Source organism: Jaculus jaculus, chromosome 23 (genome assembly GCF_020740685.1).
Source record: "Jaculus jaculus isolate mJacJac1 chromosome 23, mJacJac1.mat.Y.cur, whole genome shotgun sequence".
Lineage (NCBI taxonomy): Eukaryota > Metazoa > Chordata > Mammalia > Rodentia > Dipodidae > Jaculus > Jaculus jaculus.
Genome location: NC_059124.1, coordinates 7,443,575 through 7,514,854, shown reverse-complemented (window position 1 = coordinate 7,514,854; position 71,280 = coordinate 7,443,575). Strand labels below are relative to the sequence as shown.

The following is a 71,280-nucleotide window of genomic DNA, read 5'->3' as shown; positions in this document are numbered from 1 at the left end:
GGGCCAGGCTGCTCTTCAAGCTCACAGCCACACTGCCACCAGAGGCCACCCACCGGCCTCCGTCTCCCCGACGCAGCATGACCAGCCAGCTCCTGGCTGGGTAAAAGCGAAGCCTCCGTGGTCCCAGTCATGATTCCTAGTTTGTCAAGCCCCTTGCTTCAAAAGGCCACTATCTGTCACTTCCTGCGCCTTGCCTCAAGCCCTCCAAGAGTTCATGCTTCCAAGGCCACTGCGAGTGTCCCTCCCTGGCCACCTTCAGCCTTATGATCTCAGGACTCCTCGGGAAGCCAGCTCTCAACAGCTGGCTGGGTAATGGAGACGAATATGTCCCTTGAGACGGTTATAAAAGCAGCACACATCACTTAATAGTTTCCTACTGTGGCATTTTCCAAGGTAGGGATTGAACTGGTGAAAGGGAGAAGACATGATATCTTTACTATGTCAAGGGAAGAAAGAGAGAGAGAGAACGAAATCTATGTCCAAATAAAACCATCATTTCTGAAATAGGCAGGAAGCGAGAGGGCATCCTTCCATCCCTATGTGCAATCCCGTGATAGCGGAGCAATCCAGATACCATCTGGAAGGGGATGGGGGGCTTAAGGGTTCTAGCGTTCGGAACAGGCAACGTGTGACCTCATCCCAAATCAATGACATTACTGTCCTGCCTACTTGCTATTTAACTCACTTGCATCCCCGTGGCACAAGCTTTTGAATTAGTCTGGATCTTTCTCGATGGCAAGATTCCATTTAATTCTCCTTTGACTGGCCTATGGTGCCCTATTTATTTCTCTAAATTATCTTGTCTGACTTAATCTCTCCCCCCCCCTCCCCCTTTATCACTGTTGGTTCAGCTGCCATTATAATCCTCAACGAGAGGAATTAGTGTGTGTGAGTTGGCGCTGGCGGGGCGGGGGTGGGGGTGGGAGAGAAGGGTTGAGCAATTAAAAGCAAATGCACGATGAAGAAAGATAAAAGAAAGCCAGGGGGCTGGAGAGATGGCTTAGCGGTTAAGCGCTTGCCTAAGAAGCCTAAGGACCCCAGTTCGAGGCTCAATTCCCCAGGACCCACGTTAGCCAGATACACAAGGGGGTGCACACATCTGGAGTTCGTTTACAGAGGCTGGAAGCTCTGGCGCGCCCATTCTCTCTCTCTCTCTGTGTCTCTGTCTCTCTCTCTCTCTCTCTCTCTGCCTCCTTCTCTCTGTCGCTCTCAAATAAATAAAAATAAAAAAATAAAGGTTTCTTAAAAAAAAAAATAAAAGAAAGAAAGAAAGCCAGGGATTGACCAGCCAAGCTCATGATCTCCCTGATAGACAAAAAGCTCTTTCCGAAGGGTGCACGGGCTGCGAGAGCTAATGGATTTATTTTCTTGTGGAGCCTTTATACTAATGGTCTGTTTCTTACGGAATTTTTTTTTTTTTTTCCTAATACACTACACTCCAGGAGAAAACATTAAGAGGTCTACTCTCACAATATAAACTTGGTTTGTATTTTTCCTTCCTGAAGCATTTGTGGTTCTGGGAGACACTCTGCAAGATAAAACCCATGACTCAGAGTGTGCACACGCATTAAAAAGTTACATGCGGGCTGAAGAGATGGCCTAGCGATTAAGCGCTTGCCTGTGAAGCCTAGGGACCCTGGTTCGAGGCTTGACTCCCCAGGACCCACGTTAGCCAGATGCACAAGAGGGCGCACGTGTCTGGAGTTCCTTTGCAGTGGCTGGAGGCCCTGGCGTGCCCATTTTTTTTCTCTCTCTCTCTCCTTTCTCTGTCAAATAAAAATAAAATATGGGCTGGAGAGATGACTTAGCAGTTAAGCACTTGCCTGTGAAGCCTAAGGACCCTGGTTCAAGGCTCAATTCCCCAGGAGCCAGATGCACCACGGGGCGCATGTGTCTAGAATTCATTTGCAGCAGCAGAAGGCCCTGGTGTACCTATTCTCTCTCTCTCTCTCTCTGTCTGTCTGTCTGCCTCTTTCTCTCTCTCTTTCCATCTATTTCTGTCTCTTTCTCACTCTCTCAAAATAAATAAATAAATAATGTTTAACAAAAAAAAGAAGGGCTGGGGGGAGGGCTTAGTGGTTAAGGTATTGGCCTGCAAAGCCCTGTTCAATTACCCGGGACCCACATAAACCAGATGCACAAGGGGGCGCACGCATCTGGAGTTCATTTGCAGAGGCTGGAGGCCCTGGCGTGCCCTCAAATACATAAATAAAATATATATTTTTTTAAAAAAGAAGACTTTGGGGTATTAAATGGCCAAAGGGGACCAAGAGAGCTACAGGTAGAGGAACTCTGAGCCCCTGGATCATAGTCAGAGGTGACAAATGACAAAAAGAGCCTGGCCAGGAATAGCCATGCTAGACTCTTGTGTGAATAATAATAATATAATAATAATAAAATAATAAAATCTTCCTTTGCCTTAGGCAACTAGCCCTTCGTTATAACAGTGAGCCTACCCTGATTACTACAACCTCATTCTATAATTATACAATTGAGACTCGGAGGATTCACGTTACTCCCCCGGCGCAGGGTGAAGAGGCAAGCTCGAAGTCACAGCCTGGTCCTCTGACTCAAACACTGCTCTCATCCCACACCACAGCTGCTGCTGCCTTCAAGGGAGAAAAAAAAAGAAAAAATTCTGCTGAGACAAGCAGTCATTTCAGAGGCATACATTTACAGTTCATTGATGCTGTCCTAATTAGGACCTTAATGAAGATGGCTCTAGGGAAACAGAACTCTAAAGCAGAGAGGTAATGAGGGCTAGACCCTGGCATAATTTGGAAAGAGGCGCTGCAAAGTCACCTCTGAGGCCCTCAAAGCAGCCTTAGCCAACAGGGGGGCAATTCGAGCCCAGGAAAAGTGTCAACAATGAAAGGAGACAGTGTGCCTATAAGGGAAAAGAGAGACCATGGTGGGCCCCCCCAAAAGAATGAAGCCATGAACTGTAGAAGAATCCTTGGTGTGTTCGATTTCTATTGCCCTCACAGATGTTTCTTATGATCCATCCATAAAGACAAAAAGGATGGGCTGGAGATATGGCTTAGCGGTTAAGCGCTTGCCTGTGAAGCCTAAGGACCCCGGTTCGAGGCTCGGTTCCCTAGGTCCCACGTTAGCCAGATGCACAAGGGGGCGCATGTGTCTGGAGTTCGTTTGCAGAGGCTGGAAGCCCTGGCACACCCATTCTCTCTCTCTCCCTCTATCTGTCTTTCTCTCTGTGTCTGTCGCTCGTAAATAAATAAAAAAAAAATAAAAATAAAAAAGGAATATTTGGACTCATTGCTCAGCAAGCTCCAGTTCATGATCACCTGACTGTCGTTTGGGTATCATGCAGCGCATCATGGAAAGCGGGGTAGAGCCAGAAACAAGGAAATGGAAAAGAGGAAGGGGTGGGGCCAGAGTCCCATAATGCTCCTAAAAAGGCATAACCCCATGACCCAAAGACTTCCCATTAGCCACTTCCTAAAAAGCAGAGGAAGGAGGATGGTTGTGAGGTCAAGGCCAGCCTAGATTATAGAGTAAGTTCCAGGTCAGCCTGGGCTACGGTGAGATCCTGCTTCAAAAAAAACAAACAAGCCGCGCCTAGCAGTGCACGCCTTTGATCCCAGCACTGGGGAGGTAGAGGTAGGAGGATCGCTGTGAGTTCGAGGCCATCCTGAGACTAAAATAGTGAACTCCAGGTCAGCCCGGGCTGGAGTGAGACCCTACCTCAGAAAAACAAACAAACAAAAAACCTAACTCTCGATGAGTTTACCTTAGGAACAAACCTTTGGCCCAAGGACCTTTTGAGAGATTCTCAAGACATGAACGAGAACGCTTGGGAAGTCATCACACGGAAGCTCAGTGCTGTCTGTTTCCCCAGGCTCAGTGTGACTCCGCACAGTCCCCTCTGGTCACCCACCTTATACTGCCAGTCAGACTGCATTTCTAGCGCTCCTTCTTGCCTGCTACGAACACGACATATAGTGTGTGTGTGTTTTACTTCCTAGCCACCAGCATAGCACACGGTACACGGCAGGGACTCAACACCAGAGTCTATGGGGGATACAGATTCAAATCGTCACATGCCACCCCTGACTCCCAGTAGAATCGTGACCATCTCACATTGTAAAATTGTGTTCAAGCCGGGCGTGGTGGCGCACGCCTTTAATCCCAGCACTCGGGAGGCAGAGGTAGGAGGATCGCCATGAGTTCGAGGCCACCCTGAGACTACATAGTGAATTCCTGGTCAGCCTGGGCTAGAGTGAGACTCTACCTCAAACCACCCCCCCCCAAATAAATAAATAAATAAAGTAAAATTGTGTTCGGTCCAACTTCAACAGTCCCCATAGCCTTTACCAATTTTAAGATTGTTCTAAAGTCCCAGGTTTCATCTGAGATTGGAGACAATCTCTGAGCTGAAAATCTGGTAGAATCAAAACAAGCTGCATATTTCCAATATGTCATGGCACAGAGTAAGCCTCCTCATTGCTACAGGCATAGCAAGGAGAGGTTAGACCATCGCAAACTCAGTAACCATCGGGTAAGCCTCAGACATCTGTAGTTCAAACCCGATGTCCCTAACCAATGATGTCAGTCTCTGGATTTCCAATTCTGCCCCTCCAGCTGGACTGAGTAGCCAGGAAAAAAAAAAAAAAAATCTTCCAACGCCAACACTACGCCATGGTAGCCCTTGCGCAGACTCGGCGCACCCAAGACATCTTCGGGTGTCCGTTACAAACCATAGTCCACCTTACAATGGCCTCACAGGTCTCTCTACCAGAGACATCACCCTGCTCCATATGCAGCATCTCAGCAGTGGCTCCAGGAACCACGTGCACTCCACGACCTACTTCTGTGCATTTTTCTTGCTTCTCAAACCAATGCCAGGTGTACAGCCATTTGTAGTCCAGGGGGAAATAAATCTTGACATGAAGGGCAGGTATTTCTTTTATTTTCATTTCTTCATGTCATCTCCTTTTAAAAGAATTTGCATTTCTACCATTCAGTCCTTTCCTGGTTGGAATCACTTCAATTTTAAAACTTGTTTGAATTTTTCCAGCTTTAAATCTTATATATTTCAGGTCTACGTCTTCTGCCAAGCACATCAGTCCATTGCCTTCAAATTCAACCTTGATCGAACTCTCTGGGCATGGGAAGCAGGATGTAGCCAGCCTTTATGCCAGTAGCCAGTTCTAACAAAGTTCTCTGTGGTCTCTCCTTCCCCTTGGAAAGTTCATAAGCAAAGCCTCCAAACACAATTCTGCCTTCATTTGGCATTTGTGAAACTCTCAATAAAATAGGCATAAATTTTGGCTTACCGCTGTCTATGACTTCTGCAACCCAAAATACCAAGTCAATACATACTTCTCCTCTAGTGCATGAGTTCCAAAAGACCAGGTGGTCAGATTTATCTCACCTCACTCTTCTAGGACCTGCAGCAAATAGCAGAAGCTCCTCCAGAGTTCAGGTTGCGCTGCATACCTTTGGGCTGGAAATCAGATCTGCCCCCAAACACACATGGGGATGAATCCCAGGATTAGCCTCCAGTGACACCTCCTCCAGGCAGGCAGCTGGAGACCCAAGCTACAAGCTTTAATAAAACACCCGAGTCCATGGGGGACATATATTCAAGTTACCACGCCAAGCAAACTCAGACACACAAAGCAGCTCATACATTTTGAGTTTGTTTGCAGTGGCAAGAAGCCGGGCATGTCCATTCTCCCCACCCCTCACCCTATCTCTACCAAACAAATAAATACTTTTTTAAACATGGAAGTGGACAAGATAGGAGGAAGGAGCTTAGTGGAAGAGGGTGGTGAACAACAGAAGGTAATGGGGGATGAATATGAACAAAATATATTACATATATGTATATAAAAATTATCAATAAATATTATTTAAAAAGAACATATTAGACAGGCATGGTGGTGCACGCCTTTAATCCCAACACTCAGGAGGCAGAAGTAGGAGGATCGCCATGAGTTCAAGGCCACCCTGAGATGACAGAGTTAATTTAGATCAGCCTGAGCTAGAGTGAGACCCTACCTCAGAAAAAAAGAGCATTTTACCAGAGATAGTAAGAGACATCATGTATTTGAGTTATAAAGTTAGGTCTATATATATGGTTACAATATATGAGGCAATCAAACAAACTGAAGAAAATTAATTTGTAACATGATAGACAACATACCATGTTGTCCCCAAAAAAAAGGCCACATTTTAATCCCTGGAACTCTGTTAAATGGAAAATGGAACTAACATTGCCCGTCAGCTGATCTTAAATCAGGGAGATGATCCTGGATTACGCAGATGGGCCTGCTGTAATCACAATTAGAAAATCAAAGACGGAACACCCAACAGTCGGTATCTGAATAATAAAAAGTGACAAAGATCTGACAAGCCACACTGACGTCAAGGATAGAAACGGGTCGCGAAGCCGGGAAACAAGGGCAAGAACTAAGAAACACAAACCAACTGTTCCCGAGAGTTTCCAGAACGGACTATACCCTTGCCAGCAGCATGACCTTAGGCCCATGAGACGCATCTTAGAGTTATGGCCCCCAAAACTAAATGATGATCATTTAACGAATAAATTCACATTAAGATGAGAAACCCATTTTGAGGCCACTATGTGTGGTAATCTGTAGTGCCAGCAATAGGAAACTAAGGCAGGCAATTTAAGAAAAAGGATTTCTTTTGGCTCACAATCCATCAGATGTTGAAGGCGTGTTTGGCAGGACCGCTGGGCAGCTGGTCACCTTGCTTTGCATTCAGGAAGCAGAAAGAGATGAATGTGGGTGCTCTGTTGACTTTCTCCTTTCCTCCTTTTTATTCATCCCAGGAATTAGCCCATGAGGCGGTACCACTTCCATTCCATGATGGGTCTCCCTTCCTTAGCTCGTCCTTTTTTGAAAACGACCAGAGGTACGTCTGCTTGGTGGTTCTAAATCCAGTCAAGTTGACAATGAAGATTAACCATAAGGGATTCTAACAGGAAAAAAGAAAACAAAAAATCAGAGAAAGACTTCCAAATTGGGAGAAAAGGAAGAATTATAACATTTTTCCCCCTTTGGATTTATTACATTATCATATGAAGGAAAGGTTTCAAGAAAAGTGATTCAAGCCGGGCGTGGGGCGGCACATAATCCCAGAGCTCGGGAGGTGGAGGTAGGAGGATTGTCGAGAGTTCGAGGCCACCCTGAGACTACAGAGTGAATTCCAGGTGAGCCTGGGCTACAGCAAGACTGTACCTCAGAAAAGAGAAAAAGAAATGAAGGAAGGAAGGAAGGAAGGAAGGAAGGAAGGAAGGAAGGAAGGAAGGAAGGAAGGAAGGAAGGAAGGAAGGAAGAAAGGAAGGGAGGAGGGAGGGAAGAAGGAAGGAAGGAAAGAAAGAAAGAAAAATGATTCAAATCCATGCTTTTCATTGATTTCAAGGACTATATCGTCTTATTGTGACATACTCTTGGAAACTCAGGTTGTGCCCCTCATTTTCCCATTCACCTTGGACTGGTCAGTGAATCACTGAGAGACAGTCTTAGTTTCTTTGTCCAGAAAGTGTGGATGATAAATTGTTTGAAAGTGTTTTCACACACACCCCAATGCCCAGCACACAGTAGGTACTCAACAAAATGTTGGGAGCCATAGAGCAAAAGCCTCTCCATTTTGCCTGGGCCTGCTCATAAACTGACTCATTACTCAGAAAGCTGGTCCATCCAGCTTTCTGTTAGGTACTTCTGGAACGTCGGTCAGCAGACTGCTTACAGAATCTTATCTTTTGCAAAAGGCCAGTTTATGGTCAGGATGTGAAGCCTGGTGCAGTCAGGATGTTAAGCCATTGAGGCAAGATTAGATGAATACCTAATTACATCCCCTCTAGGTTTCCTGACAATTCCAAAGCCCTAAATCACGTCAGCCAGCTTATTCCTCCCTTTCTCTTCCCCTATATAACCACTATGTCAAAAATAAAGACTCTGAGGCCTTGACAAACATCTAGCATTATCTCCTTCTTGTCTGTTTGCCTTTTCTCGTTCAGGTTAGCTTCCCCTCGGGTCCTTGTTCAACTTCCCGCTGGCCGGGGCAACAAAATGCCAGTGCTTATGAGCATCCTCCGGGCACTGCCTCTACCCTCAGCTGAGCGGCTCCAGGCCAGAAGACAGAGCAGTTCAGCTTCCAGGTTCCCTCCCAGTGCACCCTGGGGTGCCCTGCTGGAGGCTGTAGAAAGAGCATCCTGCCTCACAAGTAACCTGTACCTGAAGACAGTTCTCCAGCATTGTCTCCTAAAACCCGCACCAGCAACTTCTGCTTCGGGACAGAACTTGGGAGTGAAGTCGGCTGTCAGCAGAAGCATTTCAAGATTTTAAAAGTGTGCTAGCTAACGCCATTAACTGCAGCACTTGGGAAGCTGAGGTAGAATTGTCATGCATTCAAGTCCAGCCTAGGCTACAGAGTATGTTCCAGGTCAGCCTGGGCTAGAATGAGACCCTGCTTCAAATAAAAAATGGGGGGCAGGAGAGATGGCTTAGCAGATAAGGCATTTGCCTGCAAAGCTAAAGGATCCAGGTTCGATTCTCCAGGTCCCATGTAAGCCAGATGCACAAGGGGCACATATATCTGGAGTTGTGGCTAGAGGCTCTGGTGTGCCCATTCTCTCCCTCTATCTCTCTCTCTCCCTCTTTCTCTCTCTCAAATAAATAAATAAAATATACATTTAAAAAAATTGATCCACAACTGTATATAAAATATGATCCTTGGGCTGGAGACATGGCTTAGTGGTTAATGCACTTGCCTGCAAAGCCTAAGGACCCAGGTTCAACTCCCTAGTACCTACGTAAGCCAGATGCCCAAAGGGGCATATGCGTCTGGAGTCCACTTACAGTGTCTAGAGGTCCTAGCACACCCATTCTCACTCTCTCTTTCTCTCTGAAATAAATAAATAAATAAATAAGATATAAAAAAATCTAAAGAAATATGGTACCAATTTTATAAAAGAAAAATGTTCAGAAACACATAGGTTCAAAGGGAAGAAATGAGAAGGAAAAACAGAGAAATGTGTTATTATTTTCTAGGCACGGTTTAGAGTGGGTGTGGATTTTACTGACAGGTAAGTTTTACGTTTATGGGCTATGGAGAGTCGAACCTGGATCCTTTGGCTTTGCAGGCAAATGCCTTAACCGCTAAGCCATCTCTCCAGCCCCCCATTTTTTTTTGACGATGCGCTTGTATTACTTTCACAGGGATAAATAACACATAAGGATGAGCCGTTCTTCTATACCTCTTGGGGACAAGGCACCCTGGGAAGTCTGCTTCTGGACCCTGCGTCTCTCCTGTCTCACGTCCCCTCTCTCCTGCCCTCTCATCCCACCCAGGCAAGCGCATCGACCACAGACCTTGGGCAAGAAGCATGCCGCTCACCCACGTGCACAGACCCCTTTGTCAGGAAGCCTCCCGGCCCAGGGGGCTACTCTCCTCTACCTGTCCCCTCCAGCTCCGTCTCAGATCCTCACCAGCCTGCTTCCCTGGGAGCCTCATTCTGTTCCAGTCTGCCAAGTGTGAGATGCAGAGCCAGAAGGGGAGAAAAGGAAGAAATCTACAAAATTCAAACAAAGCGTGACTTCAGCTTGCATAACCTTGGTGTATGTAGGCCATACTTCCAGGGCCTCTGAAGTCTCAGAATGCAACATTGAAATCCAGGTTGTCCTGTCCCTGTTTTTTTTTTTAATTTTTTATTTATTTATTTGAGAGCAACAGACACAGAGAGAAAGACAGATAGAGGGAGAGAGAGAGAGAATGGGCGCGTCAGGGCTTCCAGCCTCTGCAAACGAACTCCAGACGCGTGCGCCACCTTGTGCATCTGGCTAACGTGGGACCTGGGGAACCGAGCCTCGAACCGGGGTCCTTAGGCTTCACAGGCAAGCGCTTAACCGCTAAGCCGTCTCTCCAGCCCCTGTCCCTGTTTTTTTGTGTGACCCACGTCAAGGAGCAGAAGAGTGTGTGTCTGATGGTAACACAGTCTCCGGTTTGGTAACACAGTCTCCGGTTTGGGGATGTGGCTTAGTGGTAACGCCCTGGTCTGGCGTGTGTGAGGCTCCGGGTCCATCCTTAATGGAGGTTGTGGGGGGGGGTCACCCAAAGAAAGGCTATATTGCAAGGGCTCTGCAGACAGGAAGGACAACACCCTGGCCACCATAACTCCCTTCCTGTTCCCGAAGCCACACCTGTGCAGAGCGTATTTGTCTTGGGCTCCAATAGTCTGTGACTCATGGTCTAATTAAACTTTCTGCATGCTTCTTAATACAACTTAAAAAAAAAAAAATAGCCCTGGCTGTGGCTCTGGAGAAGGTCTGCGCACCCAGTCTGGGGCCCATTTACAATCTGAGCGCAGTTCATGGCGACAGGCTAAAAGGTTTTAATGGAATGGTATTAGAGGAGGATCGCTGATTCTCTACAGCTTCCTTTTTTAAAACCTAGGGTATTGCCTTTATCTCTCTGCCTCTCTCTCTCTCTCCCTTTCTCTCTCTCCCTCTCTCTCTCTCCCGCCCCCCTTGTTGCTTTTTCTAGGGAAATGGCTGCCAAATCGCTTTTTTCCATATTCGACTTAAAGGGGGTAAGGGTGGAAATGGATCCTAGCTCTGTCACTGGTGCCAACTGTTGGCTTGGCAGAGGTGGGCATAGCCACATTTTCAAATTCCCGTAAGCAGGAGCCCGTTATGAAAAGGCTCCTGTAAATGTCTCTCTTGGAGGCCTCCAGCCAAAAAGAGTGGGTACCTTTGATCCTGTCTGGAGCCCAAGGGATGTGGCGGGGGGAGGAGATGGAACAGAGACAGACAAGGGTACTGGCCTGGGTGAACCTTGGTGGACTGTGTTTGTCCAAAGCCTTCTCATTACCGGGCTCGCCGCGTGCTCGAGGCCAGTTCTGGAACAAACAGGCCTTCAGAACGGCGCCTGTGCCGCATGTAGAGAAGGAGCGGACCAGCTCCAAACCCTGCCAGCCCTGCCGCCCTCCCCCGACACCCCATCGCTGTCTTCAGAACCCTCTCTCCAGGCTTTGATGGAAATTGTCCTGGGTGTCCTGGGTTTGTACTTCCTTATTATTATTTACTTATTTATTTATTTGAGAGCGACAGACACAGAGAGAAAGACAGAGAGAGGGAGAGAGAGAGAATGGGCGCGCCAGGGCTTCCAGCCTCTGCAAACGAAATCCAGACGCGTGCGCCCCCTTGTGCATCTGGCTAACGTGGGACCTGGGGAACCGAGCCTCGAACCGGGGTCCTTAGGCTTCTCAGGCAAGCGCTTACCCGCTAAGCCATCTCTCCAGCCCTGTACTTCCTTTTTGCAAACTCTTCTGGGCAGAAGCAGGATGTCTGGGGAAAACTCAAGATGGACAGAGGTCCACCTCGGTGGCCCCTGGCTCCCTCACAGAGTGGCGATGGTTCAGCTTGTGAAATTGCCCTGGAAAGTTCCCAAAGGACAGAACCCCTCCTCTACCCTATTCCCTCTCACCTCTCTTCTTCTCTCCCCCCCCACACACACCTCCCCTTCTCTCCCTTTCTCTCCTCTCCCCTAATTCCTTCTCTTGCCTTGGCCACAGAGATCTCACATTGATCCAAGGAGTAGACAAGATGCATTCATTTAAAAAAATGATTTTAAAAAAATAGTGTCTTCTACCTACACAAGACCATGATAATAGGAGTAAAAGGTCATGACATCAAAATAAAAGAGACTGATTGAGATGGGGAGGGGATATGATGGAGAATGGAGTTTCAAAGGGGAAAGTGTGGGGGGGGGGCATTACCATGGGATGTTTTGTATAACCATGGAAGTTGTTAATAAAAAAATTGGAAGAGAAAAATAAATAGTGTCTTGGGGTGGCCATGGTTGTACACACCTTTAGTTCCAGCACTTGGGAGGCAGAAATAGGAGGATCGCCATGAGTTAGAGGCCAGCCTAGTACTACAGAGTGAGTTCCAGGTCAGCCTGGACTATCATGGGAGCCTGCCTCAATAAAAAACAACAACAACAAAATGGGGCCGTGGGCTGGAGAGATAGACAGCACAGTGGTTAAAGCCGCTCACTTACAAAGCCTGATGCCCTGTGTTCAGTTCCCTAGTACTCACATAAGGCCAGCTGTACAAAGAGGCGCATGCGTCTGGAGTTCATTTGCAGTGGCTGGAGGCCCTGGTGCACCCATTACCCGCCACCCCCCCATCACTTTCTTGCTCTTGCTTGCCAATACATAAAAATGTTAAAATATGGTCTTAAGGAATCCTCCCTTTTTGCAAAGGGTTTGAGGGAAACTTGTTTCCCTTACAGGGTGTGGTGGTTTGATTCAGGTGTTCCCCCATAAACTCAGGTGTTCTGAATGCTAGGTTCCCAGCTGATGGAGATTTGGGAATTAACGCCTCCTGGAGGCAGTGTGTTGTTGGGGGCTTATGAGTATTATAGCCAGTTCCCCCTTGCCAGTGTTTGGCACACTCTACTATTGCTATTGTCCACCTGATGTTGGCCAGGGGGTGATGTCCACCCTCTGCTCATGCCATCATTGAGCTCCGCCCTGGAGCCTGTAAGCCAAAATAAACCTCTTTCTTTTTCCCACAAGCTGCTCTCGGTTGGGTGATTTTTACCAACAATGTGAACCTGACTGCAACACAGAGCCTGTCTCAAGATCTATGGGTGGGAAAAGGCCTGTTCATACATGCACGTATGGCAAAGGCGTTCATGCAAACGCTTCTGCTCGGCTGCATAGGTAAAAGAACCCCGCGGAGCCGCACTGAGCGGCACTGGCCACCCACGGGCCCTGGGGTCTGGGAGGTCAGCAAGAAGCCAACAAAGCCCTCCTTCAAGGGAGCAGTGGCCGCTGCTACTGACAACAGCTCCTCTGTGCTCCTTCCCAGCTGGCCCTGCCCAGGCCTGGCAGCAGACATCTGCACACTGAGCAAGCCAGAGCCCTTCAAGCTGACCCAGGGCCGCAGAGCCTGCTGCAAGGCCCCCCCGGGGCAGGTGAGGTCCCCCATTGCTCCCTCCTCGTCTAACACGACGCGCTGTCTCGCAGACGCGGTCCTGGGGCGCGCTGGTCACTGTCACTCCCGCCTCAGTGTCCCGCAGCCAGGCTTCTCTGTCCCTCTGTCAGTCTCCTCCGAGGCTCAAACATGCAGAGGAACTCGGAAACAAAGCGCTCGGTTCAGGGAGAGCGAACGGGGCCCAAGCCGAACTCCTCAGGACCGCAGCACTGCTGGCGACCAGAGTGGCTCCTAGCCAGAGACGCCGCCCGCCTGTCACTGGGCGACGGTGGCGACGTGAGGCCGAGGGAAAGCACGCAAAAGGAGGGCACCTGAGAGCGCTGTGCCAGCACACGAGTTACTGGCAGCTGTCCAGTGCCAGCGCCAGCCTGTAGCACCTGCCTTGCTAGGGCACCTGTCTTGGACCGTGCTGCAACACCCGTCGGGCACCTGTACCGTGCTGCGACACCCGTCCCGCACCTGTACCGTGCTGCGACACCCGTCCCGCACCTGCACCGTGCTGCGACACCCGTCCCGCACCTGCACCGTGCTGCGACACCCGTCCCGCACCTGTACCGTGCTGTGACACCCGTCCCGCACCTGCACCGTGCTGAGACACCCGTCCCGCACCTGCACCGTGCTGAGACACCCGTCCCGCACCTGCACCGTGCTGAGACACCCGTCCCGCACCTGTACCGTGCTGCGACACCCGTCCCGCACCTGCACCGTGCTGAGACACCCGTCCCGCACCTGTACCGTGCTGAGACACCCGTCCCGCACCTGCACCGTGCTGCGACACCCGTCCCGCACCTGCGCCGTGCTGAGACACCCGTCCCGCACCTGTACCGTGCTGAGACACCCGTCCCGCACCTGCACCGTGCTGAGACACCCGTCCCGCACCTGCACCGTGCTGCGACACCCGTCCCGCACCTGCACCGTGCTGCGACACCCGTCCCGCACCTGCACCGTGCTGAGACACCCGTCCCGCACCTGCACCGTGCTGTGACACCCGTCCCGCACCTGCACCGTGCTGAGACACCCGTCCCGCACCTGCACCGTGCTGAGACACCCGTCCCGCACCTGCACCGTGCTGAGACACCCGTCCCGCACCTGTACCGTGCTGAGACACCCGTCCCGCACCTGTACCGTGCTGAGACACCCGTCCCGCACCTGTACCGTGCTGTGACACCCGTCCCGCACCTGTACCGTGCTGAGACACCTGTCCTGCACCGGTACCACACTGTGTCACCTGTCCTGTACCTGTACCGTGCTGTGAAACCTGTCCTGCACCTATACCATGCTGTGACACCTGTCCCATACCTGTAGTGTGCTGTGTCACCTGTCCTGCACCTGTACCACACTGTGACACCTGGCCTGCGCCTGTCCCATGCTGTGACACCTGTTCCACACCTGTACTAGGCTGTGACACCTGGCCTGCACCTGTACCATGTGTGACACCTGGCCTGCACCTGTACCACACTATGACATCTGTCCTGCACCTGTACCATGTGTGACACCTGGCCTGCACCTGTACCACATTATGGCACCTGCTCTGTCCCCGACCCACCAGTGACACTTCCCTTACCTGCAGCAGCCTGACGTTCACAGTGCGCCTCCACCGCACGTGGCACTCTCCCTGTGCCCGCATCCCGCAGTAGGAAAGGTGTCTCGGCAGGTAGGGAAGGGCATCCCTGTCGAAGGCAGTGATGGGATGTAGAATCGAACCGCCTCCCAGGTGTGTGCCTCTAACCCTTGAGCTCTTCTTGGCTGCCTTTTTCTCTCCAGGTGTGCCTTTTTCTCTCCAGGTGTGCCTTTTTCTCTCCAGGTGGATTCTGAGTCCTCTCCTGCTCCCATACCTGAGCTCGCTGGGATGCGTGTGGCTCCCTCCTGCATCTTGAGTGATCTGTCTATGTTAGAAGACTCTTGCCCTAGACAAAAGACCTTAAAGATTACAATATCACTGGGCTCTTTGTTGGAGACTTTTTGTGTCCAGAGCCAGCATGATCCAGTAAAGACTGCTACACAGGAGTGGGAATGTGAGCCACCCAGCTCTTTCTCTCTCTTTCTCAGGGATAACCAGAGCCCATTTGCACCCAGACATGAAGAATGCTAATTTTCCCCCCCAAATACTAGAAATATTTGGTTTAAAAATGGAGGAAAGGGCAGGGCATGGTGGCACATACCTTTAATCCCAGCACTCAGGAGGCAGATGTAAGAGGATGGCTGTGAGTTCAAGGCCAGCCTGAGACTACAGAGTGAATTTGAGGTCAGCAGGTCAGCCTGAGCTACAGCAAGACCCTATCTTGAAAAAGCAAAAACCAAAACAAAACAAAACAAAAGGTTACAATGTTTTAAATGGTTTTATTTTTGTTTATTTTTATTTATTTATTTGAGAGTGACAGACAGAGAGAGAGAGAGAGAGAGAATGGGCGCGCCAGGGCCTCCAGCCACTGAAAAGGAACTCTATACGCGTGTGCCCCCTTGTGCATCTGGCTAACGTGGGTCCTAGGGAATCGAGCCTCGAACTAGGGTCCTTAGGCTTCACAGGCAAACGCTTAACCGCTAAGCCATCTCTCCAGCCCTGCAATGTTTTTTATAAAGAACAAATGAAACATTCTTGTTATTGATTTGTCTTAATTTTTTAAAAGATTTATTTTTATTTATTTATTAGAGACAGACAGAGAGAGAGAGATTGGGCATGCCAGGGCCCTGTGCATCTGGCTTATGTGTGACCTGGAGAATCAAACCTGGGTCCTTAGGCTTCTCGGGAAAGTGCCTTAACCGCTAAGCCACCTCTCCAGTCTGTCTTAATTTTTGACTTAGGGTACAAAGCAATGGATTTCATCCTGGCATTTCCATGCATAGGTGTCAATATTTTTTGTTCTCATTTGTCCATCTGTCTCTCCACTACCCTTCTGCATTTCCCCTCTAGCTGGTTCCCTCTCTTCCCTCAGGGAGCCTCCTTACTTGCTTTCCTGCTACATGTTGTGAAGTTCAAGTTCACCTGACCTGATTAGGAGTCAGGTAACAGACACACTTCTGGGGCAACTCTTTGAGGGCATGCCCAAGAAGGACTGGAGGAGGGAGGGAGTCCTTTGCCCACAGTGGGAGGCCCTTTTGGTGGTAGACTAGATATAAAGAGTGCCGGGCGTGGTGGCACATGCCTTTAATCCCAGCGCTCAGAAGGCAGAGGTAGGAGGATTGCCCATGAGTTCGAGGCCACCCTGAGACTCTATAGTGAATTCCAGGTCAGCCTGGGCTAGAGTGAGACCCTACCTCGAAAAACCAAAACCCTCTGAAAGAACACAGAGTACGGGCCTGGCTTCCCATGCTACTTGCTGGCAAGTTTACCTGCCCAGTCGTTGCCATCCTTCCTGGGTACTGGAACCCAGGTTCACCAGACTTCCAACGCAGGCTGAAGACCAGTGGCTCTCCAGGAATCCTCCCGACCTTCCAGGACAGATCGGAACTGCTGAGGCCTCCAGCCTCATGCCCTGAGAAGGTTCTCTCTGCCTCTACAGCCTGAAGACAGCTATTGTTGGATGGCCCAGTCTGCATCCTAGAAGCTAATCTCATAAATCCCCTTGGGCTGGAGAGATGGCTTAACAGTTAAGGCCCTTGCCTGCAAAGCCAAAGGACCCAGGTTCGATTCCCTGGGACCCACATAAGCCAGATGTACAAGGTGGTACATGCATCTGGAGTTCATTTGCAGTGGCTTAAGGCCCTGGCATGCCCATTCTCTCCTCCCCTCTCTCCGCCTCTTTCTCTGTCTCTCAAATAAATAACATAAAAAAAGAAAGTTAACTTTTTAATTTTTATTTATTTTAAGAGCGACAGAGAGAGAGGGGGGGAGAAAGAAGGAGAAAGAGAATGGGCACTCCAGGGCCTCTAGCCACTCCAAACGAATTCCAGATGCATGCAGTGCACCCCCTGTGCATCTGGCAAACGTGGGTCCTGGGGAATCAAACCTTGAACCAGTGTCCTTAGGCTTCACAGGCAAGCACTTATCTACTAAGCCATCTCTCCACCCCAAAAGTCATCTTTAATAACTCCCCTTCTTAAGACATAATCACTCTACTGGCTGTTCCTCTAGCAAACTCTTACAATTATACATTCCATTGCCATCTCTATTTTACACCTCCTGGAGGACCTCTTCCTCCCTCTAATGGTCCCTTTTGAATTATTGTCAGCTGGAGAACCCAAAGTAATAAATTAAAGAGGTTCCCTGGTAGGTTTGTACAAGGACTCTGAATGATACTGGAATGGACGGTCTCTGAAAAAATGCCCGACATCACCAAGGACACTTTAGGCATTTCTAGTGTTCATTATAATCTCTACTTCTTATGGGTATCTAGAATCCTCTTTCATAAATAAGAAATATTAAATTTAAGCCAAATGTGGTACTTCACAGCTGGGATCTCAGGACATGGGGGACGGAGACAGAAGCTGGAGAGTCCAAGTCCCAGGCAGCCTGAGCTGCATAGAAAGACCTTGTGAAAGATAGAAAGGGAAGAAGGAAAGAAGGAAGGAGAGGGAGAGAAAGAAAGAGACAGAGAGGGAGATAGAGAGCGAGAAAGAGAGAGAGAGAGAGAGAGAGGAAGAGAGGGAGATAAAGAGAGAGAGAGAAAGAAGGAGAGAGGGGTGAGGGAGAGAAAGAAAGAGAGAGGGAGAGAAAGAAAGAAGAAAGGTGAGAGGGAGGAAGGAAGTGAGGGACAGGAATAAAAGAAGGGAGAGAGGGAGGGAAGAAGATGGGGAAGGAGGGGAAAGGAAGGAAGGAGATAGGGGAAAGGGAAAAATTAACTTAGCAGTATTCACAAAAACTATTGGGGACTGGAAAGATGGCTTAGCAGTTAAGGCATTTGCCTGCAAAGCCTAAAGACCCAGGTTAGACTCCCCAGTACCCGCATAAGCCAGATGTGCAAGGTGGCACACACATTTGGTACACCAATTTTTTTCTCTCTCTCATAAAAATATTTATTATTATTATTATTATTATTATTATTATTATTATTATTATTACTTTTTGGGGGGTTTTCAAGGTAGGGTCTCACTCTAGCTCAGGCTGACCTGGAATGCACTACATATTCTCAGGGTGGCCTCTAACTCATGGTGATCCACCTACCTCTGCTTCCCGAGTGTTGGGATTAAAGGCGTGTGCCACCATGCCCAGCAAAAGTATTTTTTTTAAAAAATTTAAAACCTATGGTTTATAGAATTTAAACTATGGAAAATGCTAGCAAAACATTCTTACATGTATTTAAATAACATAATACGTAGGTTTTTGAGTAAAGTTAGCAGCATCAGACAGAAGGCATGACAGGCTGAAAATTCCAGATTTATGGACACATTCTGCTTTTAAACTTCATTACTCTTGGGAACGCCATAAGAATTTGTATGAAGTACTTACTCTATGTACAACAATTCACTAATGGGAATTTTGTCTGCAACAATTTCCCCATCAGAGGCAGGCAGATTCCACACACATAGTTATTGTTTTTATTTTAGAGACAGAGAATCGGCACACCAGGGCTTCAGCCGCTGCAATTGAACTCCAGACGCTTGCGCCACCTAGCCAGAATGTGCGACCTTGCACTTGCCTCACCTTTGTGCATCTGGCTAATGTGGGATCTGGAGAGTCGAACATGGGTCCTTAGGCTTCGCAGGCGAGCGCCTTAACCACTAAGCAATCCCTCCAGCCCCCTAACTGAGATTTTTTTTTTAACGGCAAAGTGAGTTAGAAATGTCTTCCCCATCAATCTTGCTCTTTTTTTCATGCCTGTTTCCAATGGTGAAGCAATTCAACCACTTGTTCTTCTTATAGTTTATTTATTTAGTTAGCTAGTTAACATGTCTTTGTATAACTAATATGTCATTTAAAAAATTTTTTTTATTTTATATTTATTTGAGAGAGGGGGCAGATCTACACACACACACACACACACACACACACACATATATAAAGCTGGGCATGGTGGCGTACACCTTTAATCCCAGCACTCAGGAGCCAGAGGTAGGAGAATCGCTGAGAGTTCAAGGCCACCCTGAGACTACATAGTGAATTCCAGGTCAGCCTGAGCCAGAGTGAGACCCTACCTTGAAAAATAAAAAAATATTAAAAAAATATATATATATAGAGAGAGAGAGAATGGGTATACCAGCCACTGTAAATGAATCCAGACACATGCACCACCTTGTGTACCTGACTTATGTGGGTCCTGGGGAATCACACCTGGGTCCTTGTGGTTTTTCAGGCAAGTGCCTTGACAGCTAAGTCATCTCTCCAGCCCTACCATTTATTTTTTTTTAAATGTTTTCTTTAAGAAATAGAGAGGATGGACACTCCAGGGCATCTTACCTTTGCAAAGGAACTCCAGATACATGTATCACTTTGTGCATCTGGCTTTATGTGGGTACTGGGGACTTGAGGAAGGGTCAGTAGGCTTTGCAAGCAAGTATCTTTTAACTAGTAAGCCATCTCCCCAGTCATATATGTGTGTGTGTATGAGACTGAGGATATATATATATATATTTTTTCTCACACACACAGACATATATACAGATATAATTGGGGGGGGGGGGGTTGAGGTAGAGGCTTACTCTAGCCCAGGCTGACCTGGAATTCACTATGTAGTCTCAGGTGGCCACTAACTCAGGGTGATCCTCCTACCTCTGCCTCCTGTGTGCTGGGTTTATGATATGTACTACCATGCCCAGCTCTCCTCTTTCTCTCTCTCTTTCTTTCTTTCTTTCTTTCTTTTATTTTTTCCTTTTTCTTTTCTTTGAGACAGGATTTCATATAGCCAAGGATGGCTTAGAACTGGAGTTAAAGTTATTTATTTATTTATTATTTATTTAAGAGACAGCAAAGGAGATAGAGAGGGAATAGGTGCACCAGGGCCTCTACCCACTGCAAACAAACTCCACATTCATGGGCCACTTTGTGTGTCTGGCTTTACGCGGGCACTGAGGAATTAAGCCCAGGCCAAGAGGCTTTGTAAGCAAAAGCCTTTAACTGCTGAGACATCTCTCCAGGTCCCCATTTTGCTGTTTCTTTTTAAAAACATTTTATCGATGTATTTGCAAACAGAGAGACACAAGAGAAAGAGAATGGGCACACCAGGGCCTCTTGGCACTGCGGCTCCAGTGGCATGCACCACTTTGTGCATCTGACTTTACATGGGTACTGGGGAATCAAACCCAGGCTGTCAGGCTTTGCAAGAAAGTGCTTTTAATCACTGAGCTATCTCCGAGCCCTCAGTTCATCTTTAATAATGAAGTGGCACTATACTACCTAGTTAGCTGAAACCTATGTTTCTCCTGCCCCGGCCTCCCAAGAGCTCACGTCACAAACATGCACCGCAGGGCCTGGCCACGCTGTTCTTAGTAACATCCCTGAATTCAGGTTCAACCAGCATTTCCTCAACATTGCACATTTAGGTTCTGTGTTTTATTTTGCTTTGTTTTTTGAGATGGAGTCTCACTCTAGCCCAGGCTGACTTGGAATTCACTTCGTAGTCTCACGGTGGCCTTGAACTCATGGCGATCCTCCTACCTCTGCCTTCTAAGTGCTGGGATTAAAGGTCTGCGCCATTACGCCCAGCTTGTACTTAATAACTTTCTTCTGGGAGGTGTGTGTGTGTGTGTGTGTGTGTGTGTCTGTGTGTGTGTGTGTTGTGTGTATCCTGTTTCTTATCACCCACTGGTCTTGGCATCCTTTGATGATTCTTGCCTGAAATAATCTGAGCCATGGCAGCTACCAGACAGTGATTTTCTGATTACATAATCATTTCAACATTTGTTATCTGACATAGTCCTGTAGCTTCTCCTTCTCATTCACTCCAGTGGATTTGTGGGTGTTTATTTTATCTGATGGTATGATCTGCTGAGATCTTTATTGATTTTAAAGCTCATGTTGTCCCAGACATGACCAGTGGAGGCTCCTTCAACCTGGCCACTGATGATCGTGACAGCCCATCTTTCCCTGAGTAACTCTTTACTCTCAACACGGGAATGTGTCTCAGGCTTAGCCAGAAAACTAGCACCTTTTACAAGCCTTAATTTATTAATTCCTTTTACTGGAAAAAAATCATAAACCAAATTCTAAGCCGGGTATGGTGGCATGTACTTGTAATTCCAGCACTTGGAATGCTGAGACAGGAAGATCAGGAATCCAGGACTAGCCTGCGCTTCATGAGACCCTATAACAGGAAGGAAGGAAGGAAGGAAGGAAGGAAGGAAGGAAGGAAGGAAGGGAGGGAGGGAGGGAGGGAGGGAGGGAGGGAGGGAGGGAGGGAGGGAGAAAGGGACGGAGAGGGGGGAAAATAAATCTGATCTAACATTGGGTTCCAAGTATACAAACAGACATTAAATATAGAAATACAACGGGTATTGGGTGTGATGACAAACACCTTTAATCTCAGCACTTGAGAGGATGGAATAGGGATTGCTGAAAGTTCGTTAGCCTGAGCTACATAGTAATACCTCATCTTTAAAAAAAAAAAAAAAAAAACAGAAAAGAAGAAATGTAATTAACTTGTTTTTATTTATAATCTTTGATTTTATGTATTTCAATTCTGAATGGCAGAAAGATGATTCCAAATGTTAAAACAATAGGAAATGTGCATTTTCTCACTCCCCCACCCCGACCTTCCTTCTATCTCTGTCCTCCAGCCTTTCTATCCTATTCCCAATATTCTCACCAGTTTTTGGTTTGTCCTTAGACTTTCATTTTTCTTTTTTATGTTATACTTATTTATTTGTAAGCACAGACAGACAAAGAGAATGAAAATTGGCACGTCAGGGCTTCCAGCCACTGCAAACAAACTTCAGACACATGTGTCACCTTGTGCATCTGGCTTATGTGGGTGCTGGGGAGTTGAACCTAGGTCCTTAGGCTTTGCAGGCAAGCACCTTAACTGCTAAGCCATCTCTCCAGCCCCTTCTTTTTTTTTTTTTTTTTAAACAAAGGGTCTTGGCCAGGCATGGTGGCGCACGCCTTTAATCCCAGCACTAGGGAGGCAGAGATAGAAGGATCACCATGGGTTCGAGGCCACCCTGTGACTACATAGTGAATTCCAGGTCAGCCTGAGCTAGAGTGAGACCCTAACTCGAAAAATAAAACAAACAAACAAAAAAAAAAGGGTCTTGCTATGTAACTCAGGCTAGCTTCAAACTCATGATCCTCCTTCCTCTGCCTCCTGGGTGCTCAAATTACAGCATTGGCCATCACAGGCAGCTTTTAGTTTCCTTTTGCAAAACAAGCATATTTGCTGTAGATGCTACTCTCCTTTATTTTTATTTTTATTTTTATTTTGGTTTTTCAAGGTAGGGTCTCACTCTAGCTAGCTCAGGCTGAACTAGAATTCACTCTGTAGTCTCCGGGTGGCCTCGATTTCACGGCGATCCTCCTACCTCTGCCTCCTGAGTGCTGGGATTAAAGGCGTGCGCCACCACGTCTGGCGCTACTTTCCTTTTTGTTGCATGCACATGTATGTGTGGTGTGGTGCGTGTATGTGGCACATGCAATGTGTATGCCCACAGGCACATGTGAGAAGGCCACTTCTATTACTCGTCTGCATATTTTCTTGAGATTCTTTCCCCAAACCCCAAGCTGCCATTTTTTTTAAAAGATTTATTTTTACTTATTTATTAGAGACAGAGAGAGGAGCAGAGAGTGATAATGAGCACTCCAGGGCCTCCAGCCATTGCAAACGAACTCCAGACGTGTGCGCCACATTGTGCATCTGGCTTACGTGGGTCCTGGGGGATCAAACCTGGACCCTTGGGCTTTGCAGACAAGTGCCTTAACCTCTAGGCCATCTCTGCGGCCCCCACGTGTTCGTTTTCCTAGCTGTGAGGCCGACCCTACGTGGCACAGGTGTCTCTAGCCCTGCTCAGACTTTTGGGCACATCATTCAAACTCTAATCATGATTCATTTACAGTCAATACTGCAAACAGTTACCTTGTGCGTGAGCGTATTCTTATATTTGAAGGTAAGTCTCTGGAAGTAGAATTCCCAGCACAAGTCAAAAACGCACGCGCGGTCCTTTTAGATATTGTCAAATACCCAGCCAAGTGGCTGGCACCAGCTTGCAGACTCACTATCAACGTAGGGCATGGCCTCGTCCCCCATCCCTGCCTGCAGAATGTGCTGTCATGGTTTGATAGCAATTTAGTCGCCTGACGTGGGACTAAGGGGGAAGTGGCTCTCTGAAGGAGGGGCCCAGCAGCACACAGCACAGCGCACACAGGGTCTGTCTCCCTTCCCCCTTCCCAGGCACCCACTTCACCAGCCTCAAGATGCCACCCCAAATTAGCACCCTGGGCATTTCTTCTCATCACCAACGAGATGGAAAACTGTATCCAGTGGGCTGCTATAAAGACCCTTGGTTTTGGGATGGAGAGATGGCTTAGTGGTTAAGCACTTGCCTGTGAAGCCCAAGGATCCCAGTTCGAGGCTCGATTTCCCAGGACCCACTTTAGCCAGATGCACAAGGGGGCGCATGCGTCTGGAGTTCCTTTGCAGTGGCTGGAAGCCCTGGCGCGCCCGTTCTCGTTCTCTCTCTCGCTATCTGCCTCTTTCTGTCGCTCTCAAATAAATAAATAAAAATGAACAAAAAATTGTTTAAATTTAAAAAAAAGACCCCTGGTTTTGAGCAGTTGCTTTGGGACCCCCATCAGCAAAGTCCCTCTTGTTCAAGCCTCAATAATTTGCAACAGGAGCAAACAACTGAGATCGTAAGTGCTGGGAGCTACTTAGAGAAAAATCCAGCCAGGACTGGACTTTTTTTTTTCTTCTTTTTATTTATTTTCTCTTTCTCATTCTCTTTCTCTGTTTCTCTCTCTCTCCCTCTTTCTTTCTTTCTTTCTCTCTCTCTCTTTCTTTTTTTGTTTTTTTGTTTTTCGAGGTAGGGTCTCACTCTAGCCCAGACTGACCTGGAATTCACCCTGTCTTCTCAGGGTGGCCTTGAACTCATGGGCGGCCCTCCTACCTCCCAAGTGTGCTGGGATTAAAGGTGTGCTCCACCACGCCTGGCAGGACTGGACTTTTCTATTGCTTTTTCCATGCACGGACTCTTAATGAGCCACGATGAAGTGAGGCGCCTGGTCCTCTCTCTTCACGTTCTGGGTGCTTTTGGCATTGGAGGGATTGGCGACCCAAACGCACTGGAGGGGAAGGACGCTGACGGAGGAATTTCATCAAGCAGCTTGGCCATTCATTCGTCGGCACGTGCCCGGCGGCACGGGAACTGAACACGCAGCTTCTGTGTCCGCGCCTCTCGCCAGCGCTCAGGCTAGGGGCCACTGAGCCGCCAGAATTAGCACGTCCAGCCCAGGCTCTGGCTCGCTGGTCGCTAGCGGCCCCAGGTTCTTACAGTGTGCTGGATTCTCCACCTCTGCAGGGTGCAGTTTCGCAGCACCAGCTCGTAGGTACCTGAGGGGTCCTTCTTGATCTCCAGACATCGCTTGGTGTCTCTGTTCACGACAGCCGTCCCCTGTGTGACAGGAGAGACAAAGTGTTGAAATGCCCTTCCTAGGTGGCATGCCCGCTGGCCCCGCTCTCACTGCTACGGTCAGGGTCACGCTGGAGAGTCCCTCCGTCCTCACCAAGCCACCGAGGGAAGAGCCTTCTGTCCCAGCCACTTGTCCATGGAACCGGGCAGCTGAGCCATGGACTGTGGCATCTTATAACACTCAGGACCATCCTTCATTAACTACCCCGCCCCCCGCCGCCAGCTCACTATGGAGCATGGCATCTTACAGCCTGGGGACCACCCTTCGCTGCCCACCTTCCTTTGCTTGTCTGTCTCCACTTCAGAGCCCCTCGGGCCACCTCCCTTTCTCATCCTGCCCCTCCCTCTATAATGACTAGAAGCCATGCTCAGGAATCACGCCCCATTTTCTCCACCCCTCTAAATGACAGCTTCTAACCACTCATTATGGTTCACTGTGGGCTTTGGAGCAAAAGAAATGAAGTGGAGGGCTGGAGGGATGGCTTGGCAGTTAAGGCATTTATTTGCCTGCAAAGCTAAAGGACCCAGGTTCGATTCCCCAGGACCCATGTTAGCCAGATGCACAAGGGGGTGCACGTGTCTGGAGTTCGTTTGCAGTGGCTGGGGGCCCTGGCACGCCTATTCTCTCTCTCTCTCTCTCTCTCTCTCTCTCTCTCTCTCTTTCTTTCTCTGTCAATTACATAAATAAAAATAAAATATTTTTTATAAAAAAGAATTGGAGTGGAGCGCTGGACAGACAGCCTGTGAAGCTTAAAGACCCAGGTTCGATTCCCCAGAACCCAAGTAAGCCAAATGCACAAGGTGGCACATGTGTCTGGAGTTCATCTGCAGTGGCTTGAGACCCTGGCATGCCCCTTCTCTCTCTCTTTCTGTCTAATAACAATAAAAACAATTATATATATTTATTTTTAAAAAGAGTTGGGGCTGGATAGATTGCTTAGTGGTTAAGGTGCTTGCTAGCAAAGCCTAAGGACCTATGTTTGACTCTCCAAATCCCACACAAGCCAGACGTACAAGGTGATGCAAGGTCACACGTGTGCACAAGATGGAGCGTGCACCTGCAGTTTGATTCTCTCTCTCTCTCTTCACAGTAAAGCCATCCAGTTTGCCAGACTCAGCCTGTGTATGCCACCAAAGGAGCCCCTGTCTCCCTCTCACCCACGGGCAGCCCCCTCTATGTTCTGAGCCAGCTGCCATCACTCCTGGAGGACATTCTTCCTGCCTAACATTCTGGTCTCTCTACATTCCCATCCCCGTGTGTGACTCTCCACACCCCATCCCCGTGTTTGCCTGCGTGTCGCCCAGTGCCTCCCGTGTGCGCCTCTCCCCCACTTTGCAGTCCACACACTCCCCTGGCTCCTTTCCTCATCTGTGCTCCCCACTTCCACCGGTGATAACTTCTCCGCACCTGTCACCCCCATGGCGCCTCCACATCTCACCCCCACCTGAAGCACCCCTCAGTGCCCTCGCTGTCATCTTGGCCCCGCCCACCTTCCCAGCCTGCCTTTGCGTCGCCACCCCACGTGCTGGACTCTTGGCACTGAGTCCTTGCTCCTCAGGACACCACTCTCAGGGTCTTTTCTCAGCAGCTACGCTGTGCTCCCCAGAGTGCAGAACCTTCTCTGAATCACTCAGGATGCAGAATTATGCCACTGGACGTAAATAAGGCGCTCTAAGGCTCATCTGTCTCTCGATTCTGGAAAATGCTTTGGGTAACTTTTCGTGAGAGTGATTTGTAAGTTGGACCTACAAAATCAAGAAAGGGAGTCAGCATTCAGGCATAAGATCAGTTTTAGCTGGAAGCAGAGGTAGGAGGACGGATGTGATTTTGAGGACTGCCTGAGGCTCCAGAGTAAGTTCCAGGTCAGCCTGGTCTAGAGTGAGACTCTACCTCAAAAGAAAAAAAAAAATTTTTTTACATTGCCCCCCACATATATCATATATCATTTTGATATCTGAAAAGTTTCTGATCCTCAGACCTCAAACAGATGGAAAAGGACTGCGGACGAGGACAATCTGACTCCAGATGAACGTGGAGTGAAGAAACACAGGAGACTGTCCCCTTCCTTCGTTGGCTTTTGCAGTTCTGGTCAGGGTGACCATCGAAACAGCGGTGGCCTGGACCTCAGCATTTCAAGCGCAAGGTCCTGGACGCCCTGCAGACCAGATCTCCTGCTCAGCTCAAACCGACTCCGTCCTCAGCCTCCAGCCATTGTGATGGTCAACCTTCCTAATCAGCGGGATGTGACTTAGCATCACTTGAGAGACAAGACCCTAGGGGTGCTAGAGTGTTTCCAGACAGGCTTGATTAAAGGAGGAAGACCTAGCCAGGCACGGTGGCGCACGCCTTTAATCCCAGCACTCGGGAGGCAGAGGTAGGAGGATCGCCGTGAGTTCGAGGCCACCCTGAGACTCCATGGTGAATCCCACCCAGGTCAGCCTGAGCTAGAGTGAGACCCTATCTCAAAAACCCAAAAAGATTAAAAAAAAATAATAATAATAAAGGAGAAAGACCTTAAGTGTGGGTGGCACCATCCCAGGTGCTGAGATCCAGAACACAATGAAAACAGGTCAGGGAAGCCGGGCGTGGTGGCGCACGCCTTTAATCCCAGCACTCGGGAGGCAGAGGTAGGAGGATCGCCGTGAGTTCGAGGCCACCCTGAGACTCCATAGTGAATCCCACCCAGGTCAGCCTGAGCTAGAGTGAGACCCTATCTCAAAAACCCAAAAAGATTAAAAAAATAATAATAATAATAAAGGAGAAAGACCTTAAGTGTGGGTGGCACCATCCCAGGTGCTGAGATCCAGAACACAATGAAAACAGGTCAGGGAAGCCGGGCGTGGTGGCGCACGCCTTTAATCCCAGCACTCGGGAGGCAGAGGTAGGAGGATCGCCGTGAGTTCGAGGCCACCCTGAGACTCCATGGTGAATCCCACCCAGGTCAGCCTGGGCTAGAGTGAGACCCTATCTCAAAAAAACAAAAAGATAAAAAAAAATAATAATAAAGGAGAAAGACCTTAAGTGTGGGTGGCACCATCCCAGGTGCTGAGATCCAGAACACAATAAAAAAAAGGACAGTGAGTTGAGCCCCAGCATTCATCTCTGTCCTTCCTGACTGTGAATGCAACGTGGCCGGCCACCTTGTGCCCCTGCTGCCCTGCCTCCCTACCACGGTGCCCTGTGTCTTCACACCATGAGCCAAAACACACCTTTCTTGGTTAAGTTGCTTTTTTTTTTTTAAATTTATTTATTTATTTATTTATTTATTTGAGAGCAACAGACACAGAGAGAAAGACAGATAGAGGCAGAGAGAGAGAATGGGCGCGCCAGGGCTTCCAGCCTCTGCAAATGAACTCCAGACGTGTGCGCCCCCTTGTGCATCTGGCTAACGTGGGACCTGGGGAACTGAGCCTCGAACCGGGGTCCTTAGGCTTCACAGGCAAGCGCTTAACCGCTAAGCCATCTCTCCAGTCCGGTTAAGTTGCTTTTGTCAGGTGATTTTTGTTGTTGTTGTTTGCTTTGTTTTCTTTTTTTAATTTTTGAAAATGTTCATTTTATTTCAGAGAGAGAATTGGCTCGCCGGGGCCTTAGCTACTGAAATCAAGCTCCAGATGCTTGCGCCACCTAGTGGGCGTGTGCAGCCTTGCGTTTGCCTCACCTTTGTGTGTCTGGGTTACAAGGGATCTGGAGAGTCGAACATGGGTCCTTAGGCTTCACAAGCAAGCACTTTAACTGCTAAGCCATCTCTCCAGCCCAGGTGTGTGTTTTGTTTGTTTGTTTGTTTGTTTGTTGTTTTGTTTTGGCAACAAGAAAAGTAAGATAGCCATCTTCCAAGATTCCCTTAGAATGACAATTATACAAATGTTAGGGATACATAATTATTTCTTTAAGATAGACAGCATGCCCTAGAGGATTAGGATAAAATATAAGTGATAAAAGAACAAAGCAGTATTTGTAAAAGATGGTCTATCTGGTTACTAATGGGAATGACTTGTTATATTTAAGAAAAATCAACACCTTACCAATTACCCTTGGGATACCAATATTTTTTGAATATACACTTTATTTATTTATTTACTTATTTTGAGAGAAAAAGACACAGACAGAGAGACGGGGCCTCCAGACACATGGGCCACCTTATGCATGTGGTTTACATGGGTACTGGGGAATCAAACTTGGGGCCCTTGTCTTTGTAGGCAAGTGCCTTCACTGCTAAGCCATGTCTCAAGCCCTGGGATACTAATTTTTGTTTTTGGTCTGGCTTTTCGAGGTAGGCTCTCACTCTAGCTCAGATTGACCTGGAATTCACTGTGTTGTCTCAGGGTGACCTCGAACTCATGGTGATCCTCCTGCACCCCGTGTACCACCATGCCCGGCTGGGATACTAATTTTTTTGCCATGTGAAACTGAATAATTTAATGTGTCATGTTGAGAGTTTACTTTAATTGGCACTCTGGAAACATTTAAGAGATAAATGATCCTTAAACATAAATCGAATTTTGGAAGGTACTTACAAATACAGTTGGTAATGATGAAAGAAATTCAATTTATTAAATTACAAAATATCCCTAGAAGGGTAACAGTTCAAACTGAGTTCCCAACCATGGTCTCAAGAATGCTCTCCTGGGATTCCTTGCTACAGTCTGGATCCAGGATGTTCCTCAGGAGCACATGTGTTAAAACCCTAGCTCTCAGCTTGGCACTTGGGAGGTAGTAGACATTTCAAGAGGTGGGGACTTGTAGGAGGTCTTCCTGTCGTTGGGACTGTGAGACCCCAGACTCCCCCTCTTTCTCTTCCGCACTGTGACTCATGACATGAGTGTACTTTGTTCATCATGTGTCCCCTGCCGTGTGCAACAAGGCTTCAAACCACGGGGCTAAATCCATGATGGGCCACAACTTCTAAAACGGAGAAAAATTAAACATCCTCTCTCTGTGAGTTCATTATCTCCTTACTTGATAAGCGATGAAGAGTTGACCAACACCCTCCTGCTGGGGTGGTTTGAACAGACGGCCCCCAGTATAGTCAGTGTTTTATTAGCTTGTAGTTTGCATCTACAGCCTCCTGGCTGGAGGCAGTGTCAGTGGGCGGATCTTAAGGTGTGGTGGTAGGTTTGAGATTTCAATCTAAAGATAGGCAAAGTGTGTCTGGCTGGAGTTCCTGAAGTGTGCTGTGCTGTGCGGTTTTTTGGCTTTTAGGCTTGTGCTTATCTCTCTCTCTCTGCTTGGACCTGTGAAGGCAGGCCAGCTTCTTCTGCCATTATGGAACTTCCTCCATGGATCTATAAGCTTCCATGGGTCCCTTCCTCCATGACTGTGCCTGGTCTGGAAGTTCATTGCAGCGAACCTGAGGCTGTCTGCTACGCCTTCCCAGTGCAGACAGCATATTCCTTACCAGGTATGCTCCTATAATTCCAGCACTCAGAGATTTGAGGATGACATATTCTAGGCCAGCCCAGGCATCAGAGTGAAACTTTTAAATCTCAAAAATAAAAAGATGGCTTAGTGGTCAAGGCACTTGCTTGCAAAGCTAAAGGACCCAGGTTCGATTCCCCAGGACCCACATAAGCAGATGCACAAGGTGGCATGTGCATCTGGAGTTCGTTTGCAGTGACTAGAGCCCCTCACGCACCCATTCTCTCTGTCTTTCTCTCTCTCTCTCTCAAATAAATGAATAAGTAAATAGGTTATCATTAACTCAGCCATTCTTTTTTAAAAAAAATTGTTAACCTGGCCTGGCGTGGTGGCGCACACCTTTAATCCCAGTACTCGGGAGGCAGAGGTAGGAGGACTGCTGTGAGTTCAAGGCCAGCCTGAGACTACATAGTGAATTCCAGGTCAGCCTGGGCTAGAGTGAGACCCTACTTCGGGGGAAAAGAAATTGCTAACCTAAATTGTCCATGCATTATTTTTCAAAGTGAGATTCCTGAAGCTGACACAACACCCAGGTGTTCAGAGCAGACAGGACCACAGACAGGCCAGTACACCCACTCAGGACATCCCAGGCTACTGAAGGAGCCCAGCGACCCACAAGCCTTTGGAGCAAACCTGGACCTAGGGCAAATTCACACACAGACAGTGGGCCAGACAAGTTCCTTGGGTCACTGAAGTGTGACTTCTGACAAATCCCCTCTACCCAGTTCCTGGTCATTTGATGCTAAGTTTCACCCACTGCTTGGTTGGTTGTCTTTCTGAGAAAAAGTCTCTCTATGTAGCCCTGGGCTGGCCTGAAATTCACTATGTATGTCAGACTGGCCTTGAGTTTGTAGCAGTCTTCTGATTTCTCTCGCTCTCCCATGTGCTGGGATCATGAGTGTTTACCACTGTGTCTGGGCACACCCAGGGCTGTGGCCACTGCTGGGGTCACGGGTGCGTACCACTGTCTGAACACACACAGGGCTTTCATGTTAATCCAGTTCAGACTCGAGCCCAGTGCTCCTTACTCTCTGATACTCATTAATAATAACATTGAAAATTGAAAAATAAAGACATCTACTTGGGAAGAGGAAGTGAGGTTTAGCAAGAGGGGGTAGAGAGACAGAAAAAGGTAATGGAGGTGGATATGATCAAAATATATTGTAAACAAGTATGTAATTATCTCCCCAAAGGCTGGGGAGATGGTTCAGTGGTTTAAAGGACTTTTCTTTTTGTCTTTTAATTTATTTTTATTTTTATTTATTTGAGAGCGACAGACAGAGAGAGAAAGAGAGAGAGAATGGGCGCACCAGGGCTTCCAGCCACTGCAAACGAACTCCAGACGCATGTGCCCCCTTGTGCATCTGGCTAACGTGGGTCCTGGGGAATCGAGCCTCGAACCGGGGTCCTTAGGCTTCATAGGCAAGCACTTAACCACTGAGCCATCTCTCCAGCCCTAAAAGGGATTTTCTTGAACAGCCTGCCTGGGATCAATCACCAGCACCCATGCAAAGTGAGGCACAAAGTGGCCCTGGCACACCAATCCCTTGTTCTACATAGCCATGTACACACACCTATAATTAAATAAGGAACTACATTAAAACAACAGTCAACTAGTGGCCCGTACAGAACAAATACGACTGTGTGCCGGGCACCATGCCACCCACCATCTCATTTAATCCTCCTCACAGACCCATGAAGTAGATATTTATTATCTCGAGTTTATAGTTGAGGAAACAGCTACGGAAGAAGTTGAGAACATTCTAGAAGTGCCTGCTATAGGACTTAAACCCAAGCTCTATACTGAGCCAAAGCAGATTCCGTTTTTCCTTTTTAACCCTCTGTGTTCAAGAGACTGTGTTTCCGGACTAGGTGCAAAGTTTGCCCTGCATGCTGCCACAGAAATTAATTTATCTGAAGCTATCAAATGCAATTAAATCAGAACCTTTTTTTTTTTTTTGAGATAGGGTCTCACTCTAGCTCAGGCTGACCTGGAATTCACTATGTAGTCTCAGGCAGGCCTCGAACTCACTGCGATCCTCCTACCTCTGCCTCCCGAGTGCTGGGATTAAAGGCGTGCGCCACCACGCCCGGCTAGAACGTCTTTTTATTTTTATTTTTTTCTCAAGGTAGGGTCTCACTCTAGCTCAGGCTGACCTAGAATTCACTAGGGAGTCTCAGTGTGGCCTTGAACTCACGGTGATCCCTCTACCTCTGCCTCCCGAGTGCTGGGATTAAAGGCGTGCGCCACCACGCCCGGCTTCAGAACCTCTTCTTGTAGACTCTGAAGATACTTGTCCCTTCAAAACCATGCCACTCACCATTTTAAAATTTTTTTTTTTTATTTATTTGAGAGCGACAGACACAGAGAGAAAGACAGATAGAGGGAGAGAGAGAGAATGGGCGCGCCAGGGCTTCCAGCCTCTGCAAACGAACTCCAGACACATGCGCCCCCTTGTGCATCTGGCTAACGTGGGACCTGGGGAACCGAGCCTCGAACCGGGGTCCTTAGGCTTCACAGGCAAGCGCTTAACCGCTAAGCCATCTTTCCAGCCCGCCACTCACCATTTTAAAATCCCAGTAGATATGCAGTCCATTTCTGGCTGCCTTGGAACATGGCTCCAACTTGGCCTTCTCCCCGCTGCCAGGGTCTGTTAAGCAGCGGTCATTGGTGCTTGCCTCTGCAGTCAGATGGCCCACGTAGAACTCCCCAGAGAGGAGGTGGTATACGTTCTACAAGAGAGCAAAGGGCGTGCTAGGAGGGGGCATTAGGGAGTGCCCTGTGAGTCCACGGCAGCTGTGAGCCATCCTGGGCCACAGGAGCTCCACTGTCTTTCCCCCAGGTCCCAGCAGGTTCCAGCAAGAAGACGAAGGAGAACAAGATCACTCAGCCCACCTCCTTTGCCACAAGAACTCTGTTATGGGACCGGAGGCAGGGCTCCGCGGATAAAAGCCCTTCGCTGCAAAGCCGGTGGCCCGGGTTCAATCCCCCAGGACTCATGTAAAGCCAGATGCGCAAAGTGGCACATGGGTCTGGAGTTGGTGTGTAGTCACAAGAGGGCCTGGTGCACGCGTGCTCTCTCTCTCTCTCACACACACACAATAAATAAATACAAAATTTTTTTTTTTTAAAGAACTTTCTTTTGGCTTGGGTAAGTAGTATTCCCCCAAAGGGCTCATGTATTCAAGAAATGGTCCCCAGATGGCGGAGCTAATCATTGAGAGCTGATTGGCTCGTGAGTGCGCTGACCTACTCAATGGACCTGCGAGCTGGCATCGGATGGTGTTATTGAGAAAGGTAGCTTAGCTGGAGGAGGGAAGCTGCTGGGGGCATGTTCTTGGAGGTAGGGCTATATCTTGTCCCCGGCCGGAGCCCTGATCTGATGTGCAGCACCAGGGAGACCACGCAGCCATGAAACCTCGCAAAACTTCTTCCTCCCTTCACATGCTAATCTCAGGCACTGTGCATTGTCCCACAGCAAGGAAGAGCTGACTAACAGCCTCCAAATCAAGCGTGGACGAGGCCAACGCTTCTTTTTTTTTTTTAGTTTTTTTTTTCTTTGTTTTATTTATTTGAGAACGACACAGAGAGAAAGACAGATAGAGGGAGAGAGAGAGAATGGGCGCGCCAGGGCTTCCAGCCTCTGCAAACGAACTCCAGATGCGTGCGCCCCCTTGTGCATCTGGCTAACGTGGGACCTGGGGAACCGAGCCTCGAACCGGGGTCCTTAGGCTTCACAGGCAAGCACTTAACCGCTAAGCCATCTCTCCAGCCCTTTTTTTTTTTTGGTTTTTTGAGGTAGGGTCTCACTCTAGCCCAGGCTGACCTGGAATTCACTATGAAGTCTCAGGGTGGCCTTGAACTCATGGCGATCCTCCTACCTCTGCCTCCCGAGGGCTGGGATTAAAGGCGTGCACCACCACGCCCAGCTGCTGCTTCTTTTTTCTAAAGCATTTCATTTTTATTTATTTGAGAGAAAGAGAAAGAGAGGGAGAGAGACAGAATGGGCACGCCAGGGCCTCCAGCCACTGCAAATGAACTCCAGATGTGCATCTGGCTTATGTGGGTCCCGGGGGGATCGAACTGAGGTCCTTTGCCTTTGCAGGCAAGCACCTTAACCGCTAAGCCATCCCTCCAGCCCGAGGCCAACTTCTCTTTGAAGCAAATACTCATCTGAAATTAAAAGCCTCCCTGAGGAGCTGTGAAGGGGAAAGTGGGAGGGAGTTAGCATGGTTTATTGTCTATAATTACGGAAATCGTCAATAATAAGAAATAAATCAAAGAAGCCACCTCAAAATCCCCAGAAACCTTCCTTCAAGTTCTGAACCTGAGCCGGCCGTGGTGGCGCACCCCTCTACTCCCAGCACTTGGGGAGCAGAGGTTGGTGGATCACCAAGAGCTGGAGGCCACCCTGAGACTACAAAGTGAATTCCCAGGGAAGGGATTGGAGGTGACTGCCGGGGAAAAAAAAAAAAAAAAAAAAAGAAAATTGGGCTGGAGAGATGGCTTAGCGGTTAAGCACTTGCCTGTGAAGCCTAAGGACCCCGGTTCGAGGCTCGGTTCCCCAGGTCCCACGTTAGCCAGATTCATAAGGGGGCGCACGCGTCTGGAGTTCGTTTGCACAGGCTGGAAGCCCTGGCGCGCCCATTCTCCCTCTCTCCCTCTATGTGTCTTTCTCTCTGTGTCTCTTGCTCTCAAATAAATAAATAAAAAATTTTAAAAAAATTTAAAAAAAATAAAAAAATTACCCACAGCTGGAGAAATGGCTTAGTGCTTAAATCACTTGCCTGCAAAGCCATAGGACCCAGTTTCCATTCCCCAGGACCCACGAAAGCCAGATGCACAAGGTGGCACGTGAGTCTGGAGTTCATTAGCAGTGGCTGGAGGCCCTGGCACGCCCAGTCTCTCCCCCCCCCCATAAATAAATAAAATGAAATATTTTTTAAATTACCTGGAAAAGGAATGTCAAGCAACAAGGCCTTCCTGCCTATCCTCCCTGCCCCTATTGTACTGTACTGCGATGTGTTCAATCAACAGGACATATTTACACATTACCCAGAATGCCCACCTCCCCACCCTCTAACACTGAGCGTAATGGTGTAGAGGCTACCAGGGGCTGAGCCAGTGCACACCACCTTGGCCGCGGAACATACCTGTGAACTGAATTCATGGCAGGTATACATGACGGGGGTGTTGCCTGGAATAGGTCCTTGGTCCAGGCAGATACTGTCCTCCAATAAATTTTTCATCTAAAGGGGGGGAGAAAAAAACCCCACAAAACCATGACCACGCTGTTGGAAAGAGAGGCCCCTGGGCTTTCCAAGGCCTTGCATTGTCCCCTGGTACCAAGGGTATCAGAAAACAGCAAGCGGCGGGGAGCGACCCGCTCCTGCCCAGTTCAGGTGAGCAGAGGAGGAAGCGTGTGGGATTGGAGAGCAAGAGAGGAGAAGAACCCTTCCAAGACCAGGAGCCCACGCAGGGCTAGAAGAGGAAGAGGAGTTTGGAAAGGAAGGGTTTGGGGGAATGTCCCTTGGCTGGGCAGACATGCGATTTGACTTTCTTGCCTGGTCTTTTCGAGCCAAGCGAGTGAAATCTAAAACGGGATTGGCCCCCCTACGTACTCTCCCGTAGGCCACGATGTTGCCGGGGGGCCTCAGATGTGGATAGACGTTCCTCAGGTACCAGTCGAAAGGTTTACATTTCAGTCTCTCGCGTAGGGCCACTCTGGAAGAAACGTCTCCATAGTCGATTCCCGAGTTCTGGAAAGGGAAATCATTGTTTCCATCTATGCCTTAGCCTTTGAAACACCCTCATCGCCTCTGCTGTGGCCCTAGCATGAGGGAACTGCCTCTTTCCTGGTGGTCTGGGGGTGCCCCTGATGCTCCATATTTCCAGGGAGCCTTAGGAACCTCTGCTGGTTTCAAAGACACCCACAAAGCCTGCAAACAGGGCTCTCAAGCTTCCTTCTCCCCAACAGTTTCTTCTGTTTGAGGTGCCATTTGCTTCAGCTTTGAAGAGGCATAAAACACTCCAATGAATGACCATAATAAAAAAGCCTTTCAGGCTGCAGGGATGACTTAGTGGTTAAGGTGTTTGCTTGCATAGTCAAAGGACCCAGGTTTGATTCCCCAGGACCCACGTTAGCCAGATGCACAAGGGGGCGCACATGTCTGGAGGGCATTTGCAGTGGCTGGAGGCCCTGGCACGTACATTCTCTCTCTCTCTCCCCTTTCTCTGTCAAATAAACATTTTTTTTTAAAGGCTTTCAAGAAACAAACCTTCTGACACTAGTATTTTCAGATTAAAGGAGACTTTTTATTTTTACTTTTTGGCTTTTTGAGGTAGGGTCTCACTCTAGCTCAGGCTGACCTGGAATTCACTCTGTAGTCTCAGGGTGGCCTCGAACTCACGGCGATCCTCCTACCTCTGCCTCCCGAGTGCTGGGATTAAAGGCGTGCGCCCCCACACCCGGCTTTAAAGAAGACTTTTCAGGAAAAGATATTCCGTGAGGAATCGAAGTGATGCGATATGAAGGAAACTCAGAAACCACTTGCGTCTGCCATCTTCCCAGAGCCTTCCTTCATCACTCCTTTCAGAGTGCACTGTCATGGCTCGCTGACCTAGGGAGAGATTCCTTAACAGACTGTCACAGGCATGACGAGACTCTGTGGAGAGAGGAGGCTGAGGGTCCCCCTGGTGGGTGCTGGTTCCTCCATCACGTTTCAAAGCCCTTACCCGTTCAAATGGTGAGCTAAGCGCAGGCTGGGGACCGCTGGGGAAGGACCTTCGTGACCAAATTCTCAAGAAGGCTTGGCCAATTCTGCCCTTTTTACTTTTTTTTAAATAAAATATTTTATTATCTATTTATTTATTTATTTGAGAGAGGCAAAGAGGGAGAGAGGGAGAGAGAGAGAGAGAGAATGGGCACGCCAGGGCCTCCAGCCATTGCAGACAAACTCCAGACGCGTGCGCCCCCTTGTGCATCCGGCTTATGTGGGTCCTGGGGAATCGAAGTGAGGTGCTTTGGCTTTGCAGGCAAGCACCTTAACCGCTAAGCCATCCCTCCAGCCCCCCCCCCCCTTTTTACATTTTCCAGGTTTGGCGTCCCCAGTTTAAACCTGCCTCCTGACCCCACTGTAATGAAAGTGGAGGGTGTGCCCGTGCGGTGATCAGTCCCTGTGTCCCAAGCACGGCTCGGCCGACTTGCAGCCAGCGGTCACGGTGAGACCAGCCTCAGGCAGCCAGGACGAGATGTGGTCTCAGCCCAGGCCCCCCCCCCCCCGTGAATAGCCAACCACCACAGCACCTGCCATAGTGATGCCCTGCCATGAAGGCAAATGCTTAAGCTCACGGATGCGGCTCAGTCAGTACAGTGCTCACCTAGCACACTGGAAGCCGTGGGTTCAATTCCCCAGTACGGCAGAAACAGGATGTTGTAGTATATACCTAAAATCCTAGCACTTAGGAGAAGCTCAAGGTCATCCTCAGCTACATAACAAATTTCAGAATAGCCTGGGCAGAAAGAGAGAAAGAGAGAGGGAGAGAGAGAAAGAAAATACCCTTTAGCTCTATCTTGCTTGTAAGGAACTAGAAGCCAGACTTACTGGGCCTGGATCTTGTCTCGGCTCCTCAATGGTTTGTCTCCAATAATTCCCTTCCAGATCTTTCTGCCTGGGCCTCCTCATCTGCCGAACTCAGCCCACAGGCACGCGGGTAAAAGAATTCATAGATAAGCTGGCATGGTGCCACAGACCCGCAATGCCAGCACTCGGGAGACTGAGACAGAGGATGGCCACAGGGTTGAGGCCATCTTGAGCTACGTAGCAAGTCCAGGCAAGTCCTGAGCACAGTGTGAGACCCTGCCTCAAAAAAACAAAAAGTCTAAAAAAAAAAAAAAAAGCTCAATAAAAGTACTCATTAATTTTTAAAAAAAAAAGTCTAAAAAAAACAAAAAGAGTAATGAATACAAAGAACAGCATCTAGACACCGTTACTGACTCACAAATGTTGTGTCACTATTGCCACACTCTGGGGACCTTACCCTAATTCTTTAAGGCTCACAGGGTGTTTACTTTTCCTGTTCAACTCATGACCTACCTGGAGAGGAATGTTCCAGGCCATGTAGACCATGTCCTTGTAGTCATCCATCCACACCTCGGCCGCGCGCAGGGCGTTGCGCTTTAAGAAGACAGACAGGTCCGAGGCGTAGGGCTTGTGGTGTCTCTCCAGGTGAGCGACCCGGGAGCAGGGTAAGATTTCAATCTTCCCTCCGCACTGCCACGCCTACAAGAGAACAGCGTCACATTCCTTCGCGGGCTGAGACCATAGGCAGGGAGTTGACGAGGACATTCCCTTGGGACCTCCCCTGCCCAGGCCCCACCCTTCTTTTAAAAAATTGTCATTTTTATTTATTTATTTGAAAGTGACAGAGAGAGAGGGAGAGAGAATGGGTGCGCCAGGGCCTCCAGCCACCGCGAACAAACTCCAGACGCGTGCGCCCCACGTGGGTCCTGGGGGATGGGGCCTCGAACTGGGTTTTTCAGACAGAGCCTGGCTCTGCGGCTCCAACTGGCCAGAAGCTCAGTATGTGGCCCCCAGACACTGGCCTCAAACTCACGGTAGCCCACCTGAGTACTGGGATTCCAGGTCTAAGCCACCATTCTCAGCTTGAAAAATCAGTTTATATTTTTTATTTTGTGTATTTATTTTTATTTATTTATTTAGTGTTTGGAGGTAGGGTCTCGCTCTAGCCCAGGCTGACTTGGAATTCACTATGGAGTCTCAGAGTGGCTTTGAACTCATGGCGATCCTTCTACCCCTGCCTCCGGACTGCTGGGATTAAAGACTTTCACTACCATGCCCAGCGAAAATTCATTTTTTATTTTATTTTATTTTTCTGGTTTTTTCAAGGTAGGGTCTCACTCTAGCCCAGGCTGACCTGGAATTCACTCTGTAGTCTCAGGGTGGCCTCGAACTCATGGCGATCCTCCTACCTGTGCCTCCCGAATGCTGGGATTAAAGGCGTGCGCCACCATGCCTGGCTGAAAATTCATTTTTTAAACACTGGACGTTTACTCTTCCTCTGTGTGGCTTCCCAAAGCTCTACATCATCTGAATTGACCAAACTGTTTCCCTCTGGATGCCAAACAGCCCCTGATGCTGAAGTTCTCCTACAGGAGGAGGGATTGCCTCTCTTCCTTTAGCCCAAGGGAATTTTCCCAAGTCCTGAGAGGTAGTGTGCCCTGAGCCACTCTGGCTAGAGTTTGCTTCTACGTAGCAGTGTGCCGACGACAGGGCAGAGGCCAAACAGACACTGGCAGCTTGCTAGAGCCCCTCTTCCCGGTGCCCACTCCCTGCCCGATCCTTTTCGCAGCGCGAAGCCCTGACACCTTCCTCCCGTGAATAGATGATGACAGAGGAGCAGGAGGCGTTTGGTCATGGCTGCTGAACAACACGACAGGGGAGGGTCCACCGAGATGGAAGGCACGCTCCCCTGTGCTTACGAAGAAGGAAGCTGTCATATTATGAGCCACCAGACTGGGAGAACACGAGGCGGGCCGCCAAGGGTGGCGTCCAGGAGACAGCCGGCCAGGGCCTGGAATGCATCTTCCATCTACAAGACTTAAGGGAAGTGGGGGCTGAACGGACCCCGTGGAGCTGAAAGCAGACCCCGACCAAGGAGCACCAGAGCTGACAGCCGGGGCCTGATGACTAACCCTGTGTCCAGCTAGAAAACACAGCGAGAGAAAAGAAGGACAACCGCGTAGCATCAACTCTCCCCCTTCCCACCTAAACTCCCAGGTTATACGAGGTGGGTCTGTGTCAGAAAGTTCCTCCCTAGAATCCCTGTCGCCTAGCGCTTTCCTCAGATGAGCGAGCTGACCACATGGCAATGTGTCTGTCTGTCTCCTGAGCTGACGGCATCCAGTTGTTCTGATGACCTTCTTCTTTAAAAAAAAAAAAAAAAAGTGGGGCTGGAGGGATGGCTTAGCGGTTAAGGCATTTGCCTGCAAAGCCAAAGGACCCAGGTTCGATTCCCCAGGACCCACATCAGCCAGATGCACAAGGGGACGCACGCATCTGGAGTTCATTTGCTGTGGCTGGAGGCCCTGGCGCGCCCATTCTCTCTCCTCTTTCTCTCCCTCTTTCTCTATCAAATAAATAAATAATAAAAATTTTTAAAAAAACTTTGTTTTTATTTATTTATGTGACGGGGGGCGGGGGGAGAAAGGGAGAGACTGGGCACACCAGGGCATCCAGCCACTGCAAGCCAACTCTGGACGCACGCGCCACCTTGTGCATCCGGTCCAGGGGAATCGAACCCGGGTCCTCGGGCTTCTCAGGCAAGCACCTGAACCGCTAAGTTATCTCTCCAGTCCCCCGTTCCCCCCCATGGAAGACCTTCTTAATAGTGCCACTTCTGCTCTGTCCGGGAAAGAGGAGGAAAAGGTACGCACCCTCAGGCTAAGTTCCACATTCTCACCGCCATAGACCAGCATGCCACCATCCAGAGCCCCAATCTCTCCCAGGAAGAGTCTGTTGGCAGCCAGGATGCCCATGAGGGAAGGACTCCTACAACAAAGGGCAAGAGGGTTACTAATCCCTCTCTGAGGCACAGGTCAGAGGGGAGGGGAGGCCATACAATGGTTTAGGCTTCACAACCCCGGCGAACCTTCCTTGTATTCTGAGAGCCTTGTGCAGATCCTCTGGCTAGACGAGAGGCCCACAGCTTCCCCTCATCCACTCTGCTGTCGTCACCTCTCACGAAAGATGTTGGGAGGGCATCTTTCCTCGTATTCGGATAATGCTTGAAATGGCCCCGAGTGTTTTCTAAAACACTAAGTATTTTTGTCTGAAAGCACTCAACAGTCCCAAATATCTGTGATTTCTTATTGTGAGTCAGTTCTTTTGTTGTTGTTTTTTAATTTTTTGTTTACTTTTATTTATTTGAGAGCAACAGACAGAGAAAAAAAAAAAAGGCAGATAGAAATAGACAGAGAGAGAATGGGCGCGCCAGGGCCTCCAGCCACTGCAAACGAACTCCAGACGCGTGCGCCCCCTTGTGCATCTGGCTAACGTGGGTCCTGGGGAACCAAGCTTCGAACCAGAGTCCTTAGGCTTCACAGGCAAGCGCTTAACTGCTAAGCCATCTCTCCAGCCCTGTTTTGTTTGTTTTAATTATCGTTATTACTGTTTGTTTGTTTGTTTTCTATCCATGATCCTTCACACAAGTTCTTCCAGTCCACCACCCAGCCTCCTTCACTACCACCAAAGACAGACATGCCCCACACAGCTTTCCCACGCGCCGTTCTAGCCCCCTGATCGTACTCCAGCTTACCTCACCGGAGCAGTGACGTCATTCAGACCCAGCCAGGCCGGTGGGAGGGCATCGTAGCGGCACCACAGCTGCCAGTTAAACCCGTGCACGGCCAGGGGGTACTTAATCAGCTTGAAGGTATCAAAGCGGATGTTGTCAAACACGGGAGACGCGATGACCGTGCGGTCTTCCTGAATCCGAGCCAACATGGGCTCGGCCCTGGAAGAGGAGTGTGGGGTGAGGTCAGCGTGGATGTGAGGGCCAGCCTCGGAGGGACAGACAGAGCTGCTCTCCGAGCCTTGTCCGGACGTCCAGGGATTTCTCACTTCAGCTGGACTGGAGGTAGCAGCACTGTCCAGAGTCCAGAGAATTTCTCTGTCCTTCCAGACGGCTGGGGCTCTTGGCGTGCTGACCCACATCAAGAGCAGATCTGAAGCCGGGCGTGGTGTGGCGCACGCCTTTCAGCCCAGCACTCGGGAGGCAGAGGTAGGAGGATCGCCGTGAGTTCGAGGCCACCCTGAGACGACACAGTGCATTCCGGGTCAGCCTGAGCTAGAGTGAGACCCTATCTCGAAAAAACAAAAGAGAGAGAGAGCAGGTCTGAAATAATTAGTATTTCAGTACCATCACCCCCTGGCCATTGTGAATCAGATTGCTGTACCAGTTTATATCTTGCCTGTTTCCCAAAGGTGTCTTTCTCACGCCATTCTCCACCTTGTCCCGTAAGCTTTATTTCACCTCATTTCATTACAAAGACACAAATGTCTAGTCACATGGCTTATTCAAAGTCAAAACATCTAGTGAAGCCTGGGTCAGGGTTCAGCTTCTGACATTACACTGAGTCCCCGCTCTCTCAGCCAGGTTGGCCAAAAACCTGTGCGTCTCCTTCCTGCGCCTCCCAGACGCTGGGATCATGGGCCCTGCACCACTGTATCAGCCAGCAGCCCTGCTAGAAAGCCCCTTGTGTCTAGAGCTTTCCTCTGTTAAAGGGGCTGGTTCTTTGCCTCTGCACCTTGCTGCCAAGTCCGTCCTTCCCCAGAAGCACCAGCCTCCTGCAACTGGCCTTACCAGCCGACATTCACTTCCACGTGGGCATCCAAGATGGCCACCACCTCGGCCGTGGCGGCTTCCCAGCCGGTATTGCGAGCCTGAGCGAGCCCTTTCCTCTCCGTATGTCTGATCATCTTGAGTAGACCCGGATGGTTCTGGTTGTAAAGCTTAACCTTCTCATCCAGCTGCTCCTTGAGTTCTCCTGCCAACCAAATGTGGAAAGAACTGGCTGCCTTTGGGAATGTGGCACACCAGTGCCATGGTGCCCAGGGTCTGGCAAACAATGCCAGAGGCCTGGTGGAGGCTGGAGGGAGTGTTTCCCTTGCTCCTCCTACCAGCCTGACGTCTGCTGTTACCCTTCATTTCCTTCCCTCCCCTCAATGAGAGTCACCATTAGAAGTGCATTTTAGGGGCTGGAGAGATGGCTTGGCGCTTATGGCTCTCGCCTGCAAAGCCTGAAGACCCGGGTTCGGTTCCCCAGGACCCACGTAAGCCACGTGCACAAGGGGGCGCACGTGTCTGGACTTCGTTTGCAGCGGCTGAAGGCCCTGGTGCATCCATTCTCTCCCTCCCTCTCTCTCTATGTGCCCCTCCCTTTCTCTCTCTTCTTTCGAAGAAATAAGTAAAAATAACAACAAAAAATATTTTAAAAAGAAGTTCACTTTATATACTGAGAAATTCCTGGGCGAACTGAACAGGGCAGACCTCACTGACAACCTTGTGGAGACAAGCTGGGACATGTGCACAGCGAAGATGGCAAGACGCTGTGGAGAATCTGCAAACAACCGAGGCTGTTCTGCTGACAGCGCTCAAGGACTACCAAAGACAAATGTGCTGAGTAATGTTTGGTGCCAGCTTCTAGCTAAAGATGTCACTCAATCTTGTGTAAGCAGCAAGCACTATTTCCCAGACGGTTTGTAAGACGTTGTCTCTCCTCTTTTTTCTTTCTTTTTTTTTTTGGTTTTCGAAGTAGGGTCTCACTCTAGCCCAGGCTGACCTAGGATTCACTATGTAGTCTCAGGGTGGCCTCGAACTCACGGCGATCCTCCTACCTCTGCCTCTCGAGTGCTGGGATTAAAGGCGTGTGCCCCCATACCTGGCCTCCCTTCTCTTTTTATAAATTTTATTTTATTTTATTTTCGGGGGGTTTTGAGGTAGGGTCTCACTCTGGCCCAGGCTGACCTGGAATTCACTATGTAGTCTCAGGGTGGCCTCAAACTCACGACAGTCCTCCTACGTCTGCCTTCCGAGTGCGAGGATTAAAGGTGTGTGCTACCACACCCAACTATAAATTTTATTTTTGAGAGAGAGAATTGGAACCGCAGAGCCTCAGCCACTACCATTGAACTCCAGACACGTGCACTACCTAGTGGACGTGTGCGACCTTGCGCTTGCCTCACCTTTGTGCATCTGGTTTGTGTGGGATCTGGAGAGTAGAACATGGGTCCTTAGGCTTCATAGGGAAGCACCTTAACTGCTAAGCCATCTCTCCAGCCCGCCCCTTTCTTTGTGTAAAGCCAGTCCAAGCTACTGTTCTTTAATTCATCCAATTAGTTGCCTGTATGAAAACAGCCTTCATGCAAATTACTAAGCAATATGAAAAACAGCTAGCCAAAAACTACCTTGAGTTATTCACTAAGTGCATATGCTTTGTTTGTTTGCTGTTTAAGACACGATCTCATTCTGCATCCCAAGCTGGCTTGGAACTCACTCTGTAGCCCAAACTGGACTTGAGCTCATTGCATTCCTCCTGTCTCTGTCACAGAGCTTCACTTAATGAACCACTGAAAGAACCTTGTGAGATGGGCACTGAAGTGCCCCACTGTATACATATGAGGAGAAACCAAGGCACAGGGCAGATGGGAAACTTTCCCAAGTCACACGTTAAGCGAATGGCATGTCACACACACTGCCTTGAGAACCACGTGGACGGCCGGCCGGGCTTATCAAGCCCCCCTGTCATTTCCTCTCTCCCTCCATCCATGGGACAGGGTTCTTGCTCATTTCTCTCTCACAAGATGAGTGTATCTGGATGGCCAGCACCCTACGTGACATTTGCTGCGTTTTGGAACTTTCCCATATGCGCTCAAGAGTTGGATAAGGGGCTGGAGAGATGGCTTAGCGGTTAAGCGCTTGCCTGTGAAGCCTAAGGACCCCGGTTCGAGGCTCGGTTCCCCAGGACCCACGTTAGCCAGATGCACAAGGGGGCGCATGCATCGGGAGCTCATTAGCAGCGGCTGGAGGCCCTGGCGCGCCCATTCTCTCTCTCTCTGCCTCTTTCTCTCTCTGTCTGTTGCTCTCAAATAAATAAATAAAAGTAAAACAAAAAAAAAGTTAAAAAAAAAAAAAGAGAGTTGGGTGAATAAGTTGTGGAAGCTGTGTGAAGAGGAGCTCGTGGGTCTGGAGGCATCTGGGAGCGTCTGTTCCGTCAGCTCCACCAAATCAGTAATCAAGTCTCTGCTAGTCGGGTATGAAGGCAGAGTGTCTTCCTAGCGCTTGGGAGGCAAGGACAAAAGTATCAGAAGTTCAAGGTCATTCTCAACTACATAGCCAGTTAAAAAATCAGCACGGGATACCTAAAAGTATGAATGAAAAAAAAGAAAGAAAGAAAGAAAGAAAAAGATCCTTCCAAGATGCATTGGGAAGAAGGGATTGATCACAAGTGGGAAGTGATAAGAGGGTGAATATGGTCAAAATACATGACATGCAAGTATGAAAAACTGAAGAGAAATTTTAGGACTGCACTACACCGACATAGTTTCCAAATATCTTATGAGTAAACTCTGCATGTTTACGATACTTGATCAGGGCTGGAGAGGTGGCTTAGCAGTTAAGGCACTTGCCTGCAAAGCCAAAGGACCTCGATTCGATTCCCCAAGACCCACGTAAGCTAGATGCACAAGGTGGCGCATGCATCTGGAATTTCTTTGCAGTGGCTGGAAGCCCTGGCACACCCATTATCTCTCTCTCTCTCTCACTCACTCTGCCTCTTTCCCTCTCTCAAATAAACAAATAAAAATAAAATATTTTTTTCAAAAAGGTATTTGTTTGAAGCCAACAGAGCTCTCCCCCCTCCCCCACAGGGACAGAAAGAAAATGGCCAAAGTCCTACCATGCCACTTCAACAATATTGCAAATTACACTGACTGATCACAGAAAGTGACACGGGCCGACATTTATCGGGAGCAAGCATGTTCTCAGGACATCACACACGTTAGTTCACAGAACAGACCAAGCAGGTAGACACAATTATGCCCTTCATGCGACAGATGCAGAAATGGGGGTAGCGGGTTGAAGAGAAGCTTGCCCCCGGGCCCCAAGTGCAGGACCCTTCTCTGGGGCACACCCAGTAAAGACTCCCTGCTCTTTGCCATGGTTGCAGACATGGCAGCTTTCCGAAGCAGACGCAGTGAGGACGAGCTGGTGTCACCATGGTTATGAGGCACTAAGGCCCATTCCGTGATACCAGTCAGGGAATGGTTACTAATCACCATTTCTGTGCCCACATTCAAGCCCGTATCTATGAGTATGGAAAATTTAAAAAAAAAAAGCCGGGCGTGGTGGCGCACGCCTTTAATTCCAGCACTAGGGAGGCAGAGGTAGGAGGATCACCACGAGTTCAAGGCCACCCTGAGACTCCTTAGTGAATTCCAGGTCAGCCTGAGCTAGAGTGAGACCCTACCTTGAACCCCCCCCCCAAAAAATAAAATAGCTCCAAACCCAAGTGAGAATGAAGTCAGATGATGGTGGCATAGTTTGGAAGATAGGGAGCACTGGTTGGCTTTTCTGTATGAATCTGTCCTGTTTGGGGTAATGTACTTTTTAAAAAAAAATTATTTATTTATTTATTTGAGAGTGACAGACAGAGAGAGAAAGAGGCAGAGAGAGAGAGAGGAGAGTGGGCACACCAGGGCTTCTAGCCACTGAAAACGAACTCCAGATGTGTGCGCCCCCTTGTGCATCTGACTAACGTGGGTCCTGGGGAATCGAGCCTTGAACCGGGGTCCTTAGGCTTCACAGGCAAGCGCTTAACCGCTAAGCCATCTCTCCAGCCCTCAACTGCCATTCTTATCCCACATAATTCTCAGGATAGTTCACGGTACAGTTACTACGATCAACTGTTGTGTTTTGTGTATAAGGAAAGCAAATCATGGAGGAGTTAAGGTGCTCAGAGACATAGTTCTCGGGAGGATGGAGCCGGGGTCCTGAAGTCAGATGGCAAGAATCGGGTCTACTATCTGCTTCTTCCCTGGTCGTCCTCCTTTGATGGGCTAAACGGGGGTGGGGGTGGGGGTCAGATTTGCTGCCAGCGTGAGGGGTGTCAAAACCTAAGGCCTCTCCTGCAGACTTTCTCTCCTGGGAGGATCCATCCTTTCCTTAGAAGGCCCAGCTCTGAATCCCTTCTGGGGGTCTGACATCCTCCTTGGGACCCCACCCACCTCACCGCGCGGGTCTCCTTCACAGTGCATGAAAGAAAAAGGCACAGATGGCTTCGGAGCCGCACAGGACCGCGCAGTTCTGATCCTGACCTCAGCACCACGCCGACCTGTCGTGTGGTCTCCTTCTTCGACTCAGCTTCCTCACGTGTGCGCTTGAGGTGAAGGACTTTTTCCCTCGACTTTGTGAAATTTAACTGCATCTGCACGAATACACCCCCAATGAACTGTCCTTTTCTTTTCCCTCCACAAGAAGCCTCAGGGACCCAAATGCTAAGCAATAGAATAGCTCTTTCTAGACAACCTCACAAGGACAACTGCTCTCTTTTTTTTTTTTTTATTTTTGCAATGGTCTTTTCTCAGGTTGCTCACCATGGGAGCTAAAGTCATCCACCAAGATGATCTCCCTCAACAGCTGAGGTGGGGTCCGGTTGATGATGCTGGTGATGGCCCGTTGGATGATGGACAGAGCTTCATCCATGAATATGAGGACAACACTGAGGGACGGGAGCCGGGAAGGGTATGACTTCTGCAGACACCTGCAAGATGCCACGTTTTATCACCTCATTACTCTCTGATGGCTTGAATGCTGTTATCCAATCTTCCACCTCATTACATGTTACATCAACCAACTCCCCACGCCTCCAAGCCCATTAGAGAGGGTAACAGAGATGATGTGTGGGTGTGTTCATGTGTGTGGGGGGCGAACATGTGTGTACATGTGTGTATTGGCCTGAGAACAATCTCGCATGTCATTCCTCAGGTGTCCACCTGTTTTTGTTTTTTTGTTTTGTTTTGTTTTTCAAGGTAGGGCCTCACCGTAGCCCAGGCTGACCTGGAATTCACTATGTAGTCTCAGGGTAGCCACGAACTCACGGCGATCCTCCTACCTCTGCCTCCCAAGTGCTGGGATTAAAGGCGTGCGCCACTACATCTGGCCTTTGTGGTTTTTTTTAAAGATAGTCTCTCATTCTCCTAGAATTTGTCTCATTAAGCTACACTAGACATCCAGCAAGCCCCAGAGGTCCAGGTGACTCTACATCCCATGCACTGGGATTACAAGCACATGCCACCATTTCTGGCTATGTTACATGGGTTCTAGAAATCACACTCGAGTATTTTTGGTTTTTGGAGGTAGGATCTCACTCTAGCCCACGGTGACCTGGAATAGTCTCAGGGTGGCCTCGAACTCACAGCGATCCTCCTACCTCTGCCTCCCAAGTACTGGGATTAAAGGTGTGTGCCACCACACCTGGCCACACTCACATTTTCATACTTGTAACACAAGCACTTTACCAACTGTGCCCTAGCTCCGAAATTCTCAGCTCTGATCCAAAAAGCAAAAAGATGTTATATATTCATGCAAAATTTCTGCAGCACAGAGATAATCAATTTCCTTTTCACTCATCTTCAGGGGAATATTTCTACTTGAATAAGCAACATAATTTCACAGGAATTTCCATTTCCTGACTCTCATCAATGACTGAGGGTCTTGCTCTAGCCCAGGCCGACATGGAACTCACTCTGTAGTCCCAGGCTGGCCTCAAACTCACAATGATCCTCCTACTTCTGCCTCCTAAATGCTGGGATTAAAGGCAGGGTCTCCCGCTGAATTTAGAGCTCACTGCTTAGGCTAGACTGGCCAGCTAGTGCGTTCCAAGGATTCCCTTTCTCTGCCTTCCCAGCAACGGGATTCCAGACACACGTCACCACATGCAGAATTCCTGGCTTAATAAAGTTAGAGTGGACATTCTACTCTCACAGTAGACAGCAGAGGGATAATGGGAGCCGCAGCCCCTTCATCCATCTCCATCAGGAGCAGGCATTTGCATCTCAATGGTGGGTAAGATGGAAAGTGTGCTTTTGCCAGAGGCACAAAGTGGTGCATGCATCAGGCATTTGTCTGCAGCAGCTGGAGGCCCTGGCGTGCCCATTCTTTCTGTTTGTATCTCTTCTTTCTATCTCTGTCTGTTTGCAAATAAATTATATATATGTGTGTGTGTGTGTGTGTGTGTGCGTGTGTGTGTGTGTGTGTGTATCTATATATATAAAAGTGAGCTTGTGGTTGGCCTGCCCTTCCTAGAACAAAGCCATAACCCTATAGGGAGAGCTGCAGGGTCAAGGAGCCCTCTGGACACCACCCAGAGAAGAGGCCATCCACCAGTACTGGGGTGGAATGGAGGAAGCAAATGTTGGTTCATATGCCACCGACTTCCACTGAGTCTTGCCAAGGCTTTGATTTTCTCTTTCTTAAACATTTTACTTTATTACTTATTTGAGGGAGAGAGAGAGAGAATGGGCACGCCAGGACCTCAAACCACTGTAAACGAACTCCAGATGCATGTGCCATTTTGTGTATCTGGCTAATGTGAGTCCTGGGGAAATCGAACCTGGGTCCTTTGGCTTTGCAGGCAAACATCTTAACTGCCAAGCCATCCCTCCAGCCCTAGATTTTCTTGACAGAACGATTCTTTATGTGTGTGTGTCCTCAAGAATATCCACAAATGTTGACTGTTTTATAACATTCTCCAGTCAAATGTTTCTTTTGTTTTTGGGAGAAAAACTGCTGCACTCAACACTCTGCCATTCTGGAAAGAAGCCTCAAGTCACACATTCAAAAAAAAAGTAAAGTAATTACTAATATATACTTTTAAATATCCAGATTTCTAATGTCTCTGATTACATTAACAACTTTTCTCACTGCTGTGACAAAATACCTGGCAGAAGCAACTCAAGGGAAGGAGGATTAATTTTTTTCAAGATTCATGAACATACAGTCCAGGGCTGGAGGGATGGCTTAGCGGCTAAGGCTTTTGCCTGCAAAGCCAAAGGACCCAGGTTCAATTCCCCAGGACCCACGGTTAGCCCATCTGGAGTTCGTTTGCAGGGGATGGAGGCCCTGGTGTGCCTATTCTCTCCCTCTCCCTCCCTCCCTCCCTCTCTCTCTCTCTCTGTCTGTCAAATAAATAAAAATAAAAATATTTTTGAAAAGAATATACAGTCCACGGTAGCAGGGAAGCCGTGGCGGAGCTGGTGGCGGCTGGCATGTGTCTGGGGTGCCTACCTCAGTGGATCGGGAAGCAGAGAGCCGAGGGAATGCGGTGCTCAGCTGGCTGCTTCCTCTCTCCTTTTAAACCTTTTCTATTCAGTCCTGGAGCTCAGGCCCCAGGAAGTGCTGCCCACATCCAGGGGAGGTCTTAACCCCTCAGTTAATTCTCTCTGGGAATGCCCTCAGAGACACACCCAACACTACGTCTTAATGTCTTAGGTATCCTGTAAGCCAGTAATGAACCATCACAAGTCTACCCTTTTTCAATCCGAAACTCACACGTTACTCTGAACCGCAACACTGACAAACCATTCTTTTCACTGCCTTCGTTTTCCCTGGAGTAGCTCCACCTCTCAGCAGAATGGGAATTTTTAAAAAAAATTTTGCTTATTTTTATTTATTTATTTGAGAGCTTGACAAATAGAGAGAGAAAGAGGCAGATATATGTAGAGACAATGGTGTACCAGGGTCTCTAGCCACTGCAAATGATCTCCAGATGCATATGCCACTGCAAACAAACTCCAGATGCGTGCTCCCCCTTGTGCATCTGGCTTATGTGGGTCCAGGGGAATCAAACCTGGGTCCTTTGGCTTTGCAGGCGAACACCTTAACCGCTAAACCATCCCTCCAGCCCAAGATTTTCGTTTTTTGTAATTTTATTTATTTATTTATTTGAGAGTGACAGACACAGAGAGAAAGACAGAGGGAGAGAGAGAGAATGGGCGCGCCAGGTCTTCCTGCCTCTGCAAACGAACTCCAGACGCATGCGCCCCCTTGTGCATCTGGCTAACGTGGGACCTGGGGAACCGAGCCTCGAACCGGGGTCCTTAGGCTTCACAGGCAAGCACTTAACCACTAAGCCATCTCTCCAGCCCGATTTTTTGTTTTTTAAATGTGGGACTTTGGGCAATATTTAAGATCCAAACTACAGCACCTCCCATACATTGTGCTCATGGGAGCCAGATTGGTATACAAATGGTCATTTGATCATAGCAGCTGTTTGCCTAAGTCCCTTCATTAACGAGGCCATTGTAGCAGTTAACGACTCATTGCTGGGACACAACACCCAGCCCGGAGCAGCTTATGGGAGGAAAGGATTTATTTCAGGCTTATAGTTTCAAGGAAGCTTCATCATGGTAGAAAAGACAACCGGGACATCACATCTCCAAACATCAGTGAGATAGAAAGAAAGAGAGAGAGAGAGAGAGAGGGAGGGAGAGAGAGAGAGGTCTGAGCAAGGTAGCACAGTGGGCTGGACTAATGAACCCCAAGGTCCACCTCTAGCAAGGCTCCACCTCGGGACAAAGGCCCTGCCAGCTGGAGGACTAAAGAGGAAGCATAACGGAAAACACTTGACACGAGACCTCATGTCCCTGCTGTGTGGCCTTACCTAAAATTCACTGAGGTCTCGGGGACCACAGGCATCCACAATGTGAGAAGAGGTCAGGCTGCAGGTGCAATGACCAGGGCGTTTGGCTGTGAGCAGTGACAAGAATCCCATTCTGGGCTGGAGAGATGGCTTAGTGGTTAAGGCGTTTGCCAAAGGACCCAGGCTCGATTCCCCAGGACCCACGGTAGCCAGATGCACAAGGGGGCGCACGCGTCTGGAGTTCGTTTGCAGCGGTCGAAGGCCCTGACGCGCCCATTCTCTCTCTCTCTCTCTCTCTCTCCCTCTTTCTCTCTCAAATATAAATATAAATAAAATTAAAAAATCCGGGCTGGAGAGATGGCTTAGTGGTTAAGGCACTTATCTGCAAAGCCTAAGGACCCAGGTTTGACTCCCCAGAATCCACATAAGCCAGATGCACAAGGGGACACATGTGCGCAATGTGGTGCACGTGTCTGGAGTTCGTTTGTAGTGGCTAGAGGCCCTGGCGCACCCATTCTCCCTCTCTCCCTTCTCTCTCTCTATCCCTCTCTCTCTCTCTCTGTCTCTAATTAATAAATAAATAAAAGTAAAATCTTTTAAAAAATTCTCTTTGTTGTCCCCCAAAACTCATTACTCCATAAAAGATGGATACTATCTTACAGTGAAAGGATGGAAAATGGTATTTCAAGCAAATAGGCCTACAAAACAAGCAGGTGTTGCTATCCAGTATCACCTAGGAAAGATAAAGAAGGTCATTTTATGTTGATTAAAGGAACAATCCAACAGTAGGAAATTACAATTCTAAACATATATGCCCTTAACATGGGGGCTCCCAATTTTATCAAATAAACATTATTGGACTTAAGGTCACAGATAACATCAAGCACAATTGTAGTGGGTGACTTCAACACCCCACTCTCATCAATTGACAGGTCATCCTGGGAAAAAATAGACAAGCATCTGGATTTAAATAAGGCCATAGAACAAATGGACCTAACAGGTACCTACCAAACATTTCATCCAAATGCTGCAGAATATGCATTCGTTTCAGCAGCACATGGAACATTCTACAAAATAGCCATATATTAGGACACAAAGCAAATCTTAACAAATGCAGGAAAATGGAAATAATTCCTTGTAGTCTATCTGATCACAGTGGGATTAAGCTACAAATCAACAGCAAGAAAAACTATACAACAGACAAAAAATCATGGAAACTAAATAATATAGTACTGGCTGATGAATGGATGTGCGGCAGTCAGGTCCGCGTTGCTGGTGGAAATCACCCAACCAAGAGCAGCTTGTGAGAAACAGAGGGTTATTTTGGCTTACAGGCTCGAGGGTAAGCTCCATGAAGGCAGGGGAAACGATGGCATGAGCAGAGGATGGATATCACCCCCTTGCCAACATAAGGTGGACCAGAGCAACAGGAAAGTGTGCCAAGCACTGGCATGGGGAAACTGGTTATAAGACCCATAGGCCCGCCCCCAACAATACACTCCCTCCAGGAGGTGTTAATTCCCAAATCTCCATCAGCTGGGAACCTAGCATTCAGAACACCTGAGTTTATGGGGAACACCTGAATCAAACCATCACAGGGTCATTGAAGAAATCAAGAAGGAAATAAAACTTTAATGAAATCAAATAATGATAAGGAAAACAGCAACATACTAAAACCTCTTGTACAAAATGAAGGCAGTCCTAAGAGGGAAATTTATACTTTTTTCGTTTTTCTTTTTTTGTGTGTGTGTTTTTTGGTTTTCCGAGGTAGGGTCTCACTGTAGCCCAGGCTGACCTGGAATTCACTAGGGAGTCTCAGGGTGGCCTCGAACTCATGGCAATCCACCTACCTCTGCCTCCCGAGTGCTGGGATTAAAGGAGTGCGCCACCATGCCCAGCTGAAATTTATACTTTTAAGTGCTTTAAGAAATTCGAAGCCAGGTGTGGTGGCTCATGCCTTTAATCCCAGCACTCAGGAGGCAGAGGTAGGTGGATTGCCATGAGTTCGAGGCCACCCTGAGACTCCCTAGTGAATTCCAGGTCAGCCTGGGCTACAGTGAGACCCTACCTCGAAAAAATAAATAAATAAATTAGAGAGCCTGGCATGGGGGTGCACACCTTTAATCCCAGCACTCAGAAAGCAGAGGTAGGAGGAGCACTGTGAGTTGGTGGCCACCCTGAGACTATATAATCAATTTCAGGTCAGCCTAGGAGAGCAAGACCCTACCTTGAGAAAAAAAAAAAAAAAAGAAAAAAAGAAAAAGAAGAAGAGGAAGAAAGGTTACAAGTAAGCAACTTAATTCTTCACCTTAAGCCAAAGGAAAAAGAAGAATAAGGAAAACCAAAAGTGGAAAAGATGGGAAGAAATAATAAACATTACAACAGATATTACTGAAATAGAAACCTAAGAAATAATACAAGGAATCAATGAAACAAAGAGCTGGTTCTTTGTAATGATAAATAAGATTGATAAACCTTTAGCAAAACCTGACCAAAAGAGAGAAGAGACAAAAATTAATAAAATTGGACGTTGAAAAGACACCATTACAAAAGATAACAATGAAATTCAGAAAATCATAAGGACAGTTTAAGATCATATACCCCACTAAGTTTGAAAATATGAAAAAATGATGATTTTCTAGATTTGTATGATCTATCAAAATTAAATGAAAATGTCATAAACCATTTAAATAAATCTACAACAAGCATAGAGATCAAAGAAGTGATAAAAAAAATTTCCCACTGGGCATGGTAGCACACACCTTTAATCCCAGCACTTGGGAGGTTAAGGTAGGAGGATCACTGTGAACTCAAGGCCACCCTGAGACTACATAGTGAATTCCAGGTCACCCTGAGCTAGAGTGAGGCCCTACCTCAAACAAACCAAAAAAAAAAAAAAAAAAAAAAATCCCAACTAAAAAAAGTCCAGACCTGGGCTGGAGAGATGGCTTAGCGGTTAAGCGCTTGCCTGTGAAGCCTAAGGACCCCGGTTCGAGGCTCGGTTCCCCAGGTCCCACTTTAGCCAGATGCACAAGGGGGCGCATGCGTCTGGAGTTCGCTTGCAGAGGCTGGAAGCCCTGGCGCGCCCATTCTCTCTCTCTCCCTCTATCTGTCTTTCTCTCTGTGTCTGTCGCTCTCAAATAAATAAATAAATAATTAAAAAAAAAAAAAAAAGTCCAGACCCAAACGGATTCACTGGTGAATTTTACCAGACCTTCTTGAAAGAACTAACACAAATGTTTCTCAAATTTTTCCATAAAATAGAAAAGGAAGGTGTGGTGGTTTGATTCAGGTGTCCCCCATAAACTTAGGTATTCTGAATGCCAGGTTCCCAGCTGATGGAGATGTGGGAATTAATGCCTCCTGGAGGCACTGTATTGTTGGAGGCAGGCTTAGAGTTGTTATAGCCAGTGTCCCAAGCCAGTGTTTGGCACACTCTCCTGTTGCTCTGGTCCACCTTATGGTGGCTAGGGGGTGATGTCCATCCTCTCCTCATGCCATCATTTTACCCTGCCATGGTGGAGCTTCCCCTCAAACCTATAAGCCAAAATAAACCTCTTTTTCTCAAAAACTGCTGTTGGTTGGGTGATTTCTACCAGCAATGCGAACCTGACTGCAACAGTAAAGTGGTACCAGGAGTGGGGTTGCTGCTAGACACCTGACTGTGTGGCTTTGGTCTTTTGGAGCTGATTTTCAAGAGGGATGTGGAAGGATTTGAAACCTTGGCCTAAGAGACGCCTTGCAGTGCTGTAAGTACAGCTTGATGGACTATTCTGGTCAGAGTTGAAAGACCTGAATGCAGTAAGAACTATGGACTGTGAGGTTTGGCTTATGAGGGTGAAAAAGCTTTGCTTGGACTGGGCTAGAGGCACTTTGTGTGAAAAGCTTTAAGTTATGCCCTTGTGCAGGGTTGCTTTATGTAGAAATGAACTGGTATTAGCAGAGGGATATGGCACAGAAAAAAAAATCTTTGGCTGAACTGCTGCCTGTTCAGCTACAGTTGAGAGATTACATTTGAGCCTGGGCTAGCTGACTTGCACTGGAGCAACAGAAAGAATGTAGACTCTTTTGGAGGGATGTGAGTGCTTAAGAAATGTCCTAATCTTCAAAGTCTGCTTTATTCCCCCCTGGATTAATAAATTGTCACCCTACTTGGTATTCAGGAGTTATATAAGAAATGCAGGAAAGAGAGGGCCATTGAGTTTGCGCCACAATCTTGTGTTTTGGAAATGGCCATGGGCAGTGTGAAGCAGGTTTGCTGGTTGCCTGCATGGAGACCCCATGGGACCATGAGGATGAACTGTGGATTGCAGTGGAGACCCAGTGGAGATGCCGGGACCACGAGATAGCTGCTAAGGAGAGCTGCCGGCCCCAATGAAGTTTTCCAGGACTGTGAGTAGCCTAGCCAGAGGGACGGAATTGGGAATTCCAGAGACTTGTTGCTGGTTAGAATTAGTGGACTTGGAGATTTGTCACTGGCTAGAGTTGTTGGACTTGAAGCTACAGAGTTTGGTGTTTGCCCTGTGTAAATCATGCATTGCTTGAATATTTCTTTGCTATGCCCAATGCCATCTTTTGCAGTATGAATATGTATTCTGTGCCATTATGGATTTGGGAGGGAGTTTTTTTGGTTATTATGGTTCAGTTAAAATATCTTGGACTATGGGAATGTTTGGACATCATTGAGACTGATAAAAATTATGGGGACTTTTAAAGTTGTACTGAATGCATTGTATTTTACATCATATAACAATATCAGTTTATGGGGGGCCAGAGGCAGAATGTGGTGGTTTGATTCAGGTGTCCCCCATAAACTTGGGTGTTCTGAATGCTAGGTTCCCAGCTGATGGAGATTTGGGAATTAACACCTCCTGGAGGCAGTGTTGGGGCGGGCTTATGGGTGTTATAGCCAGTCTCCCCTTGCCAGTGTTTGGCACACTCTCCTGTTGCTATTGTCCACCTTATGTTGGCCAGGGGGTGATGTCCACCCTCTGCTCATGCCACCGTTTTCCCCTGCCATCATAATTCTTCCCCTCAAACCTATAAGCCAAAATAAACCTCATTTTTCCCGCAAGCTGCTCTTAGTTGGGTGGTTTCTACCAGCAATGAGAACCTGACTGCGACAGAAGGAATACCGTTTGTGGTAGTTTGATTTAGGTGTCCCCCATAAACTTAGGTGTTCTGAATGCTAGGTTTGTAGCTGGCTGATGGAGATTTGGGAATTAAAGCCTCCTGGAGGTGGTGTATTGTTGGGGGCGGGCTTGTGGGTGTTATAGCCAGTGTCCTCTTGCCAGTGTTTGGCACACCCTCCTGGTGTTGCCTACCTGCTGCTGGCCAGGAGGTGATGTCCACCCTCTGCTCTTGGCATCGTTTTCCCCTGTTATCATGGAGCTTCCCCTAGAGCCTGTAAGCCAAAATAAACCTCTTGTTTTTCCCCACAAGTTGTTCTTGGTTGGGTGATTTCTGCTGGTAACATGACTGTAACCCACCAAACTCCTTCATCACCTTGATACCAAAATCAGACAAAGACAGAAAACACAAAGATAATTACAGACCAATTTCCCTCATGAATATAGATGTAAAAATTCATGACAAAATACTGGCAAACAGATAAAATATATCAAAGAGATCTTTTATCCCAACTAAGTAGGCTTTATCCAAGAGATGCAGGGATGGTTCAACATACACAAATAAATAAACCTAACACACTTTATAAATGGACTGAAGGACAAAAATCACATTATTATCTCAGATGCAGAAAAAACATATGACAAAATTCAACATCCTTTCATGATAAAAGTACTAAAGAAACTGGGAATAGAAGGAATGTATCTCAACATAATAAAAGCAATTTATGACAAACCTACAGCCAACATAATACTAAATGTGGAGAAACTGGAAGCTTTTCCACTAAAATTAAGAAGAAGACAATGGTGTCCACTCCCCCCTTTTTTAATATAGTACTGGAAGTCTTGGCTATAGCAATTAAGTTAGAGACACACATGAAAAGGACACAAGTTAGAAAGGAAGAGATCAAGTTATCATTACTTGCAGATGATATGATATGAATCTATGCTCAGAGGACTCTAAAGACTCTTCCAGCAAACTGTTAGAGATGGTACTTTTAGCAATGTAGCAGGACACAAAACAAACACACAGAAATCAGGAGCCTTCCTTCACGCTAACAACAAACATGCTGAGGGTGAAATCAGGGAATCACTCCCATTCACAACTGCCTCAAAAATAAATAAAAAATAAATAAATAAATAAATAAAGTACCTTGGGATAAACCTAACCAAGGGACTGAAGGAGCTCTACAATGAAAACTTTAAAACACTCCAGAGAAACTGCAGAAGACACTAGGAAATGGAAAGACATCTCATGTTTTTGGATTGGGAAAAACCAATATTGTGAAAATGGCAATCTTACCAAAAGCAATCTATATATTTAATGCAATGCCCGTCAAAATTTCAATGGTATTCTTCATGTCGATAGACAAAATAATCCTAAAATGCATTTGGAGGCAGAAGAAAAGAACTGATTTTAAGATATACTGCAGAGCCATAGTAACAAGAACAGCATCGCACTGGCACAAAAACAGACACGGAGATCAGTGGAACAAAACAGAGGACCCAGATATGCTTTCAGGCAGCTACAGCTATCTGGTTTTCAACAAAAGTGCCAAAAATATTCACTGGAGAAGAGACAGCCTCTTTAACAAATGGTGCTGGGAAAACCGGGTATCCATGTGTAGGAGGATGAAAATAGATCATTGTCTCTCCATGCACAAGAATCAAATCCAAATGTTCCAAGTACCTTAATATCAGACATGAAACTCTGACACTGCTAGAGGAAAAAGTAGGGGAAACCCTTCAACATACTGGCATAGGCAACGACTTTCTCAATAGAACCCCAGTTGGCTCAGGAAATAAAACCACCAATCAGCCACTGGGAGCTCATGAAATTACAAAGCTTTTGTACAGCAAAGGACACTGTGAATAGAGCAAAGAGGCAGCCTACAGAATGTGCTATACGTCTGACAGAGGATTAATATCCAAGATATACAAAGAACTCAATACACTAAATGATAAGAAATTAAACAACCCAATTAAAAATGGACTATGGGGACTAGAGAGATGGCTTAGCGGTTAAGGTATTTGCCTGCAAAGCCAAAGGATCCTGGTTCAATTCTCCAGGACCCATGTAAACCAGAAGCAAAAGGGGGCACACATATCTGGAATTCATTTGCAGTAGCTGGAGGCCCTGGCATACCCAACCCTCCCTCTCTCTCTCTCTCTCTCTCTCTCTCTCTCTCTCTCTCTCTCTCTCCCTCCCTCCCTCTTTCTCTCTCTCAAAAACATGGACTATAAAACTAAATAGAAAGTTCTCAAAAGTAAAAATACGGAGGCCAGAGAGATGGCTTAGTGGTTAAGGTGCTTGCCTGCAAAGTCAAAAGACCCACATAAGCCAGATGCACATGGTGGCACATGCGTCTGGAGTTTGTTTGCAGTGGCTCAAGACCCTGGAGCGCCCCCTCTCTCTCCCCTTCTCTCTCCTCCTCTCTCTTTCTCTGCCTGCATCTTTCTCTCAAATAAATAAACTGTAAAATGACATTTTACAAAAAGTAGACATGTTCTACATCCTTAGGCACCAGGGAAATGCAAATTAAAACTACTTTGAGATTCCATATCATTCCTGTCAGAAAGGCTATCATCAAGAAAACAAATGACAATAAATGCTGGCGAGGATGTGGAAAGAAAGAAACGCTTCTACACCGTTGGTGGGAATGTAAACTGGTCCAGCCATTGTGGAAATCAATGTGGAGGTTCCTGAGACAGGTAAAAATATATCTACCATATGATCCAGCTATAGCACTCCTAGGCATATATCCTAAGGACTCTTCTCACTACCTTAGAGGTACCTGCTCATCCATGTTTACTGCAGCTCTATTCACAATAGCTAGGAAATGGAACCAGCCTAGATGTCCCTCAACTGATGAGTGGATAATGAAGATGTGGCCCATTTATGCAATTGAATTCTATTCAGTGGTAAAGAAAAATGACGTTATGAAATTTGCAGGGAATTAGATGGATCTGGAAAGGATTATACTAAGTGAGGTAACCTTGTTCCAGAAAGCTAAACACCACATGGTCTCGCTCATATGTGGATCCTAGCTACAAATGTTTGGACCTGTGTGCGAGTTAAGTAAAAGTCAGTAGCAGAGGGTGGTATTATATACATGTAAGTAGATGAACAGATTACTGGGGATGAAATGGCCTACATGAGTTTAGGGGAAGGGACTGAGTAAAAGCAGGGTAGGAGAAGGGTTAATCAAAATTTAAGATGTGAGCCGGAGAAGGAAGCCACGGGCTACAGCTTCCACACCGTGAACCAAAATCCATGTGGTGTTTTCGGTTGTTTTTTTGAGGGGGGGGGGGGGTTTCGAGGTAGGGTCTCACTCTGGTCCAGGCTGACCTGGAATTAACTCTGTCATCTCAGGGTGGCCTTGAACTCATGGCAATCCTCCTACCTCTGCCTCCCGAGTGCTGGGATTAAAGGCGTGCGCCACCATGCCCGGCTCAAAATCAATGTTTCTTTTTGTAAGCCATCTCAGGAAGGAAAGAAGGAAGGGAAGAAGGAAGAAAGGAAGGGAGGGAAGGAGGAAGGAAGGAAGGAAGGGAAGAAGGGAGAAAGGAAGGAAGGGAAGGAGGAAGGAAGGAAGGGAAGAAGGAAGAAAGGAAGGAAGGGAAGGGAAGAAGGAAGGAAGGGAAGGAGGAAGGAAGGAAGGAAGGGAGGAAGGAAAAGAACAAACTAATTCTTTTTATTTCCTTCCTCACAACTTCCATCTGCCTTCACTGTCTCCCCTTTGCACCCCTTGACTTTCGTGGCTCCCAAAGCTCACCCAACCCACCCTGAGGTCCCCTAGAAACCAACCCTGCTCCCCACCTGTCGGGTCGCGTGTCGGGGATGCTACGGTTGTGAGTCAGCTGGTTGCTGAGGTACACGTTGTAGCCGAACCTCTGGAACAGGTCCTGCGCCCTTTCCTGCTGGGCCTCGGGAAGCCCCGCTCCCCATTGCCGGAAGAGGGGCGAGTTGGGGAAGAGTTTCTTGGGGGTCCTGCGTTCGCTGGTCTCGGCCGGGCTGGTCTTCATAGCCTCCCTAACAAGGTGGTCTTCTCTCTCGTCCCTCGTCGGCGCGTGTTCTTGTTGCTTTATAACCTGTCTCATGTCTTCCTCTGCAAGTGAAGCGGGCAGGGAAGGAGGGAGGGTGAGAGAACGCGTCAGCCAACCCACTGTAGTCCTGGCATTGCTTTCCATCTTAGAACCTCCTTTCCTCCCTGCTGTGGTTTGGATCTTAGGTGTCTCCCACAAGCTCGTGGATGGAGGTCTGCCTGGTCTTCAACCCTGTTGCCATTAGGAGGGAGGTGAAACTTAAAAAAAAAAAAAAACAGGCTGGAGAGATGGCTTAGCGGTTAAGCGCTCGCCTCTGAAGCCTAAGGACCCCGGTTCGAGGCTCGATTCCCCAGGACCCACGTTAGCCAGATGCACAAGGGGGCGCATGCGTCTGGAGTTCCTTTGCAGTGGCTGGAAGCCCTGGCGCACCCATTCTCCCTCTCTCTTTCTCTCTATCTCTCTCTCTCTCTCTCTGTCACTCTCAAATAAGTAAGTAAAAATAAACAAAAAAAATTGTTTAAAAAAACCCACTTTAAGAGGTGGGGGTCCTAGTTGGACATCTTCCAGTGATGGAGAGCTGCCCCTGAAAAGGATATTGGGACTGTGGTAGTTTGAATGAATGCCTCCCCCAACAGATACTGGAGTTTATTAAAGCTTGTAATTTAGATCTACAGCCACCTGGCTAGAGGAGGCGTCACTGGGCGGATCCCAAGGTGCAGCCCTAAGATGTGGGGAGTGGATTTGGAATTCCAGTCTAGAGAGATGCCAAGTGCTAGAGCTCTGCCTGGGGTTCCTGAAGTAAACTTGGTGGGCTGTTGTCCGTTGCCTCTGGCTTTGGCTTCTCCCTGCTTGATCCTGTGAAAGGGGGCCAACTTCTGCCATTACAGAACATCGCCTAGACCTGTGGGCTTCAAATCAAGCCCTTCTTCCTCCCGTAAACTGTGCCTGGTTTGCAAGTTCATCCCAGTGACGTGTGGCTGTCTAGAATAGGAGGCCTGACCAATGTCTGGTCTCTCTGCTTCCCTGACGCCATGAAGTGAGCAGCTCCCTCTACTGGGAGTCTTCCCTACCCCCCACCCTGGCACCGCCCCCTGCACCTGCTGCTGTGTGAACTAACAACAGGCCCAGGGGGGTCAAGCAACCATGGGGTCAAGCAACCACGGGGTCAAGCAACCACGGGGTTAAGAAACCACGGGGTCAAGCAACCACGGGGTCAAGCAACCACGGGCTAAAGCTTCCCAACCGTGAACCAAAACCAATGTTTCTTTTTGTAAGCTATCTCAGGAATTTTTGTTTTGTTTTTCGAGGTAGGGTCTCACTGTAGCTCAGGCAGACCTGGAATTCACTATGGAGTCTCAGGGTGGCCTCGAGCTCACAGCGATCCTCCTACCTCTGCCTCACAAGTGTTGGGATTAAAGGCATGCGCCACTGTACCTGGCAGGAATTTTTTTTTTTTTTTTATACTATGGAAGGTTGGGTAACACATACTCCAAATGTTAAATTAAACAGACATGTCCCAGGGCATGTGATGGGCGGAGGGCACTTGTCAGAGACGCCACAGCTTGAGCACATCTCTCCATTCAGTTACGATCAGAACGTGCTCCTGCCGGATGAGGCGGCGCACGCCTCTAATCCCAGCCCTCGGTAGGCTGAGGTAGGAGGATTGCTGCGAGTTCGAGGCCAGCCTGGGGATACAAGAGTGAGTTCCAGGTTAGCCTGAGCCCGAATGAGAGCTTACCTGGAAAAGCAAAATAAAAACAAAAACCTAAAAGTAAATAAACATTAACAAGAAGGGCCCACCCCTCACCTGAAACATGAATTAATATGAGGACAATGGTTTACATGTGAAACCTAAAAGGCGCTTACACAAGGAACATCAGTTATGATTATTTAAAAAGAAAAAATAGGGCCAGAGAGATGGCTTAGTGGTGAAGCGCTTGCCTGTGAAGCCTAAGGACCCTGGATCAAGGCTCTATTCCCCAGGATCCACGTTAGGCAGATGCACAAGGGGGCGCACGCATCTGGAGTTCATCTGCAGTTGCTGGAGGCCCTTGAGCACCCATTCTCTCTCTCTCTCTCTCTCTCTCTCTCTCTCTCTCTCTCTCTCTCTCTGCCTCTTTCTCTCCCTGTCACTCTCTGCCTCTTTCTCTCCCTGTCACTCTCAAACAAATAAATAAAAATAAACAAAAAATGTTTTAAAAAATAAAAAGAATCCAGGCTTGTCCCAGATCTAGCAAATCAGAATCTCAGGGTCAGGTAGGGCAACAGAAGGGGAAGGAATCAGGACCTTTACTGCTGAGCAGCATCAGGCAGGACGTCCTCTGTACAGTGGAGTTTTGAGAAATATTGTGCTGCGCTTCCAGTAACTTTCTCTACCACCACCAGATACTTTCTAATCCTGCCATTGCGGCTACCCATCCCTCCGCTTCTGTGTTTGACAAACCAGGAACTTTGAAACTAGTGATGGATTAGGCCAACATTTCCCAGTTTCCTTGGCCATAAGAATACAAAAGAAGCTGGGCGTGGTGGCTCATGCCTTGAATCCCAGCACTCGGGAGGCAGAGGTAGGAGGATCGTCGTGAGTTCAAGGCCACCCTCAGACAACAGAGTGGATTTCAGGTCAGCCTGGGTAGAGTGAGACCCTACCTCAAAGAGAAAGAAAGAAAGAGAGAGAGAGAGAGAGAGAGAGAGAGAAAGAAAGAGGGAGCTGGGCATGGTGGCACACACCTTTAATCCCAGCACTTGGACATCAGAGGTGGGAGGATCGCCGTGAGTTCGAGGCCACCCTGAGACCACATAGTGAATTTCAGATCAGCCTGGGCTACAGTGAGACCCTACGTCGGAAAACCAAAAAAAAAGAGAAAGAAATAGAGCCTTAGGCTGGAGAGGTGGCTCAGCGGGTAAAAGCACTTGGCGCATAAGCATGATGACCCCAGTTGGGATCCCCAGAACCCACAAGAAGCCTGACGCAGTGGCATAAGTGCCTGTAATCCCAGGGCTCCTCCAGTGAGATGGGAGGTGGAGACTGGAAACCCCCCAGGGCAGCTGGCCTAGAATAAGCAACAGCGTCAAGCAAGAGACCCTGCTTCAAGCAAGGTGGAAGGAAAGGACCACTACCCAAGGCTGTCCTCTGACCTCCACAAGTGCACAAGCATTCTCTCTCTCCCTCCCTCTCTCTCTCTCTCTCTCTCTCTGACCCCCACACATACACTGAGATTAAAAATAAATTTATAGGGCTGGAGAGATAGCTTAGCGGTTAAACGCTTGCCTGTGAAGCCTAAGGACCCCGGTTCGAGGCTCGATTCCCCAGGTCCCACGTTAGCCAGATGCACAAGGGGACGCACGCGTCTGGAGTTCATTTGCAGTGGCTGGAAGTCCTGGCGGGCCCATTCTCTCTCTCTCTCTCTGCCTCTTTTTCTCTCTGTCTGTTACTCTCCAATAAATAAATAAAAATGTTAAAAAATTAAAAATAAATTTATATATATGTAATTGAAATATAATACACACACACACAGATATATATGTACATCCTCAACTCAAAATCATGACCCCCAGATAGTGTCGAGCCCAGGCAGGCAAGCAAGAGAGGCCTTCCAAGATCCAGTGTGGCCTGCTGAGTTCAAAGCGCTCTCATTCCTATTGGCTTCGCCCTTAGAGCAACCCCACAAGCTTGTGCTGGACAGTCTCACGACATGCACCGCACAGGCCCCCGGGCTCAGTGGGCAGAGAGACAGAGAGCCTTCCCACGCTTGGCACTCTCGCAGACACGAGACCTATGGCGATGAAAGCTGTCTGCCGTGGGACTGCCAGGCTGCCCCAAACCCGCGCTGACCTCCAAACAGACTGGCAGGACCACCCTGCGCCCAGCAGCACCCTCCCGCATGGTAGGCAGAGGCGTGGCTTCAGTGGGCGACTGCAGCCCAGGGGCAGGGGGCAGCACGGTGGCGTGGCCGGGCTCTGGGAAGCGGCCCCATCTCACGCACAGCGCCTGGCTTGGGGAGGACGCTGACTGCGGGCTGGACTTCAGAGACTCTACGTCCCGGAAATGGAAGCAGGAAAGTCCTGCAACTGGGAGGAAGCTGTCTCCGGGGGATGACCTGAGGCTGACCCAAGATGGAAACGGAGAACCAAGAACAGGGCTCGAGCCGGGCGGGTGTGTGGTGGCGCGCCCCTTTCCTCCCAGCTCTCGGGGAGGCAGACGTAGGCGGACGGCCACGAGTTCGAGGCCACCCTGAGACCGTCCGGTGAATTCCAGGTCAGCCTGAGCTACAGCGAGACCCAGCGCTGGAAAACCAAAATAAATAAATAAACGGGGGGGCTGAAGGCCAAGAGGATGACAAAAACAACCCTGGGGAGAAAAACAAACGGTTGGTCTGTAACGAAGAGTGCGTGAACGCCTGCAGGAGTTGTGTGCCAAACTGAGCTGGGTTCTAACTCATACTTCGCGGGCTGGGATTGAAAACGAGAGCCACCGTGCCCAGCTCGGGGTTATCTGATTTTTCTCGCTAATTCACACTGGTCTTGGAGCCATGACAACTCAGAGCCAATCTGAAGAGTGCAGAGTCCAGCAGAATGAATACGAGCCACTGGGGTCACTTGCCACGTTTCTAGGGGAAAGCATATGGTAGTGCCCTTGAGGGCCCTTGAAGGGCCCGGAGGGCACTTCGCCAGTTGGCTTAGCGTCAAGGTGCCCTGTGTCAATAGGGATGTGAGTATCTCTGCTTGTTTGCTCTGTCCCCCGGGGGTGATCTGTATGGCTTGCCTAAATATCCTTATTGACTTCCGGTTTTCTGCAATCTTCCTGAAAGCCTGCAGGCAATGAGCAAGTGAAGTAACAGGTACCTGATGAGATTTTTTTGTTCAATTAGAGGAAGCACTGTGCAACCCATTTGTGATCTGGAGACGGGGCCCAGGAGAATGGTCCACTAGGTCACTTAGGCCAACTTCACGAAGCCTGTGTCACCCACGTTCTCACGGGAAACCCTGCTGGCGTATATTCAGCCCGTGTTTCTGGATCAGACTTGGAGCAGACATGGAAAGAACGAGAACCACCCGGCCAGATTTTCACAAGTGACTTCAGTAGAGCAGCAGGTGACCCATCCTGCCTGGAGAAGCATGATGAGAGAGGGAAAAAAAAAAAACAAGCCAAAAGATACTTCTGATGTCCACCTCAGGTGGCAGTCTCTGTACCATGTCATCTGACTCATTATTTATTTATTTTTTGCCTTGTCTGAAGACAAAAAAAAAAAAAAAATCTCATGTCTCCCTGACTGGCCTATAACTAACTCACTGTGTGGCTGAGGATGACCTTGAACCTCTGATCCTGCAGCCTGCACCTCCTCGGCGCTGGGGTCATGGGCGTGCCCACTTGCAGTCGGTTTATGTGGTGCTGGGGGTTGAAACTACCGTTACGTGGCAAGCACTCTCCCGGCTGAGTCACATCCAGTCCCCATAGCGCCCCATTTTAAAGTCAATGAAATGTGAGAGAAGGGCAGCGAAAGAACAAACCAGCCATTGCAAAGAAGGAAAGAGGGACAAGCCGCAGGGTCCTTTCTGGAGGAAGGGCACATCGGCACTGGGCAGTGAGGGGGCCGGGCAGTGGGCTGAGCCGGGCCTGGGTGGGAGAGTTTTGGTGTGGCGATGCTCTCTCCCTGCCCAGCAGTGAGGGCAGTGCTGGCTTCCCAGCCTGGTGGCAAGGCTCTGATTAGCAACGCCGGGCTGCTCGGGGTCACCACCCTGTGACTCTCGCCCCGCCGGCTGAGCCGGATCTTCTTGGCTCCATGCACCCCCTTGCCTGCAGCGCTGGTCCCATCGCCCCTTTCTGTTGAGCTCTCCTCCCCTCCCCCCTCCCACGTGCATTTCCTCCACTTGGATCTACGCGTGGAAAGAAGCAAGCGGCAGGTGAGACGGTCACGGAACCAACCCGTAGGAAGTGTGCGCCCCGATACTACCGCCTCCCACCTCGCTCTACCAACACGGCGAGCCTTCGGGAGGCGATGAAGGTGCTAGGGAGAGCATGATAGCTGGTCTCTCCTTTTTTAAAAACAAATTATTTATTTATGAGAGAGAGAGAGAGAGAGAGAGAGGATGGGCATGCCAGGGCCTGCAGTCACTGCAAACGAACTCCAGGTGCATGCGCCCCCTTGTGCATCTGCCTAACGTGGGTCCTGGGGAATCGAACCTGGGTCCTTTGACTTTGCAAGCAAAGTGCCTTAACCACTAAGCCATCCCTCCAGCCCGGCTCTCTCCTTTTACCTCTGTCTGTCTCAGTTTTCCTTTTTTTTTTTTTTTTTTTTTCTCTCCCTGCCTCGGTACACGCTCTTTCATTCTGTCTCCTTTGACTCTCTACTTGGACTGGAGGCCTGCTCTATGAGAGGGAATACATCCCTGATACAGAAAACCTACAACAGGGATAGTCATGAGCCCTAAGGGTATAATGTCTGCTGCTGTCTAGTTTAATGTATATACTATGCTTATCAAACTGCCCAGTAAGCACTTCTCTTAATGTTCATACCCATATATTAATGCTACTCTCACTTTGGGTAGAGAATCTTCTCAGACGGCAGTGACCTTGGGATGACTCAGAAAGCATCATGGTGCTGGAAAGAAGTGACAGAGGAGTGCTCAGCACTGCAATATCTCTATCTCACCTTCCAAGGCTCAGGGTCTATTGAGGAAGAGGTGGTGGAAAGAATGTAAGAGCCAAAGGAAGGGTAGGACTCCTTACAACGTGCTCCCCACAGACATAAAATGGCCTGGATATCCATGACCTCACAGTGTCTACCTACACAAGACCATCATAAGAGGAGGAAAAGATCATCATGATATCAAAATAAAAGAGAGACTGATTGAGATGGGGAGGGGATATGATGGAGAGTGGAGTTTCAAAGGCGAAAGTGGGGGGAGGGAGGGCATTACCATGGGATATTGTTTACAATCATGGAAGCTGTTAATAATAAAATAAAAAATTAAATATTTAAAACAAAAAATTTTAAAGAAAAGAAAAAGGACAAAAGAAATGAAGGGGGAGGAGAAGGAAGATGGCTGGGGAGATGGCACAGTGGTTAGAGGCACTTGCTTGCCAAGGCTGATGGGTTCAATTCCCCCGGCATCCACATAAAGCCGTATTTTGCATAAGGGGATGCATGTGCCTGGAGTTCATTCGTAGTGGCAGGAGGCCCATACTCACTCTCTTCTGTCTGCCTCTTTCTCTTTCTCTTTATTATTTTTTGGGGGGAGGGGGGTTCAAGGTAGGGTCTCATCCCAGCCCAGGCTGACCTGGAATTCACTATGGAGTCTCAGGGTGGCCACGAACTCACAGGGATCTTCCTACCTCTGCCTCCCAAGTGCTGGGGTTAAAGGCATGTGCCATCATGCCTGCCTCTTTCTATCTCTTAAATAAATAAATAAAATTTTTAGAAAAAGAAACAAGGGAGAGATGGCTTAGGGGTTAAGCGCTCGCCTGTGAAGCCTAAGGACCCCCATTAGACACTCAATTCCCCAGGACCCACATTAGCCAGATGCACAAGGGGGCGCACACATCTGGAGTTCCGTTTGCAGTGGCTGGAAGCCCTGGCGCGCCCATTCTCTCCCTCTCTGTCTCTCTATCTGCCTCTTTCTCTTTGTCTGTCGCTCTCAAATAAATAAATAGAAATGAAGAAAAAAAATTAAAGAAAAAGAAATAAGATAACACTTTACTCAACCCTATCTCCCTTCACCCTGGCACAAACTCAGGGACCCCCTTAAGGCTGCCAGCAGTGGACCACCATAGCTGTGGGGGCACAGAAAGCTGTCGCTTCCTCCCTGAAGTCGGGCGCTGGCAATTCAGAGAAGTGGGGCTTTCACGGCGAGCTGGATTCACAAACCAGCCCAGGCTGTGTTGAAATGTACCCTCAGTATTCAATGAAGAGGCTGAAAATGGGCTCATATCAGCCAAGGGTGGTGGCTCACACCAACATTTGGAAAGCTTAGGTAGGAATACAGCAAGTTCAAGGCCAACCTGGGCTATCTAGTGAATCTGAGGCTATAAGGAAACCCTGCCTAAAAAGGTGTGGAGGGGAGGGGGAGGGCACTGGGAAGATGGCTCAGCCGGCAAGAGCGCAGGACCCGAATTGGACCAGCAGTTCCCATGTAAAAAGCCTGGTTTGGGGCGGGCGGAGGTTGTGGGGGGCAGAAGTGAAGAGATGGCTTAGCAGTTAAAGGCACTGAGCCTAACAGCCAGGGTTTAATTCTCTAGTATCCAAATAAAGCCAGATACGCAAAGTGGAGCATGCGTCTTAGAGGTCACGTGCAGTGGCAAGAGGCCCTGGTGTGTCTATTTTCATTCTCTCTGTCTCGCTCTCTCTCTCTCTCTCTCTGTCACACACACATCCTCCCTGCCCATTTGCGTATAAATATATATATTGTAAAAGATCATGACTCGGCTGCACATGCCTGTAACCCGGTGCTGATGGCTGGTAGAGATGGGAGGCTGTCTGGTTCACTGGTTAAGTCAGTGTAGCCAAAACAGCAGCGAGTTCCAGGTTCAGCCAGAGACTTGGTCTCGGGGAAGATGCGTGCCATCCTCCTCTGTCCTCTCCTGCTCTCTACATGTGTGTCCCTACAGCGTGTGCAGCTGCGCAAACAGGTGCACACGTGCGTGTGCGTGCACACACACACACCACGCGCACACGCACCAGAACAACTGGGTTTATATCACTGTGTGCAAACATTTCACCATCTTGTGAGGCTGGTCAGCTATCTCATCAGTCCCTCTGCTACCAGCATGCCCATTCACAGACCGGGACGCAGAGACCAAGCCAGGAAATCAACTCTGGAAATGGAGCAGACCGTTGGCCCTCTAACAGATTCCCATTCAATTAGGACAGGAGCTCCCAGCAAAATAGATGTGACCCCTTTACCCCAGGTGTTCTTTTTCTTTTTTTTTTTCAACTTTTTTTTTTTGGTATTTTTATTTATTTATTTGTGAGCGACAGAGAGAGAAAGGGGGAGAGAGAGAGAGAGAGAGAAGGAGAATGGGCACGCCAGGGCCTCCAGCCACTGTAAATGAACTCAGACACGTGCGCCCCCTTGTGCATCTGGCTAACGTGGGTCCTGGGGAATCGGGCCTCGAACCGGGGTCCTTAGGCTTCACAGGCAAGCGCTTAACTGCTAAGCCATCTCTCCAGCCCTCTTTTACTTTTTTAAAACTATGTTTATTTATTTATTTATTTATATGAGAGAAAGAGAGAGAGAGAATAGGCATGTCAGGGCCTCTACCCACTGCAAATGAACTCCAGGTGCCTGCGCCACCTTCTGCATCTGGCGTAGGTGGGTCATAGAGAATTGAACCTGGGTCCTTAAGCTTTGCAGGCAAGTGCCTTAACTGCTAAGCCATCTCTCCAGCCCAGATGTTCCTTTTCTTATTAACACTCCTGCCACACATAGGTCTAGGGACAGGGCTTTGTCTAGAGCCTCTCAGGACTTATTTATGTAGACCCTGAAACTCACTCAATAGCCCAAACTGACCTGTAATTCACCACGCTCCTTTAGTGCTAACATCCCAAGTGGTGGGATCACAGGTGTAAGCTACCACGCAGAGCTATTCTCCGGGCTTCCTAAGTAAGCTTCAACTCCCTGCCTTGCACGCGTGCAGACGTGACTGTGCATGTGCACACACAGACACACACCCTGCTCTAATTCCCACTGCCCCTCACCTAATTCTCCATGCTTACCTCTAATCAGGAGGTACCCATTTTCCCTCCATGCCCCAACCCTTAAGAAGACTTCTGTTTTTAAATTTTTGTTTATTTTTATTTATTTATTTGAGAGTGATAGGCAGAGGGAGAAAGAGGCAGAGAGAGAAAGAAAGAATGGGTGCACCAGGGCCTCCAGCCACTGCAGACGAACTCCAGACGCGTGCGCCCCCTTGTGCATCTGGCTAACGTGGGTCCTGGGGAATCGAGCCTCGAACCGGGGTCCTTAGGCTTCACAGGCAAGCATTCAGCCGCTAAGCCATCTCTGCAGCCCCATGGCCCTTTTTCTATGTGCCCCTCAGCATGCTCGTGGGTCTGAAAACAGCGCATCTTCCCCTACTGGTCAGCGTGCACACTTACTCAGTTGCTGGACATCCACCTCCAGGCGAGAAAGCTTCTGGACCATGGCCCCAGCCCACTCTGACTGAGGCCGGCGCAGCTCCATCTCAAGACTGTCCGGCCTCGAGCCGCGTGCAGGGGTCTGGGTGTAAAAAGTTACCAGGACGTTGACGACCACAAGCAGAGCCACCACAGCACAGAAGACCTTGAGACCTTTCCTCCGGACCAGCATTGTGAGCAAGGAGCCGAGCGCGTCACTCCCTCCCCAGCCAAGGCCAGGAGCACGGTGCCAAGAAACCAGGCGGGGTCTCTCGGGACAAATGACACCTTCCTTCCTGAGTCCAATGATCTTTAGCTGGCAAAGCTGTCAGAGTGTCAGGTGTGGGAGTGTGCCAAGGCAACTGCCCAACAACCCGGGCACACCTCACATTTCCTCACAAGTCACACAGTGCGTGTGTGTGTGTGTGTGTGTGTGTGTGTGTGTGTGTGTGTGTGTTTGGTTATGGTTTCTTTTCTTTTTTTTTGGTTACGGTTTCTTAAGGTATTTTGTTTTTGGCTTTTTTGACATATGACCTCACTGAAGCCCAGGCTAACCTGTAACTCACTCTATGACGATGACCAGACGGCCTCAACGGTCAGCTCTGGAGCGTGACGCTGACGGGACACCATTCAGCAAGGCTGCAGCATCCGAGACGTTCTCCAGCAGGGCCAAAAAGTCTTTCAGCGACTTCCTGGAGTACTTGCTGTCTGGCACTTTGAGCTATTGCTATCTTTTCCTTGGAAGTTTTGGAGTTATTATAAGTTCATTACTGCTTATTTTTGCTTTCATTTCCCCCCTTCTCAGTAGTAATGAGGAATCCAATTCAGATGTGTGTATACAGTCACCAATGATTAAACAGAAATTTCTGA

At 48.5% G+C, this 71,280-nt stretch overlaps 1 protein-coding gene across 1 annotated transcript; it reads right to left on the bottom strand.

Annotated features, from left to right (window-relative positions):
* Positions 1-24,329: 24,329 nt before the first annotated feature.
* Galnt8 (polypeptide N-acetylgalactosaminyltransferase 8) lies at positions 24,330-70,603 on the bottom strand. Its single transcript, XM_045139801.1, has 12 exons — positions 70,393-70,603; positions 64,046-64,330; positions 60,072-60,360; positions 47,080-47,246; positions 42,290-42,473; positions 41,243-41,440; positions 40,362-40,476; positions 38,002-38,187; positions 35,527-35,664; positions 35,059-35,154; positions 32,470-32,637; positions 24,330-24,470 (listed from the first exon to the last, which is right to left on the bottom strand). The coding sequence occupies exons 1-12, from the start codon at positions 70,601-70,603 to the stop codon at positions 24,330-24,332; spliced, it is 2,178 nt and encodes a 725-aa protein (XP_044995736.1).
* Positions 70,604-71,280: the final 677 nt, after the last annotated feature.

Coding starts and splice junctions, on each gene's coding strand:
- Galnt8 (XM_045139801.1), bottom strand. CDS start 70,603: ATGCTGGTCCGGAGGAAAGGTCTCAAGGTCTTCTGTGCTGTGGTGGCT. Junction 60,361..64,045: donor TGTCTGCGAGAGTGCCAAGC/GTGGGAAGGCTC, acceptor CTTCACTTGCAG/AGGAAGACATGAGACAGGTT. Junction 24,471..32,469: donor TCTACTGGGATTTTAAAATG/GTGAGTGGCGGG, acceptor CCTGTCACACAG/GGGACGGCTGTCGTGAACAG.